This window comes from Oncorhynchus nerka, linkage group LG10 (assembly GCF_034236695.1).
Source record: "Oncorhynchus nerka isolate Pitt River linkage group LG10, Oner_Uvic_2.0, whole genome shotgun sequence".
NCBI lineage: Eukaryota > Metazoa > Chordata > Actinopteri > Salmoniformes > Salmonidae > Oncorhynchus > Oncorhynchus nerka.
Window position 1 is genome coordinate 52,522,380 of NC_088405.1, and position 72,089 is coordinate 52,594,468.

General features: G+C 42.4%; 5 protein-coding genes and 1 pseudogene across 5 annotated transcripts in view; 2 read left to right on the forward strand and 4 right to left on the reverse strand.

The window, feature by feature from the left end:
• Window positions 1-5,953: 5,953 nt before the first annotated feature.
• LOC115136408 (GS homeobox 1-like) lies at window positions 5,954-6,929 on the reverse strand. The gene is made up of 2 exons (XM_029671991.2): window positions 6,419-6,929; window positions 5,954-6,306 (listed from the first exon to the last, which is right to left on the reverse strand). The coding sequence occupies exons 1-2, from the start codon at window positions 6,792-6,794 to the stop codon at window positions 5,954-5,956; spliced, it is 729 nt and encodes a 242-aa protein (XP_029527851.1). The 5' UTR covers window positions 6,795-6,929.
• A 16,507-nt stretch (window positions 6,930-23,436) lies between these two features.
• On the forward strand, window positions 23,437-29,726 carry mtif3 (mitochondrial translational initiation factor 3). Its single transcript, XM_029670313.2, has 4 exons — window positions 23,437-23,631; window positions 23,881-24,341; window positions 24,497-24,648; window positions 29,124-29,726. The coding sequence occupies exons 2-4, from the start codon at window positions 23,882-23,884 to the stop codon at window positions 29,355-29,357; spliced, it is 846 nt and encodes a 281-aa protein (XP_029526173.1). The 5' UTR covers window positions 23,437-23,631; window position 23,881; the 3' UTR covers window positions 29,358-29,726.
• Window positions 29,727-33,261: 3,535 nt separating this feature from the next.
• On the reverse strand, window positions 33,262-35,272 carry LOC115134936 (transcription factor IIIA-like). Its single transcript, XM_029669058.1, has 3 exons — window positions 35,267-35,272; window positions 34,184-34,268; window positions 33,262-33,368 (listed from the first exon to the last, which is right to left on the reverse strand). Exons 1-3 carry the CDS (start codon window positions 35,270-35,272, stop codon window positions 33,262-33,264), a joined length of 198 nt encoding a protein of 65 aa, XP_029524918.1.
• Window positions 35,273-56,274: 21,002 nt separating this feature from the next.
• Window positions 56,275-64,755, reverse strand: wasf3a (WASP family member 3a). Its single transcript, XM_029670314.2, is given in 10 exon segments — window positions 56,275-59,394; window positions 59,497-59,548; window positions 59,551-59,797; window positions 59,936-60,175; window positions 60,296-60,477; window positions 60,637-60,754; window positions 60,837-60,990; window positions 61,179-61,313; window positions 63,244-63,408; window positions 64,664-64,755. Coding segments are annotated over 9 exon segments (1,419 nt in total). The 5' UTR covers window positions 63,377-63,408; window positions 64,664-64,755; the 3' UTR covers window positions 56,275-59,236.
• A 1,837-nt stretch (window positions 64,756-66,592) lies between these two features.
• LOC115135537 (protein shisa-2 homolog) lies at window positions 66,593-69,907 on the reverse strand (annotated as a pseudogene).
• A 126-nt stretch (window positions 69,908-70,033) lies between these two features.
• LOC115135536 (V-type proton ATPase catalytic subunit A-like) overlaps window positions 70,034-72,089 on the forward strand; it is a 7,395-nt gene continuing 5,339 nt past the window's right edge. Inside the window, exons 1-4 of the mRNA XM_029670317.2 lie at window positions 70,034-70,130; window positions 70,704-70,785; window positions 71,723-71,851; window positions 72,019-72,089. The exon at window positions 72,019-72,089 is cut by the window's right edge and continues 144 nt beyond it. Coding sequence (XP_029526177.1) covers window positions 70,704-70,785; window positions 71,723-71,851; window positions 72,019-72,089 — 282 coding nt within the window. The 5' untranslated portion in view covers window positions 70,034-70,130. The remainder of the gene's footprint in view (window positions 70,131-70,703; window positions 70,786-71,722; window positions 71,852-72,018) is intronic.

The following is a 72,089-nucleotide window of genomic DNA, read 5'->3' on the forward strand; positions in this document are numbered from 1 at the left end:
TTTGTCAAACTTTTAAAATTTAAAAAATTATAACAGTTTTACTCCCTGTTTCAGCCTTAACATGTATTGTTTGAAATCAAGTCTACCTCCATATCCCCACAGAAATATTCATCTGTAAACTCCTAACTCATTCGGCCTATCATACGCCTAACATATCTATAATTTGGAATGCTCCCCCTCTTTACATAGGCCGCCTATGTAAGGAAGAGAAGCATTCCAAATAAAGAAGTGTTGAATAATATCGTCACTAGATGACGCTCCTACTCCAGTCTGTGGCCAGCACGATTTGTTTCCTTCCCTGACGATGAGCAGAGACTGACAACATATTTCACGTACAATTTCTGTGTTTTGCCATAAGTATTTGTCCTAGGTAGCTACATCCAATGATGAGTCTAGGCCATTGTGAATGTGGTTATCAAACGTCATATATTGGGATTAAATAAAGGCCTATATTGCTGCCTGTCATAAAATCTCCCCATTTCTCTTCAGTCTCTCTCTCAGATTTGTTTTACGTATTCTGCTAGTTTCAGGAAGGGTATCATACACTGTTAGGTACACCACAAAAGGCTGATAAGTGAGAAAATGCAACAAGATAATCTATTGTGACAGCTGTCATTCCCTGGGCGGTATGTGCGAATTCTCGTTTCCAGATTATTTTCTTGTTATGACATTCCGGTAAAAGACTGCTTAAAGGGGTATATCACCTAAATTCAAAATGATGACTGTAGTAACCCCCCTTCTCCATAGTGAAAACAAATGAGCAACTTCGGCAGTTTGCGTCAAGACTCATGACTAATTCGCATATTTAAATGTGATCGGGCGAAACATGCCCATTTGACATTACATTTACATTTACATTTACATTTAAGTCATTTAGCAGACGCTCTTATCCAGAGCGACTTACAAATTGGTGCATTCACCTTATGACATCCAGTGGAACAGTAGTGCATCTAAATCTTTTAAGGGGGGTGAGAGGGATTACTTTATCCTATCCTAGGTATTCCTTAAAGAGGTGGGGTTTCAGGTGTCTCCGGAAGGTGGTGATTGACTCCGCTGTCCTGGCGTCGTGAGGGAGTTTGTTCCACCATTGGGGGGCCAGAGCAGCGAACAGTTTTGACTGGGCTGAGCGGGAACTGTACTTCCTCAGTGGTAGGGAGGCGAGCAGGCCAGAGGTGGATGAACGCAGTGCCCTTGTTTGGGTGTAGGGCCTGATCAGAGCCTGGAGGTACTGAGGTGCCGTTCCCCTCACAGCTCCGTAGGCAAGCACCATGGTCTTGTAGCGGAGCCAAGCGCGCTTTGTCAGGTTAGAAAGATTTCAATAGCATATGAGGTAGTGAGAATTGTTCAGCTGTGCAAAATTCTACCAAAAGGATACATTTAGAGATTGTAACAGTTCGGTATACACTTGAGGTACATGCGGGCGGAAACGTGAGTGTCACATTATTTTTGCACCCCATGGTATTGTTCTCATGTCTCTATATCGCTTACAAAGGTTAACTGAAAGCTCAGTTCCAATTCAGCGCAGTTCATTATTTTGCGAAGCCTTGACATTGCAGGTGCAGACACCAATAGCTGCAAATTCTAGTTCCCTATATACTGAACAACAGTAGAACTACATGTTGCAGATTTAGAAGGGTTGGCCTCCGTTAACACAACAATAGACTTCATTAACTGATTTCACTATTTAAGGCTAGGCCAACTAGGATATTATATAATAGGAAAAGTGTTGCGTCATTTCTTAAGTGTCGCGCGCACTCTCTCTCTCACACACACACACACACACACACACACACACACACACACACACACACACACACACACACACACACACACACACACACATACATATATACACACACAATGTTCTATGTTTGTGGAATTAGGTTGTCGATCCTAAATTAAAGGCTATTGGGCTTATGGCTATATCTTCAAAGAAAAGTGAAACGACGAGTGACAGGCTGACGGCCAAATGGGATTGGGTTTACCAAGGTCATGATCGATGACTACTGCCCTATCGTGATCGATTACCTGACTGGGTGCGTCGCCACAATCAGAACCATAGCCGTTGACCCTGTCTCCCTGGATGGCCCCAACCAACGGCCCCATATACCCGCGAGCCAGGACCTCTAAAGGCCTCGATCTCCATGCAAGTCTAGACATTTTAAACCAAACTTAGTGAAATGGAAAAAGATCTCATTACACAGTTGCAATCTGGACTCTAACAGACTGGCTCGGAAACCATCATTACAACAGCCCGGAGCAAATCGCTTAAAAACGAACAAAAACAGCCCATATGAAAGCCGTCGTGAAAAACTATTTATCTTCGCTCCCATGAAGTTCACTGGCTGTTTTAGCTAGAGCAGGCTTAAAACATATATATATTAGCCAACACGATGATATCTAAAGGTAGCCTAATTTGTTTTGAATAGCCTGTATAAGGTCAAAGTAAGATGGAAGTAGATCACTTGTATAAATAGCCGATCGCTTTTTGCAGTAGGCTAAGGTTTTTTTCTCACGTGGATGCTTTCCCATATCCAACCGTAACATTGTTCAGATAATGGATCCATTGTTCTGGCAGAGAACAACAAATTATTCACTAACTATGTTGTTGGTACAAGGCAAGAAAACATTTAACTGCCTTTTCAGAAATAAAGTGGTAAAGATGTAGCATCCAGTGATTCATAATCATTCTTGATGTACAAAGCTGAGGATAGAAAAAATACACCGTGTGCTCTATGGTTTTTCTTTACAATTGTATGTAAATAACATGTATTTTTTTTATTAAGAATATATAATCTATTACGATGTGTTAGCAAAATGATGTTGCATAGTATTTGTGTATTTATTTGATTAAATATAGTGTTTAAACTTGATTTGAATGTGTAGTGCCGCAGCGAGCCACGCGAGTCCAAAGGAGCTCTCATTGAGAAGCCACGTGTCCGTTTCCAAAGCCTCTCCAACTTAACCACCTCCATTGTAAGAGTAACCCACATCGGCAGCGTCCCTCCACATAAAGGGATTTGCAATTTCAAGATATTCCAGCTTAAATGTTTTTGACAGTTCCCTCGCTTTTGCTTCGGCTTGGTTATTTTAACTGTGCCAAATGGGTCACCTTGGGTAGCTGTCTGCGCGCAAAGGGCTTTTGCGCGCATTCAGTCTGAATTTTTTCCAACTTTCCTTGACGGGGAAACCAGCTGCTGGTCGTGAAAAGACGGCTTATTAATTGTCCTTTGTCATGCAGAATTTCTTGATTTCTAAAGAAACGTACAAAGGCTCTTTTTTTCAGGATTCAAGTATTTTGTTTCGTGCGCATTTTCAAACCATCGAATCAGCTGCAGCGCCGCACCGTCTACCAGACTCAGGTACTGACGGCCTGCTCCCTTTGTCCACGCATAATGCTCTTGTAAATCGGACAGACTGATTTGTTACAAGCTGCTCTTTTAATCTGATAGATAAGAGACATGTCTAAGAAAAGCCGTAAATGAAAAATTGGTTGGAATAAAGACAAGGGCGAGTCTGCTAGATGGGCGCCTGTTGACTCAAGCGGTCCTCGAGCGTCGGGTAGCCCTCTCAGCAGCCCCGTCAAGGTCACGTCAACAATTCGCTTTTCTTCTCTTAAAAAGACACTGTAGCCTTTTTTGCTTCAATGAATTGATCGGCTCAAAATTAAGAATAAATAAATTGAGCATTTGGAGCACCGGGTTTATAAGCTCCTCCAGGGCGCATACCCCCGGGCTATTGAATGGATAAAGGGCGCTTTGGACGCAAAATTGGGCTCTATGGTGCAATTAACAAAATGGCCTAATCTCCTATCTTAACAAATGCTAATATTGGAGTTTTGTTAAAATGTTTAAGTGAACAATTAAAGGAAAGTTTACAAGTGCAACTTCTCGCCCAAAGGCACAATAACGTGAATAATTGAGTGAATGTGCAGTCCTAGATGAGTCTTTGTTGTCACCGAGGGCTGATGATAAGTTTTCGGAGAAGTAAATAGCATTTAAATCCTATTTCAATAAATGTAATGTAGTTTTGAGAAGCCAGTAATGAACAAGGAAAACATGTGGCGCGAGTATAGCAGGCGTCTTCACAGTCTTTTGGCCCCATTGTCACTCCATGGTCTCCAAAACCACGCGTTTTTTTAAATATATATATATTTTTTTACATCTAGTCACTTGATATGCATTCTCTCTATATTAAGTATTTGTTTCATCATTGCTTTTTGGCAGAACTGTCCCTAAATGTAAGCAGCAACGTGGAGTAGATATATTTGAATGTATTTCAGGAATGACATGGAGCCTAACACATAGGCATAGTTATAGCCTAGTTGTCTTGAGAATTTAGTTACTAGGAATAAAAACAACCTTGGAGATCAACGAGCTTACCAACATAATTACATATCAAAAGGAATTATATGGATAGCATATGAGCCTTTATCTTAGCATATTTATTTACATGTCGCCTACACAGTGATGAATGTATTCACTTGCTCACTTTCATTCACTCGTTAATACACCCCGTAGTGGTTATTAACTCCCTCGCACGAGACGGACCAGGACATTGAGATGAAGCGGATTTCTGATATGACAAGAGTGAGAGCCGATGTGTGGAGATCCAATGGCCCCTGCATGTTAACGCGGGCTTTGAGAGCACTCCCCAGGGAAAGCATGAGAGGACCCACATGAATGTCTTCTTGGGACTTCTTGACGGAGATTATCATAACCATAGCACTTGTTTTGAGAGGGAAACAAGGAAATATTTTGGAACACTTTCACTCCTTGCGCGCAGGCTTCTTCTGCACTGTAGGTGGATTCAAACGGGCATCTTAAATGTAAAGCTGCACCATTTGAATGTAGCAAGGGGGAAGCATACATTACCAAGTGTATTTGTGCGTAATACTCAGCATTGCCTACGAAAATGGCTCTAAAAAGTACATCGACTTTTTCCCTGGACAGAAAAACGTCTTTAGCAGTGAGCTCTTTCTCTTTTATCCAGACTTTAAAGTAAACAGACTGTGCGCGTACATTATGCACGTGTGCTATCTGATATGTACCAACACCTACTTTGGATTCATGAATTAATCTATAGAATAATGTATATACTTGATGTATATGGTATGTGAACATGCAGACACAAATAAATGTGAAATGGATAATGTTGCAACAAACAAAACATGCCTTCTGAGGATGGCACATTTTTTTTTACCCAAATGCCATATCCAACACTCTGTTGGTAACATATTTTGACCAAAACATATCGTCGTTTTTTTGTTTGTACTACTCATTATGTCTAAAGCAAATTTTCTGATAAAGTTTCCCGACCGTGTTGTGGACTAGTTGGTTGATAATACGCATGAACTCAGTGCGCACCCGCTCTGTGTGTGCGCTCCCAGTGGTGCGCCAGTGTAAAACATTTGACACAAAGCCATGAGTATAACACTAAGAAATATTCTTTATTTAAATATTAACATTTTTAAATAAATACATATTTTCAAATACACTGAAGGTATAATAACAATTTGATCTCAGTGATGTGACATTGTGAGGGAAAAAATTTTCCGTCCCGCACACATTACATATCTCCGTCACATTTCCATCCAAATAGTGTTCACTATTATACAAAATACAGCTATTGTTTCCCAAAAATAATACTAACAAATGTTGCTATTTATTTGGGTAGGTCTATATCATGATACAAATATCCAACTGTCTGGTTGTAATAGCATCCATTTGGGTAGGCAACAGCAAATAGACCGTTTTTAGAAAAAAAATACATACCAAACGTACAACATGTATACAATTATACAACATTCCAGGGGAATTCCCTTTTTATATATTTTGTTCTCTTCCTATATACAGGTGACTGAACACGATAAGAACAGTCGACTTTTTGGTTGCATTCAGAATTCCACAGGTGCAATGAGGACCAATTGTCTCTGTTGAGGATCAGAGGAAGTTCAGGGGGAGACCGACAGCTCTCCATCATCCTCTTTCCCCGATGAGGAGGGAGACATAGGCATATCGTCTTCCTCCTCCGAGCACCGTGCAGATGACATGGATGAGCACTTGCAACTGTGGGAGCCGGTTCTGTGCGCGCCGCTCTTCCCCTCCTTCTTGTGTTTGACTCTGCGGTTCTGGAACCAGATCTTGACCTGCTTCTCTGACAGGTTTAGATATGTGGCGATCTCAATGCGCCGAAGTCTGGAGAGGTACATGTTGGAAGTGAACTCTCTCTCCAACTCCAAAAGTTGTGTGCTGGTGAAAGCTGTGCGCATGCGCTTGCTGCTCTGAAGTTGGCTGTTGTTGTTTTCTGTAAAAACACAAAAAAATACAAATTTAGGTAAGTTATCCAAAATGCTAAATAAAACACCAGCTCATTATGTGCAAAGGTATCCGTAGCGCATTCAATCATTTTTACTCACCGATGGAGATGCAGTGGAACTGGCGTGGGTCTGGAACCGAATAGGTTGCTTGATATATCCCCGGACCATGGTTGAGGTTGACTCCAGTGGAGGACGTGTGTTGCCTCGATAGTGCGGAATGGCAGTACTGGGAGCCGAAGGTAGGGAAGGATGCCTTGAGGAGTGGCAAGGTTGGTGGTGACGGGTGTAGCTGGGATACGCATAGCGGACAGAAGCACAGCAAGCCAGCCTTCCGTGAGTGGCAAGAACCCGAGGACAACCCATGGAGTGGGTGGGACGGATGCATAGCGTAGGGAAATAAAGGTGGATTGTTTTCACTCCCTTTATCATTTGCCTCCCTCAAAATCAAGGAATCCACAAGAAAGGACCTCGGCATCTTTGCAAACGTGCTGCTCAGTACTTCTTGGTAAACTTTTTCAGTCAGCGCGGAGTCTCGTTCTGAACTGGTTGCTTGGCGGATGGACAGCGGAGTGGTGCTGAAAGGACACTGTTGCTCTTTAAATAGTTGTAGTCCCGGTATGGGCCATGTGACGGTTACGACGCGAACGTCTAAGAGCTCTCAATAGGGGTTTGTGCCTTTTCTCTTGGCATTCACACTGCACGCTTCCTCATTATTTCACTTGTTAACTAAATGAACGGCATAATGTAATCTATTCTTGTCAGCCCCACCCACGCCGCAAGAGGCGGCAGAACCCCTTCTCCCCTTAGCTTCGCTCTCATGTATTATAGGACGTTTTAATATAGGCCGTTGTAATTTGAGAAATAAACATTTTGGCAATATACTGGGGTAGTCCATTCTATTGTTTTTTTCTGTTTTCCGAAAATCTTCAAATGTTTACCCTTTATTTTAACATGGAGACCAAGGTCTCTTTTTTTTTTTAGAAGAGACCTGTATTTATGGAACGTCAGAACTTATCCTACAATATCCTCGCAATTTAACAGCTAAGAATGTTTGACTCGATCAATCCACGAGTGAAAGTTGGGGAGTGGAGTGGTATTTGCTCTGTAATGTTAACTTTTAATAGGCTATACATGTTGATATTTCTTGGAATACAAGCATATGCATATCCGCATAATTTGGATCGATAAGACTTCAATGTTGAACTTGCAAGTATGTCGTAATGTTTGTCAACATATCATTTATATGGGCCTAAAGGACATATATTTTTTTTTAGGTCAAAGGCATAGTAAACATAGCCTATATATGTATAATGAGTGCTTCTAAAGTCAGGTCTATGCAGTTAGGACTAGCCTATATGCAAGAACACAAAGTGTTTAATTTAAAACGTGTGAATGTTATTGTTCATTTTGAGGCCAATGTATAGCCACAGGCCAAGTCACAACCTGAAGGCAATGCGGTTCAAAAACAGTGATTAATTCCTGTGCGCGGCCCCCGCCGAGTCCGGGAAAGAATATATAAAAATAACCAGGTTTTCACTCGCCGGCTCTTATTGAATGTCATTGTGGAGAGTTTTCAATGCAAGAGAAAGAGACTCGAATTAAAGTGTGTGACAGCGGCGGATAGACTCACACAAAAGCGACTCTGTCACTGAGAGGCCGAATGCGTGGCGCGTGAAAGCCCCCGCCTCGCTCTGATTGAATTAAGCAATAGGAAAACATTTTCTTTCACTTTAGGTCTTCTTAAACAAGACCTTCAAAGGGATGGGAACCAATCATGTTTGAGTAAACAGTGGAATGTGGTTGATATTCCTCCCAACCGTATTGTTTATTTTATTTTTTGTTTTTGAATGGTCCGTAAAAAGCTTCCCTATTTTTTTCTCCACATTAAACTATCTACTTTTTTTCTTTCTCAGAAAACTGAGATGAAAACTGAAAAACTTTTTTTTAAAACGGTGCTTTCTCAGAGGAAGAGAGAGCAAATCAGATGGATAATTGCCCACTGGGCACAGACATACATTCCGTGTTGGTTCAACATAATTTCATTGAAATGACATGGAAACAACATTGATTCAACCAGTGTTTGCCCAGTGGGTGGTTATAATACTTTTACATATATATCAGATAGCCACTTGATAAAATCATAATATGAACTAGTCTAATAAGCTTTTGTCACCCGTTTGGGATACATGACTCTTCCTTTTTCCATATGTTAAATGTTATATTTTACATGCATGCATTTTACACAGGCTGCTGTAGACAGTGTGCTTTCTACATACCGATTTCACAGGCTACTGTAGACCGTGTACTTTCTACATGCGTTTTTCACAGGCTGCTGTAGACAGTCTGCTTGCTGCGCTATACGGAGGGACGTCCAGAACTCTGTAATTCCCATGGCATGGCATTGCTTTCCCACGAATGACAATACCAACTTGTAGGCTAATGGAATATGATGCAATGGGCTGCATATGAAATCGTATTATTAGTCTGTTCATTTTGGAAATGTACAAAAATACATGAACATGACCACATAGGAGACTGGACACTTCTTAGGCCTACTGGCTGCGACGTTGGAGTCACTGGTGGTCCTTGACAAGCGTGACAATTACCTGTCTGCTCCACCGCTCATGCTTTTCAGTCTAGAACCGAGCCTGCCCATATAATGGGCCAAAAACCTATTTGTTTTAACTCCTGTAAAATGACCATGGACTCTGCTCTGTGAAAAATACCACTCGACTCGCATAAAGGGTATAATTTGGTCGCAACTTTGCAGCGACATAATAGCAGGTCTTTAACGCACAAATTAGGAGCAATTAAACCCTTAAACAAGCTGTAGGTACAGAGTCATGCGGACAAGAGCCTGTTATCTGCGACAGAGTGGGATTAGGCCTTTCATTCTCTTGGACTCCGCATGCCAGGCGTCCTCCATTAACTAATGGGCCAATCTTGTTCCAGTTCCCTGACCCGCCACATCCCCTCTCAATTCCATGCTGTAGGCTATTCTAAACCTTAATTACAAAATGGTCTAATAATGTTGTGTTAATGCAACACATAATTCATTGAATGCATTTCCTTCTTTTCACATCAACATTTTGAATAATTAGAGGCTCAGGGTATGTTGGGGTATGATCTCACAAGGCAGTGGCACAATAGGCTACAATTGGTCTGGAATTGGTGCTGTTTCAACATGGAGAGGAGGGTTGAATTTAATTGTTTGGTTAATATTATAACAGTGACATATGCTTGGCTGGTTGGTGTTTAGAGTAGGCTATACTCAATTGCTTCAAGATATTATCAAAGATAATCGTTTGAACAATTACGATCATAGCTGTCACCCCGTGGGTAGGAATATAGGGGCTATTTAGGGAGGCTCATCCTCATTTGTATCCATTGTATCAACTGTAGACCGACAAAAATAGCTTTGACCTCCGAAAACATGTCCCTCTGGAGGCGCAGGCCAGAAGTGCAAGGAATCCCCTTCAACATAAGGACTTCGTCACGGAAACCAATCAAACAGCGTGAACTGCTACAATTAGAACAAGAACCAATACAATCCTCAGTCAAGTCCAACCACAAACACAATAGGATAAACATTTAATCTAACCCACTAATACGTATCCAATAGTGTTATGACACAAACTATACAACTGGGGGAAAAACACAACTGAAATACAGCAAACCATTAATAAAATATTCAAATAAATAATAGTCATGTTTCCAGTCAAATATATTTTATGCATGATAATGATGATGATGATGATATTGGTCAGCACCCGCTGTGCCACCATAAAAGGTTATTTTCATGGGTTTGTGTTTGAGTCTTAAGAGCTCCCATTTGATAAAATAAAGAGGGCACTCTGTTCATGGGGATGTCGTCAATATCTCCTTTTCTTCTAGTATGAATTATTCATCGTTTTGAGACACTCCGCCCCCGTACTTAATATGTACACACATTTTACACCCACACATCTCTAATAGGAGGGATGGTCTTAGCTGACAGTGTAACAGGATTTAGGGTCCCAGTGGGGTTTGGCCGAGCTGGACGGGCGCTGTGACTGTCGATGTGACACAGAGGGCCGCCTGCCCCCTCCTAATCTTCCCCCGAGGCGACTGCACAGACTGCAGGTCCTGCTGCACCACTATGGGTAGGCACACAAAGGCCTGATTATCATTCATATGCTCAACAGAGCCACCAGTCCAACAGATGACACTGCTAACCCAACTACCAGCTGAGTAGTGCAATATGTGCAGCACACTATGGGGACTAATGAATCCTTGTGTGTGTGTGTGTGTGTGTGTGTGTGTGTGTGTGTGTGTGTGTGTGTGTGTGTGTGTGTGTGTGTGTGTGTGTGTGTGTGTGTGTGTATCCCGATTCATTTGGTAGCAATCAAGATGAACTTGAACATCAAGACAAATTTGATTGCATTTAGCGGCCGCTCTCATCCAGAGCGATTTACAAGTTATCTGTCTCTGGGAAGTGTTGAGGGGAGGCAGCTCTACTGTCCTAATGAGTCACCTGAATACTTCTAAAATCCTGTGATATTATTATGACTAATCATTACAACATTATACCAGTTCCTAATGCCCAATGAAGGAATGCATTAACAGAGTAACAGTATTCGATAATAATCAACCATGTTGAATTCAATCGAACCCGCATTTTAGTATCTATGGAGTTGCTGTTTTTCCCATGGTCGAACAGTACCGAATCCCCTCACAAGTAGATGCTTAAGTAATATTTGAGGGCAGTAGTTGAAAGACACTGTGTAAAAATTGCTGCGGCGTGTTCGATTGAACTCAAGTGTTGATTCAGCGTCTCGCCCTTGCTGCCGAAGTCAGACCCTTTTTTTCTACAGTCAGTGAGATTATATGTGCAGTCATGATGCTTTGCTACAACAACTAGACCTACCATCTGTGTAGCCTACACTGAAAACTCATGTTCACCTAAGGCATTTTGACGAAATGTCCATCAAACTATACTGAAGTATAGAGCTAATGGACATTTGATAACGACACTTTGCATACATAATATTATGGGTTGATTTAAAAAAAAAAAATTAAAAAAACTTTTGATGTGAATCCATTTGTTATGGTATAGATATGTTTAAAATGTCCCCTTTGGCTTTCATTCTCATTTGAAAGCCTTGACATGCTGCTCAAAGGGATTTGTTTCTCTATGGAGGTCATTGGTCCATTTTCTATGGCTGACTCAGATTTGTCCAATTCAGTCGACTTTTTGGCTTTAAAAAAATAACAGGTCAAACCAATGAATTTAATGAACTCTCCCAGACACAATGCGAGCGTCTTGTTATTTGAACGGCAATAAAGGGCGATTGGCAGGTCAGTAAGCTTTTTCAAGGGGTTGGCAGGTCAGTAAGCTTTTTCAAGGGGTTTGTACACACATGTGACAGAATGCTTAGAATGTGGCCACTTCAGCATCTCCATTGACAAGTTGTTCAAAGTGTTGAGGTTTCTTCCTTTCTTTCACACCCAATCACTCCCTAACAACAATATGTGAAAGAATGAAAAGCACTTTCTCCACCACTGTCATTCCCGCTCCTTCGAAAAAGTCAGAAGAAACCCACAGAAACTAGTCATGTGCACAGAGTTATGACCCAAACGAGTGCTGCCTGTCTCTCTTCTACTCCTCCCTCCTTTTCACCGTTTTACTTCTCTGTTCCTCCGTCATTCCCTCCCTTTGTTGATCTTATGTCTCTCTATGAACTGGCTACATTGGCTCATGGAGAGAAAGTGCAGATTTTGAAGGACTTTTCTAAAATTACCATGCTATCCTTAAATCAATTTCCAATTATACTAATATATATTTTTATTTTGACCAAATATAGAGTATTGTCCTGTGATTAAAGTTGGAAGTTGAGGAATACGTGTTGAAATTCACTAATATATATATATATATATATATATATATATATAAAAGTGTTCTTAGTGAACAAACTAACTCGTTTCAGATTTACTTGAATGAGTAAACCAAAGGCTATTTGATAGAGTCCCACAGTACTTGTGTATTCAGTTAATTGAATTAATTGGATCCCCCCCCTGGGAATGACAGCTGAGCCATGGGAGGGAGGGGGAGAATAGAGGAGGGGGGCTGCCTACAAACACTTTATGTCAACATTACTATCAACTATTGTGTTTGTAATTACTTGTTTATTTCCATTTCTGACTCCAACTACAGTATTTTAATTACAATAATGGGATGGTATAATTAAGCTCTCAGGATCGGGCTTCAGTAGGCGTGGCTTATATCCTTTTCATTTCCGAACTCCTGTTGTTTTCACTATTTCCTTCCCATCTCTCTCCCATAAGTCTCCTTCTAAGAGTCAGTATAATTTTCTATTTGTTTATTGTGGTGAAGAAAATGTCATATTAATGTAAGCATTGTTTTCTATTCAGTATTTGAAGTATTTTGAAGCAGTGCTTTAGAATAGAAGAGAAGTTATGTTTCGTGAATTCCGGCATTGGTTACTTTGCAGTATAATTGGTAAAACAGTATTATATTAAGGCAGTAGCCTATTTTTTGTAGGCAATTTTATTTCTGAAGTGGTGCTACAGCAGGAAAGACATGGTGTGGAAATGCTGTTGTGAAGGTCGACTCGCTCAATTCAGTGTATAAATTCTGATGGAAATGTAAAACTGTACCCAGTCCTGAAAATGAGTGAGCCGTTGCCAAGGCGAGAGCGACACTTTCAGGGTAATGAATGAGAAATTTGGGGACATTTGCATGAGTAAGAATAGGCCCCTGAATCATTTTCATAACCCAATATCCCCCTTTCTTCCCAAATCTCTATGGCAGGCATTGTGTTTTGGAGTCTGCTTTTGTTCAAGATTTTGTTAGATTTTTTTTCTCTCTCATTCATTCCTGCCTCTGACTTTTACCCCCACTCTAATGACCGGGCGACCACTCCTCTCTCTCCCTCTCTCTGCATTTGACAGTGCAGGGCTCTGTCCCAGCTTTTTGTCTCTGAGTTATGACGTAAGCGCTGAGAAAAAGCCAGTTCTGGGGTATAACATTTGTGGGTTTTTTTTGTGGCTGCTGGGGACGGGTCACTGCCCATTTCAGAGGGTCCCCAGTTTTCTGCAGATGCGCTCTATTGAGGAGGCGACACGCGGCAGGACGCTCCTGGGTGGGGGTTACTACTCCCCATTACCATAGAAACCAATACACTGACTTTCAGCTGGCCCGGGCCAGGGGTCCACTGACACCGGCCCTCGAACTGCTCTGAGTCCTGACAGAACCCAAATGGACCTCCGCAAACTGAATAATACCCATTTGTAGCCAGTTTGTCAAACATAACAAGAGCTGCCAGCATCGCTATGACAGCCTGTCTGCACAGATTACTTTTATAAATGAGACCTACTCTTTGGGCTGCCACTCCCACGATGGACCACAGGCGAATAAGATGAATTGGAAAAGATCCAAACAAAACCACTCCAAGATGACACAGACCAGTACAGACCCAAACCCCACATCATGGAGCAGAACCCTCTGGTGCAGGACTTCTCAGCACTACATTCAGAACTATACATACCCACGAGACAGGTCATTTCTACAGAAAATATCCAAACGTCACAACACAGAACTAAAAGTAATCGACAGTGCTCGAAAACAAACAAAAGCCGAACAAGTCCTAATTCCTAAACACCAAATACAATGCTGAAAGAAATTCCATTTTCAAATATTTCAAATGGGAGTCAATCAATAAGCATGCTGAGCTGTGTGTGAAGTGTGTGTGCTTGTGAATACAAAATATGTTTGAATGATAGGGTCTCAACATGTGTTTGTGTGTGTGTGTGTGTGTGTGTGTGTGTGTGTGTGTGTGTGTGTGTGTGTAACTGTGCATTTGTATATGTACATTAGATGAAAATGGCCGTCAAGTGAGCAGGCCCGGAGGGTACAAGGTCAGAGTTCACACCCGCCGCCCTCACCCATGGCAGGTGCAGCCCCTGGGGGTGTGAGGCGGAGGCCCCTCATCTCTCCCACCTCTTCACGCTGCGCAGACAGAGAAAGAGAGGGGTGTGAAAGGGTGCACTCCAGAAAGCCATCACCTGCTCCCTCCGCCCTCCAATCCCCACTAACCCTCCCACCCCGAACCCTCCTACCACCCCCTGCTCCTCACTGCCTACTTTGACAGACTGGGGTGGGGAGAAAGAGAGAGTGTGTATGAGAGAGAAAGAGACAGAGCGAGAGAGAGAGAGTCCTTCAAAATAATGAAACCAACACAGGAACAGACTGAGTAGCAGAGACAACAAAATGCAAAACCCGGAGAAGACATAAGTGACACTGAAACCAACAACCTAAGGTCTAAACTATCAGCTATCTGTGCAGTAGAGATGTGTGGGATTTTGTTTTTGGTACATTGTGGTGGGTATGAATGCTTTTGGCATCAGAAAAAGGTATAATTGTCATGTCCACAGAGGGCAGTGAATTGGACTGGGAGCCAAATGAAGACTGTGTGGACAGAAAGTCCATGGGAGAGGATGTGTATTGATGGACTCCCCTCCCTGCCTCCCCCTCCATTGTAGCGTTGAGTGAGTGTATCCTCCTGCTCTGAGCGTTGGAATGCGTCTCCTCTCCTCCACACCCGTGATGGATGGGGCCTTGTTCTGCACTCTTTCGCCCCTCCCTCTGAATCCCTTTTTCTCTCTTTTAGGCATTGACTCTTTCATCACATCCTTTTATTCTACCCCAATAAAAGTCACAGATTCTTCATTGGCTGTTGTGTGGATCTGAGAGGCTCTGAGACTTTTAATCTGGAGTGTGTCACACATCATCACACAAAGTAACCCACATGCAAACGAATACACACAACTGCATATAAAACGCAAGGACAAGTAATGTATAGAAGCAACACATTCGCTCAAATAAACAAAGACAAAACACAACAAAAACACACACAAAACACTAAATGTATCGATAGTAGAAGTTCCTGTCTTGCTCTATCCCCACGTTGCACCTCCAGTTTTGCGCCGTTTCCACCTCCATTATGTGGTGTTGTGCTATTTCTGTGGTGAGGGAGTGAGGCACAGGCCTATGAGCTACTAATACTAATGAGATATTATTTAAAGAATTACTCTTTGATACTGTATTTCCCACTGGCTCGATGAAAAGGTAAAACAGGGCTGTTTAAAAACTATTATTAGATAGCATTACACAAGAAGTCACCATCCGGAGTACGGCTTCATCCCCGAGTCACCAATCAGCTCCTGAGTCACCAATCGGCTCCTGAGTCACTGCACCCTTCCTCTATGGACCCTCTCATCTCGCTTCGAAATTATATTACACGCACTCTCAAAGGACTCAGACACACCCACACATACGGACATTTGCAGTGAGACACAGGTAAATACATGTAACCACACACCCACACAGGCACACCTAGATAATAGAAAATGCATCTATCAATCAATGTAAGGAAGCACAAAGTTAAAGCCAAATGAATGACAATATTTAACGATAACTCATTTTGGTATTTCAAATAATGAACTTGATATTAGGGTTTGTCAACAGCAGCAATGGAGGAAAAAGCATCCCAAAGCTCATTGTTCATTGGGAACTTGAAGATGACAGTTAGATACTGTTCATCTCGGTGGAATGAGACCAATCATCAACTCTACAAAGATTCCCTCATTACTTCAAAAAAGACACAAGACAGGGTCAAAAACACAATGTAATACAATGGAAGGTTGGTAACGTTTTAACGCTTAGGTATTAGATATGCTGTACATTATACAGCCAGTGGGGACGAAGGTAGCGTTGTGGTTAGAGCGTTGGACTAGTAACCGAAAGGTTGCAAAATCGAATCCCCGAGTTGACAAGATAAAGATCTGTCGTTCTGCCCCTGAGCAAGGCAGTTAACCCACTGTTCCTAGGACGTCATTGAAAATAAGAATGTGTTCTTAACTGACTTGCCTAGTTAAATTAAAGGTATAAAATACTACCTTAAAGGTAGATTCAGTGATATGATGTTACTATAAGTAGCAGTGTGATTGTGGCAAATTTGGGGGGTAATCTGCCGGGACACAAACCTGCATCTTTATACAACACTGCTGGTGCCTAAGTAGTCCCATTTCATTTCTGACACCAATGTAGGAAATTCAGGAGTTAGCCTGATGTTGACCTGAACTTACGACCCTATACCTGTCAGTCCAGAAGGACACTACACTATATGTTGTGACACAATGAAAATGTGAACATGAAATTGAAAGTAGCTCTATCCATTTCTCTTTTTTAAAATGTCAATGAGTATGCAAACTTAGTCAGAAGGACATTAATGGTATCTTATCTTCCTGGCTTTCCATTCTTCAAGGTTTGTTCCCGCTATGGTGCTTACACAGCTTCATGGTTAAAACTGATGATGGTAGATGGAAAATAAACTGGTCTCTCCCAATAGACAACTTTTAAAGGTCAACTTCCCCTTAGAACCAACTTCTCTGGTTTTAAATGGCCTATGTCGCATCGATATGAGTCAAAAACATTACATCTAGAGTACAAATGGACTACAAAGTGTAAATAGAATACTTTTGGTCATAAAGTCAGTCTAGTCCAAAACGGAAATACAGAAACATCAGCTAGATAGCTGCAGCTGGCTATCCTATCACCATCTTGAGATGGCGTTGTTCTCTCCATAGCAAAGCTAGCTAGCTGACCTAACTGACCTAACTGTACTCACTACTGCCCTTGTTTGTTGTGATTGAATGGCTAAGAAACACCCACATCGTTTTCCTTCAGTCATGGCAGCAAGCATTTCTTGATGAGCCAGAATGAAAAACAAGGACAAATCAGGATGTCCAGTCGTCCTTTAAGGTCTGAAAACATCTAACAAACGTGTAGTTTTGTCATTTAAATCTATAAAGTTTGCATGTAGCCAAGTGTGAGTATTCTGTGTTTACATATATGTGTTTGAGTTCACTGTGCAGAAGTATTTACGTGTTTGTGTATACAAGTCTTCAGTGTGCGTGCGTGTGTGTGTGTGTGCGTGCGTGCGCGCGCGCGCGTGTGTGTGTGTGTGTGTGGTAGGGGTCTGGGTCCGTGTTTTTAGTAAGTCCTTGTGTAACCACTTGAGGCAGAGAAAAATGGGCAGAGGCATTAAAAACATAAAAGGGAAAAGGGTAGTAATGAATTTACAGGAAAATGAACATTAATGGCACTAGCATTACTCATGTTCCATATAACAAATTATTGGAAATTTGACAAGCACACTAAATTATCTCCTCATGTCTGCCGGGAGCGCGATGAAGTCCTCTCTGCCTGCCATGGCAAGACAATTTCAGCTCATTTCACTATTTATAACAATAGAACTACCCATTAAGACAAATTAATGTCATTATCAAGTCTCTATGAAAATGACAACTACCAGCGTTTCGAGCAGCTTTAGAGGCTATTGACGATAATGAAATCCGCTGTACAGGTACTGAAAAGAAACACTCCAAGTAATTATTTTCTAGTAGCTTGTTTGTCTGCCGTCCGTTCGTTTGCTTTCAGCTCAATTATGTGACTCTGTGAGCGTGTGGAGGCGCGTAGTGCTCTGCGGCCCACAGAGCGAGGGGCCTAATTGGGCAATTACCGTCCCGTTTCAGGGCTTTTAGCTCCAGCAGAGTGGAGGGAGACCAGGCCGCTCACAGCCAGGAGCACCCTACACACACAAAACCACACATTTACACTACTGACACAAACACACGCACCATCCACACACACAATACATTGTAGGCTCTACAGTACCCACATGCAAGAACACATGGTATACACACAAAGACACATGGTACACTACGGAAAATAAATACAACTTGTCTACACACAACATTGTATGAGAAGACTATATAATATGATTGTATATTCAGAGGTCATACATACATCCCTCTAGAAATTCTATATACACAATAAAATGTGTGTGCAAATACACACAGACACACACACATATTAGCTAGTACGTAGAAATGTGTGTGTGTGTGTATATGTATGTGTGTGTGTCATTGTGTCATTGTGTGTGTGTGTGTGTGTGTGTGTGTGTGTGTGTGTGTGTGTGTGTGTGCGCGCGCGCGCGCGTGTGTGTGTGTGTGTGTGTGTGTGACATTGATGTGTCAGTCTATGTCAATATATGAGTGTCTGAGATTATAAACGAGTGAAAACACAGGTGGCACCCCCTCCATATCGCTAGCTCCCTTCCTCTCCTCCTCTAATTTCCACATTATCCCTGTAGCGTTCTCCCCCTCACTCTAACATTCAGTCTGTCTCTCTCTGGATCATGTAGCTTGTGTTAATTAAACCCTCTTTCAGATCATTCCCTTGCTCAAGTGGCTTCAGTGCGGCACCCATTAGGCAGAAAGCTCTGTTATCTGCATTTCCAAATGTAGCTCAACATTTATTAAAGTGAAATTCATCCAGTAATTGCCCGCCTCGGCATGCCCTGTTCCTGACTCCCACCTCCCGGGCCACCTGCCCAAAGACACCAACAACTATTTCCCAGCATGCCACAGGGTAATTAGACCTTTCAGACCCCGTCCACTGAGAGCCTGGTAATTGCGTTAACAAAAAAAATTAACAGCGCATCATGAGGATCATTATGTAAAAATACCTGCTAATGAAGCATTAGCCTTGATTTTATCTGGATTAAAAATCGCTAGAAACACAGAGAAGTGAGAGTGCGCAGAGACAATGTCAGGAGAATAAAGTCAAAAAAACAAAAAACAACTAGGGGTTTTAAACAGTCCAGGAGTTTTGCTGAGACAAATGTCCTCTTAAACTAGTGGTACCGATATATACAGCGAGGTCCATAATTATTGGCACCCTTGCTAAAGATGAGCAAACAATACTATAAAATAAATACTACAAATACTAAGCTATAATGCATGCAATAACAACAACAAAAATGTATATATTTTTTAATACAATTGCTTAGAAAAAAATTAGATTTAGTTTCAAAAGTAAAAGAAACGAAGATAGGGGTCTAAATGATTAACACTCCTGTTTTCAATACTCCAGCACCCTCCCCTTGTGAGGATAACGACAATGAGCCTTTTTCTAAAATGTTTTATGAGATTGGAGAAAATGATTGATATCCTGCCGTTGACCTTAACAAGGGCTCCAGGACCAGTGGAAGCAAAATAGCCCCATAACATCAAAGATCCACCACCATATTTTATGAGGTACTTTTCTGCATATGCTTCTGTTTTTCAACACCAAATCCACCACTGGTGTGTGTGGCCAAACAGCTCTATTTTCATGTCCTCTGACTATAGCACCAGTTCCAATCCAAGTGCCAATGCCTTTTTACCAAACTCCAGGCGGTGCTATGGTCAGATTTTTTTGGGCATACAATTTAGTTCAGTATTTGTACTATTTATTTTATACAATCTTTTTTGCTCATCTTTATTAAGATGAGCAGGTGATAAACTGTAAATACAAATTCAGATATCTTGCTATTTTGCCGTCGTGCTATTTTAAAATGACTATTTCAGTCACCTTAAAGGCAAAAACATAATTAATAATTTGATTATAAAAAATGATAGATTCTAAAATTGGTTCATTTTATGGCTTTTAAAATTTCATCTGGAAAATTGTTTTGCCAGTTCTCTACAAAACATTGAGGTGCTCAATTAATTTGTACTATTTCAAGAGAGAGGGGTATTTGATGATTTTAAACATTTTTCATGACAATTTGTCTAAACAAAAATAGTTTCTAGCTTATATATATTTGGTTACGAAGTGACCGTCACTTTAATTTGTAATTGATAGTTCAAGTAAGTTTTTTTCCTACTGTGTTATTGACTTGTTAATTGTTTACTCCATGTGTAACTCTGTGTTGTCTGTTCACACTGCTATGCTTTATCTTGGCCAGGTCGCAGTTGCAAATGAGAACTTGTTCTCAACTAGCCTACCTGGTTAAATGAAGGTGAAATAAATAAAAAAAGGTCACAATACGCAATCATCTGAATATGTTGAGATATGCTGTAAATCATCATACACATTAAATCAAGTGGTACATGAGGACATTTTCTATGACAGTTTGTCAGAGTTGACTGTTTTACATTAATACATAGGACAGGCTAGTGGATTAAAACATTTGTACCAACTGTGAACATGAAAATAATACAAATCATTTCTGAACATAGGATGCATCATAGTTGGAATGTAAGTTTCTTGCGTAACTAAACTACCTGTATAAATACACAGTAGATACAGAATTTGGACAACATTTAGAACACACTTAAAGTGTTACTGTAATTATTATTTTTGAAAGGGAAAGGGAAAGGGGGATACCTAGTCAGTTGTCCAACTGAATGTATTCAACTGTAATGTGTCTTCCGCATTTAACCCAACCAAGTAGCCTACAAGTGCATTGTCTAATGAGGGTTAAGTACAATGGTTGGTTAAGTACAATGTAATGTTGGTTAAGTACAATGTAATGTTGGTTAAGTACAATGTAACTACGCATACAATGACAATAATTGTTACAATGTACTTACAGGAGTAGCCTAATAACAACATTGTAAACTGTAAATGTTATTTGGAGTTTCCTTTCAGTGTGATGTACCTGTAGATACAGCATACCATAGTTTACAGCAGAGCAGCACTGTCGGACAAGAGTGACTATGTAGAATAATATCAAGCATCATTATATTATCATCATTAAATATTTATATTATTAAGAATTATAATTCCACAGTAATAAGAATAGGCTATTATATGTTTTATACTGAAATGTATTCTTAAAAATGTTGTTTAAATCGTTGTTAACATGTTTCATGTGGCTTCAAACTTCTCAACGTCAGATCACCAAACTTACAAAACAATGGAAATGATTGACAGATGCAAGTGAGAATAGTCTAATTCTAAGACTACTAAACGAATCAGTTGAATGGGGGATTAATATGGCGACAGAAAATGAGCAAATTGGCATTTTTTTATTCACGTTTTCAATCAAGAAGGACATAACAATTATTACCATTGGCTCTAAAATATAGGCCTAAAATGGTTTGGCAATGTATTAGTTAATTGAGACATGAATTGCAAGAGAGAGAGAGGGAGGAGGGCGTTAAGCTACGTTTCAGTTAATCATCAGCTCATTCAGGTGTTAGTCAGCGCCACATAACCTGCATATGTGTATTTGCCGAAACATGTTTGTTATCCTTGGGAAAACCAGCCTCACACATAGAAGTCGCACCATTGGGGTGAATACCAAACGACAGATTTAAACTATGTTACAGTTTGAGAGCATACAGGAACGTTTTCGTGTGGTAACACCACATCACTGCAAACAGCCTATGCAATTTGCCTCCTATTATGTTCCTCATCATAAAATGCTTACTAATAAGTTCCACACTGTTACTAGACTTAGGCTGCGATAACACAGGCAGTTGTTGGTCTTTTGACCAATCAGATTAAAGTCAAATTCATTTTATAAACCCATGGTTCTAAAATTAATTTAGCCTTAAAATGCTTTTGGGAAACCGGGCCCTGATATTTTGCCAGCAAATGATCCGAATTGGGATGCCTGTGTAAACGCAGCCTATGAAACCTATAAAAACGAATGGTTTGGTTTGTAGAAACTGAACGGATATAAAACTTCAGATTAATTGAGGCCTCAAATTGTCATTGTAAAACAGATCATTCAAAACGGAGAATCCTCACTATATCCTGTGTTTAAGTTGAGTTTTTTCCACATACAGATACATGCCTTCAAGACTAAAACCCCTAACTATACAAAAAGTGCAATGCAGCTTATTTTCAACACCCCTTGACCTAGCCAGGGGTATTCAACTCTGACCCTACGAGGTCCTGAGCCTGCTGGTTTTCTGTTCTACCTGATAACTAATAGCACCTCATGTCTAAATCAGTACATGATTAGAGGTGAACAATGAAAAAAAGCGTGGAACTGGCTTCGAGGTCCAGAGTTGACACACACACACACACACACACACACACACACACACACACACACACACACACACACACACACACACACACACACACACACACACACACACACACACACACACACACACACACACACACACACACACACACACACACAGGGCACACAAGGAACTTATCTTGCTGTTCATTAAATTAACTGCTGTTCATCTGATTATAAAATCTATATATTTACTGTTTCTATAGACTAAGGCCTGGGCAGGGGATAACCCCACAACGCAGAGCCCAGAGCCCACTGAACATCTCTAAAACTTTATTGACAATTAGGCTATCACTGCAGATTTCTTCAAGTAGCCTATGTGTCAGAAATAACAATCCAGATCATTAGGGCTACCTAGTGGGATTTTAATAATGAAGATAATATAATTGAGCATATAGGCCTACAATGTTTGCAAACATCCAAAGCAACAACAAAAAACATTCCTGCCTACTCCTTTGAAAGAGCTCTCCCCTGAGAGCTATAGAAAAGCACCTTTGTCTATCAATCAGATTTTTTCCCTCACTAAGATCTCTCAAAGTACACTAAACACATAAAGGGACACTAAATAAAGGCCGCACTGCCTTTCAATCAAGAACACATGCAGGATGTGACCTAATATAGATGGAACATAGGGTATTGATAATATGAACAAATACATCGAATTGGCTTAATATATAAGCAAAATGCAGTGCCCAGAGAAGAAGGTGCAAAACAAAGACGAGCAGAGTAGAGTATTGACGAGTCAAACTGTGTCAACCCGAGTTACGCTCAGATGAGCGCTCAGAAGCTGACCCGCGCGCGCAATACGCCTGCACTGGTCTAAGACCCCGTCCCTTATGTCATTATCTCCGATTGTCAGCCAAATTAATTACAATTATTTTAAATGTATGCCATGTCTATGAGATTTGTTTTTTTCGTTTGAAAGACCAATTGCCTCTTGACTATTTTTCGAAATATAACTTAGATATGCAATCACAAGGTTTGCTAAGAACATAGTTTGATAACAATTATTCTAGACCATTATCAGGCTATTATAATCAACAGCAGCCTGTAGCCTAGCTTACTATTAATAGCGTAGGGGCCTACACATGATTAATTATAGCCTAAGTTATATAATAAGAAAGGTACTAGTTCGAACGACATCTAAAACTACAAATTCAGATCATTATTCTGTGACCACGTCATCATGCTGCGCTAAGAACTGTTAAGGAGACAGGACCCCGTTTTCATGTTGTATGGAAACAAACACCTCCCGTTTTAGGGCGATACGTATGCGTTGAAATATTGTACAATATAAAGCTAAGTTTAGAATTCTTCGTGCGTCCTTACTTATTCTTTGTTCCTGTGTTTCGGCCTGCAAGCTGACTGTCGCGTGCCTGATCTGTATGTATTCCTAGCCCTGTACAATACGTTCTGTAGAGGCGGCTACTTCTCCCTGTCAATTATTGTTTTCTTAGCTAACCATGTTCCCATGCTTGTCAACAGTGTGTTTTTGATTGTCTTTCACTTGCATTTTCTGACTTTTAAACGTAATTGCTGGACAAAAGTGACTTACTTTTGGGAATAATAATGCCTAGTTTCACGTTTGTTTACCTCTCTCACTCTCTCCTGCTCTCTCTGTGTTCTGCTCAGAATGTCTAGTGCTTGTCTGAGGTGGGCCCTGAGTCATGCATCTAGAGGTGTCTGTGGTGGAACTCTCAACTCCTGGAGAACAGCCTCTGGGGCTGGGCTCCTATCATACAATGGGAGATGTGTGAGTGCATCGTTGTCTTGGGGATGGTGTCCACTGTCCACCACAGTGGATGAAACTGAAGAGGGGCAGGTGCCTAAGAAGAAGCAGGATCCCCGAGCTCGTGCCACCATTGGCAGTATTGGCCGGAAGATCCACCAGCGCCACCTGCAGGTTATCAATGAGAATGACGAGAACATGGGCACCATGCATCGAGCTGATGTCCTCAGACTGATGGACGAGAATGGGCTTAAACTGGTCCCTCTCAACGAAAACAAAGATCCACCCGTCTACCGTCTAATGACTGGCAAACAGATCCACGAGGAGCAGCTCAAACTGCGTGAGAAACAGAAAGCCAAGACAGGTGTGTAATATTTAGCACATACACAACTACTGCCTTTACATCACACACATGCACATCTCTGCATTGCATACAGTGGTTATATCAGAATTCTCTAAAAGGAATCCCCTCCTGTCTGATCTCTGAAAGCCAAAACCATACCTTCGGTCTCTCCACAGGCCCTGTGCAGGTAAAGGAGCTTACCGTTTCCTCTGACATTGGTAACCATGATCTTCTAACCAAGCTGAGGCAGGTCCAGAGCTGGCTGGACAAGAAGCACCATGTCAGAATCACTCTGAGAACAGGGCGTGTGGAACATACACAGCCACTGGTGAGAAATATCTCTCTCTATTTTTTTATTTTGACCTGTCTGATGCACATCACCTAAAACCACATCCCTTATACAGGTTCTATTCACCCTTCTGTAGTTTCTAAGATGCTTTAGAGATTATTTTTTTGGGTATGTATAATGACTACTACCATATTCATGTATTTTATCTCCCTAACAAGCTCATGGAACTAGACAGAACAGATACTGTACAGTTGAAGTCGGAAGTTTACATACACTTAGGTTGGAGTCATTAAAACTCGTTTTTCAACCCCTCCACAAATTTCTTGTTAACAAACTATAGTTTTGGCAAGTCGTTTAGGACATCTACTGTTTGCATCACACAAATAATTTTTCAAACAATTGTTTACAGACATATTATTTCACTTATAATTCACTGTATCACAATTCCAGTAAGGTCAGAAGTTTACATACACTAAGTTGACTGTGCCTTTAAACAGCTTGGAAAATTCCAGAAAATGATGTCATGGCTTTAGAAACTTCTGATAGGCTAATTGACATAATTTGAGTCAATTGGGGGTGTACCTGTGGATGTATTTCAAGGCCTACCTTCAAACTCAATGCCTCTTTGCTTGACATCATGGGAAAATCAAAAGAAATCAGTCAAGACCTCAGAAAACAATTGTAGACCTCCACAAGTCTGGTTCATCCTTGGGAGCAATTTCCAAATGCCTGAAGGTACCACGTTCATCTGTACAAACAATAGTACGCAAATATAAAATACCTCCTAGGAAGGAGACACGTCTCCTAGAGATGAACGTACTTTGGTGCAAATCAATCCCAGAACAACAGCAAAGGACCTTGTGAAGATGCTGGAGGAAACAGGTACAAAAGTATCTATATCCACAGGAAATCAAGTCCTATATCGATATAACCTGAAAGGTCGCTCGGCAAAGAAGAAGCCACTGCTCCAAAACTGCCATAAAAATGCCAGACTACGGTTTCCAACTGCAGATGGGGACAAAGATGTCCTCTGGTCTGATGAAACAAAAATAGAACTGGTCATAATGACCATCGTTATGTTTGGAGGAAAAAGGGGGAGGCTTGCAAGCCGAAGAACACCATCTCAACCGTGAAGCACAGGGGTGCTTTGCTGCAGGAGGGACTGGTGTACTTCACAAATTAGATGGCATCATGAGGCAGGACAATTGTGGATATATTGAAGCAACATCTCAAGACATCAGTCAGGAAGTTAAAGCTTGGTCGCAAATAGGTCTTCCAAATGGACAATGACCCCAAGCATACTTCCAAAGTTGTGGCAAAATGGCTTTAGAACAACAAAGTCAAGGTATTGGAGTGGCCATCACAAAGCCCTGACCTCAATCCTATAGAAAATGTGTGGGCAGAACTGAAAAAGCACATGCAAGCAAGGAGACCTACAAACCTGACTCAGTTACACCAGCGCTGTCAGGAGGAATGGGTCAAAATGCACCCAACTTATTGTGGGAAGCTTGTGGAAGGCTACTCTAAATGTTTGGCACAAGTTAAACAATTTAAAGGCAATTGAAATAAATGTTTACTAGGATTAAATGTCAGGAATTGTGAAAACCTGATTTTAAATGTATTTGGCTAAGGTGTATGTAAACTTCCGACTTCAACTGTATATCCATTAGTATTGCAACCAGTAAACCTATATTAAACCTAAATGTGTCAGCCTGAACACACCAGATACCTCTTCACTATTCTGTAGTTGAAACCAGGAAAATAGTAGACAGTTGTTTTTTTTAATTAAGAACTCTATTTTTTTATGCAAAAATATACACTCAATTCTGTATATGTACACAAAAACCTTCCTTTGGCAGAGCAGAGATTCATTAGCAACAAATATAAACCAGGCTCAGACATGGTGAATTATACAGTGCCCTCCATAATTATTGGGATAGTGACATATTTTTTGTTGTTTTGGCTCTGTACTCCAGCACTTTGGATTTGAAATGATACAATGACTATGAGGTTAAGTAGTAGACTGTCAGCTTAAATTTGAGGGTATTTTAATCCGAATCGGAAATTGCAGTACTTTTGTTTTTTTACATAGTCCCCTAAAATATTCGGACAAATTCACTTATTTGTGTATTAAAGTATGCAAACGTTCAGTATTTGGTCCCATATTCCTAGCACGCAATGACTACATCAAGCTTGTGACTCTACAAATGTGTTGGATGCGTTACAGCTAGTCCTGAATGAAAGGTGAATAATGATGAGTGAGAAAGTTACAGACGCACGAGTACTATACCCCCAAGACAAGCTAACCTCTCACCATTAGAAGAACAGGGGAGGTTAGAGTTTTTGAGAGGGAATGATATTTGGAGGCCTGTAACTTTCTCACTCATAATTATTCACAATTAATTCAGGACTATCCATAATCATGGGAGTATCCACATTCATGTAGAAGTGTTTAAAACATTATATTCTGACTCCAAAATGCTAAAGTACATTATTTACCATTCATTTATATTGGGCACAAAATAATCTGAATTGCAACCGAAACAAACCGCAAATGCATCCAACAAGTTTGTAGAATCACAAGGTTGATGTAATCATTGCGTGTTAGGAATATGGGACCAAATACAACATTTTTGTTTACTTTAATACACATCTACAGTACCAGTCAAACGTTTTGACACACCTAGTCATTCAAGGGTTTTCTTTATTTTTACTATTTTCTACATTGTAGAATAATAGTGAAGACATCAAAACTACGAAGTAACACATATGGAATCATGTAGTAACCCAAAAAGTGTTCAAAATCAAAATAGATTTTATAGTTGAGATTCTTCAAATAGCCACTATTTGCCTTGATGACAGCTTTGCACACTCTTGGCATTCTCTCAACCAGCTTCACCTGGAATGCTTTCCCAACAGTCTTGAAGGAGTTCCCACATATGCTGAGCACTTGTTGGCTGCTTTTCCTTCACGCTGTGGTCCAACTCATCCCAAACCATCTCAATTGGGTTGAGGACGGGTGATTGTGGAGGCCAGGTCATCTGATACAGCACTCCATCACTCTTCGTCTTGGTCAAATAAACAGCCTGGAGGTGTGTTGGGTCATTGTCCTGTTGAAAAACAAATGATAGTCCCATTAAGCGCAAACCAGATGGGATGGTGTATCGCTGCAGAATGCTGTGGTAGCCATGCTGGTGAAGTGTGCTTTGAATTCTAAATATATCACAGATAGTGTTACCAGCAAATCATCACACCTCCTCCTCCATGCTTCACGGTGGGAACCACACATGCAGAGATCACCCGTTCACCTACTCTGCGTCTCACAAAGACACTGTGGTTGGAACCAAACATTTCAAATTTGGACTCATCAGACCAAAGGACAGATTTCCACTGGTCTAATGTCCATTGCTTGTGTTTCTTGGCCCTAGCAAGTCTCTTATTATTATTGGTGTCCTTCAGGAGTGGTTTCTTTGCAGCAATTCGATTCGACCATGAAGGCCTGTCTCCTCTGAACGGTTGATGTTGAGATGTGCCTGTTACTTGAACTCTGTGAAGCATTTATTTGGGGTGCATCTGAGGTGCAGTTAACTCTAATGAACTTATTCTCTGCAGCAGTGGTAACTCTGGGTCTTCCTTTCCTGTGGTGGTCCTCATGAGAGCCAGATTCATCATAGCGCTTGATGGTTTTTGCGACTGCATTTGAGGAAACTTTCAAAGTTCTTGAAATGTTCCGGATTGACTGACTTTCATGTCTTAAAGTAATGATGGACTGTCATTTCTCTTTGCTTATTTGAGCTGTTCTTGCCATAATATGGACTTGGTCTTTTACCAAATAGGACTATCTTCTGTATACCACCCCTACCTTGTCACAACACAACTGATTGGCTCAAACACATTAAGAAGGAAATAAATTCCACAAATTCCCTTTTAACAAGGCACACCTGTTAATTGAAATGCATTCCAGGTGACTACCTCATGAAGCTGGTTGAGAGAATGCCAAGTGTGTGCAAAGCTGTCAAAGGCAAATGATGGCTACTTTGAAGATTTAAAATATATTTAGATTTTTTTAACACTGTTTTGGTTACTACATGATTCCATATGTGTTATTTCATAGTTTTGATATCTTCACTATTATTCTACAATGTAGAAAATAGTAACAATAAAGAAAAACCCTTGACTGGGTAGGTGTGTCCAAACTTTTGACTAGTACTGTAAGTGAACTTGTCCCAATACTTTTGGTCCCCTGAAATGGGGGGACCATGTACAAAAAGTGCTGTAATTTATAAACGGTTCACCCGATATAAAGTGCTGGAGTACAGAGCCAAAACCATTTTAAAAAATGTGTCACTGTCCCAATAATTATGGAGGACACTGTATATTTTTCTATTCTTATTGCGGATGGGAAAAGGAGTGTGCCTTTTTGTCTGTACAAGAACTCCATGTTAACTTTCCTGAGATGTGAAAGTATGGGCAGCTCAAATGTTAATGTTGTGCTGTTATGGTTTTGACGACAGGACACAACTCTGGAGCAGATGGTGCAACAGATAGAGGGGCTGGTAGGATTTGTTTCCAAACCCAAAGTAATCCGAGACGGTAGAGCTGCCATGTGCATCCTGCGTCCACCCTCAGTGAAGGAACTCAGAGAAATGAACAAAGGTGCAGCAGCGCCGGCCACTGATACCAGCTCCGAGCCCACCACATCACCTGCTGTTCCCCATACAGACCTCACACCAGACTCACAGCACTAAACTTAAATACAATCTAACTTAACAGTTGTGTGTGTGGAAACTTATGAGCTCAAAAACGAATGGAAAACTTAACTAGTGAAGGCAATGTCATATCCAGTTTTTTTTTATGAGGAGGGCGGTTGTACACATAAACATCAATATATGCAATAAACATAGGATGGGATGAGGAACAGCACGACATGTAAGGTTTATGTACTGGCTACTCGAAGTTTATGTTCAAATAAATGAACATATTCTAGCATACATGGAATGCCTATGTCTATTCTTACCTGTTTTTTCCATTCTGGATGGTGGGCAACACTGTGGCATTGTAAGCCTTGCTGTGAACTACAACGTTTTCTATTAAAGGGAACACGTATATCCATGTTATCACTACTGTAATTAAAATGTGTGGACCACTCTCTCATTCAAATGCACCTCCAGAGATACAGGAGCTGATTTTGACTAAATAGAGAGGGAAATCTGGTAGCAACCCAACAGGACTATGGTCAGGTATTCATACCTTGATGGCAAATGTCTTTCCACAGCCTTCATGGGGGCAGGTGTAAGGGTGCTGCTCTTCATGGAAAGAGCTGATGTTGCCCTGCAGGTTGAAAGGCGCACCCCTCCCTGGGACAGATAAACACCGGGCGCTCCTCTGCGTGGACACACTAGTGCTGCTTCAGGAACCAGGTGGGAAACACCTTGCTGCACTCATTACACTGCAAAAGGGCTGGAGACAATCACTTTAAAGCAACCTTCACTGAGGAACTTTGTTGTAATTGTGCAGGTAAACAAACAAATCAAAATGTATTTGTCACATGCGCCGAATACAACCAGTGTAGACAATACCGTGAAATGCTTACTTACAAGCCCTTAACCAATAATGCAGTTCAAGAAATAGAGTGAATAAAATAATTACTAAATAAAGCTTCAAATAAAAAGTAATACAATAAAATAACAATGACAAGGCTATATACAGGAGGTACCGGTACCGAGTCAATGTGCAGGGGTACATGTAGTCAAGGTAATTTGTACATGTAGGAAGGAGTAAAGTGACTATGCATAGATAATAAACAGCGAGTAGCAGCAGTGTAAAAACAAAGGGGTGGTGTCAATGTAAATTGTCAATTTTGATTCATTGTTCAGCAGAGAGAACAGTCTATGACTTGGGTGACAGGAGTCTTTGACATTATTTTGGGCATTCCTCTGACACCGCCTAGTATATAGGTCCTGGATAGCATGAAGCTTGGCCCCAATGATGTATTGGGCTGTATTCACTACCCTCGGCAGCGCCTTACGGTCGGGTGCAGAGTAGTCGCCATACCAGGCAGTGACGCAACCGGTCAGAATGCTCTCGATGGTGCAGTTGTAGAACCTTTTGAGGATCTGGGGACCCATGCCAAATATTTTCAGTCTCCTGAGGGCAAAAAGGTGTTGTCGTGTCCTCTTCACAACTTTCTTGGTGTGTTTGGACCATGATCGTATGTTGGTGATGTGGACTCCAAGGAACTTAACTCTCAACCCGCTCCACTACAGCCCCGTTGATGTGAATGGGGGCCTGTTCAGCCCTCCTTTTCCTGTAGTCCACGATCATCTCCTTTGTCTTGCTCACGTTGAGTGTTTAGTCCCAGAGTCCTTAGCTTAGTGATGAACTTTGTGGGCATTATGGTGTTGAACGCTGAGCTGTAGTCAATGAACAGCATTCTCACATAGGTGTTCCTTTTGTCCAGGTGGGAAAGGGCAGTGTGGAGTGCGATTGAGATTGTGTCATCTGTGGATCTGTTGGGGTGGTATGCGAATTGGAGTGGGTCTAGGGTTTCCGGGATGATGGTGTTGATGTGAGCCATGACCAGTCTTTTTACATTTTTTATTATTATTGAATTTATTTATTTTTTACCCCCTTTTCTCCCCAATTCCGTGGTATCCATTTGTTAGTAATTACTATCTTGTCTCATCGCTACAACTCCCGTACGGGCTCGGGAGAGACGAAGGACGAAAGCCATGCGTCCTCCGAAACACAACCCAACCAAGCCGCACTGCTTCTTAACACAGCGCGCATCCAACCTGGAAGCCAGCCGCACCAATGTGTCGGAGGAAACACCATGCACCTGCCATGACCAGTCTTTTAAAGCACTTTATGGCTACCGATGTGAGTGCTTCGGGGCGGTAGTCATTTAAGCAGGTCACCTTCGCTTTCTTGGGCACAGGGACTATGGTGGTATGTTTGAAACATGCAGGTATTACAGACTGGGTCAGGCAGAGGTTGAAAATGGTAATCCGTCTGGCCCCGTGGCCTTGTGAATGTTGACCTGTTTTAAGGTCTTGCTCACATCAGCTTTCCGCAGAACAACTGGTGCTCTCATGCATGCTTCAGTGTTGCTTTCCTTGAAGCAAGCATAAAAGGTATTTAGCCCGTCTGGTAGGCTTGCGTCACTTGGCAGCTCGCGGCTGGGTTTCCCTTTGTAATCCGTAATAGTTTGCAAGCCCTGCCACATCCGACGAGCGTCAGAGAGGTGTAGTAGGATTCAATCTTAGTTCTGTATTAACACTTTGCCTGTTTGATGGTTTGTCTAAGGGCATAGCGGGATTTCTTTTAAGAATCCAGATTATTGTCCCGCTCCTTGAAAGCGGCAGCTCTAGCCTTTAGCTCGGTGCGGATGTTGCCTGTAATCCATGGCTTCTGTTTGGGATATGTACATATAGTCACTGTGGAGACGACTTCGTCAATACACTTATTGAGGAAGCTGGTGACTGAGGTGGTGTTCTCCTCAATGCCATTGGATGAATCCCGGGAACATATTCCAGTCTGTGCTAGCAAAACAGTCCTGTAGCGTAGCATCTGTGTCATCTGACCACTTCTGTATTGAGCGAGTCACTGGTACTTCCTGCTTTAGTTTTTGCTTGTAAGCAGGAATCAGGAGGATAGAATTAAGGTCAGATTTGCCAAATGGAGTTCGAGGGAGAGCTTTGTATGCTTCTCTGTGTGTGGCGTAAGGGTGGTCTAGAGTTTTTTTCCCTCTGGTTGCACATGTGACATGCTTGTAGAAATGAAGTAAAACGGATTTAAGTTTGCCTGCATTAAAGTCCCCGGACACTAGGAGCGCCGCTTCTTGTTTGCTTATGGCCTTATATAGTTCGTTGAGTGCGGTCTTAGTGCCAGCATCGGTTTGTGGTGAAAAATCGAAGGCTACGATAAATATAGATGAGAACTCTCTTGGTAGATAGTGTAGTGTACACCTTATCATGAAGTACTCTACCTCAGGCGAGCAATACCTCAAGACTTTCTTAATATTGGATATTGCGCACCAGCTGTTATTGACAAATTGACACACACCACCACGCCTCGTCTTACCGGACGTGGCAGTTATGTCCTGCCGATGCACAGAAAATCCAGCCAACTGTATATTATCCGTGTCGTCGTTCAGCCACAACTCTGTGAAACATAAGATATTACTGTTTTTAATGTCCCTTTGGTAGGATAGTCTCGAACAGAGCTCATCCAGTTTATTCTCCAGTGATTGCACGTTGGCCAATATAACGGATGGTGGAGGCGGGTTATCCACTCGCCAACAAATTCTCACAAGGCTCCCCGATCTCCGCCCCCTGTACCTCTGTATTTTCTTCACGCGAATGACAGGGATTTGGGCCTGGTCTCTGAGACACAGTATAACCTTCGCATCGAACTCATTAAAGAATTAAACTTCATCCAGTTTTAGGTGAGTAATCACTGTTCTCATATTCAAAACCTCTTTTCTGTCATAAGAGATGGTAGCAGCAACATTATGTACAAATAAGTTACCAATGTGAAAAACACAAAATAGCACAGTTGGTTAGAAGCCCGTAAAAAGGCAGCCATCCCCTCCGGCGCCATTATGGTTATCCATATACTTATACACATACTATTCTAAAAGCAATCTGCCAATCATAAGGCATGAGACGGCATACATCTCTGTAGTTCTCTCCTATGTTTAATATACTCCGTCCAGGTCTTTCCAATGAAAGAACAGCCATCTTCTTCACAGGGGTAGCCTGTGTGAGATAAAATAACATTTTAGCAGTTTGTCTCCTGCAGGGCTCAGTGTCACTCCCAGACAAGCCAGCTGCAGGATCAGGAGATACATCTTACCTCTGCACTTTCTCATGAAGCCAGAGTTTATTGGGGAAGTGAATTGTTTCTCGCAGCCTTCAAAGGTACATTTATAAAGCCAATGAGTAAGAAAGACGAAAAGGCAGATATTAGTATAACAATCTGAAAATGTTCTTCTCTAGACCACAAAGCTAGGAGTACCCGGCATGTTCTGTACTGGGTTAAAATATGCATCGATATTCAGTTCACAGGGCTCAAATCTGTCATATTTCAAATGAATATTTATTCACTCCAGGACATCCCGGTTTAACCAACAACATGGGATAATACAATTAGTTTACCAATCTCCTTCATTTACTCACTGAAAAGGAAGGTCGTTTGGTGTGTTGCTGGCACTCGTGACATGAGCTGAACGTTTTTCCTGAATGCTTTTCCACATGCCTCAAAGCAAATGACACACCCGCAACCAAAGTACTGCATTTCATAATACCTGTGCTGTGTTCAACCAGAAAACTGACAAAGACCTAATGAAAATGTAGTGCGCAACATTCATGCGGTTTTTCGTCATGGTTGTGTTTACGATTAAGATGTTTCTTCAAATTGTAATTTGTGGTGAAGGCCTCTGTGCATCCATATACTGTACATATGTCAACAAACAGAACCACACAATTGTAGCCAGAACTCCTCGTACTCAATATGTCTCAAATGTCTGCACTCGGGGGCTAAAAAACACAAATACTCAGCTGAAGAGTCTCACCACTGTGGCTCCGCTGGTGCCAAGCTAGGTGGTACTTGGTGCAGAATGACTTGTCACAGCTGTCATGTTCATACACAAATGGTTTCTGCAAACTTAAAGCACATTGGTATAGGAAAGAATTGTTGGTATGGTGGCATTAAATGCACAATGTCAATGTGTGATATTTCCTCCATTCAATAGTCATTACAATTAATACCAATTTCATTGATTCTTGAAATACAATAACATAGCTAGCTAGCCATTACTTTTTTAGCCTACAACACTCTTAGTGTTCATGTTCTGTGTATACACAAAAATGGTGATCTCATGTAGTGTCAGTCCTTGCATCCACTATGAATTTGAAACTGCTTTCATTCCCCCAGCCTCCGCCTGGATGACACAACTCACAGTGCAGGGAGAGCTGTGACGCACTGGTCTGGACAGGAGGCTGTTGTAAATGCAGTATTCACTCAGACATTGAGCCGACGCATTGATTGGTTCTGTGTGGGTGTTTGAGCGAGAAAGACACGGAGAAGAACCAACTACAACATAAAACAGCCTTTCCATATTGTGAAGTCAGTTTAAAAAAAAAAGTATTATTCTGACTGCAGAGAGAGGGGCTCCGGAGTTGGAGACTTGAGGCAACAATTGCAGAAGTGGAGTTTGAGTCTGAAGCGAGAAGAGCTTTGAGTAAAGTTGGGGATGATGAATAGAACACAGTAGTGTCAAAGAATGGAACAAAAAGGAAATTGTCTAAAATTGAAGTGGATGACAAGTGTATGTCGGGAAAGGATTTGTTTGTTATTGGGATGCGATATTTGGATAAGAATGTTTATCTGGGAGATCTGTTTGAGGTATCGAGGAAGGTGAAGCAGGTGCTGGGAAAAGTAGAGTCAGAGTGATCAGGAGTGGGCTTGTTCTGATTAATTGTGTTTCTGAAGAACAGAAGAAGAGTGCATTGAGTATCACAAAAATCTCAGGTAATGTGCTTTGAATTTCGGAGTAGGGCGCCTGTTAAAGGAGTAATCTCTGGGTTGTCGTAGAAGTTAAGGCTGAATACATCAAGAATCATGTCCCAGATGTGGTTGGTGCCTGTCACTTTACCCGCATGGTGAATGGAGAAAGGGAGGAAAGTTTGTCAGGTCTGTTTTTAGATTAAGAGAACCTCCCTACGTGTGTAAAGCCAGGCTATGTAAGGCATTATGTAAGAGAATTGGTCCCCAAACTACTACAATGTAAACTATAAATGATTTGGCCATGTTTCAAATGTTTGCAGACGGATGGAGTATGATGAAGATCGGAGTGAAGAAGGTCAGTGTTGTAATTGTGATGGGGATGGGGATCATGACCCAGAGTCCCTGGTGTATCCTGTAAGGGCCCTGCTGAAAAAAACAGCATACATTGACTGTATAAAACATTTAGGACACCCCCCCCCATGTGGACTCTGCAAGGTGTTGAAAGTGTTCCACAGCAATGTTGGCCCATGTTGACTCGAATGCTTCCCACAGTTGTGTCAAGTTGGCTGGATGTCCTTTGGGTGGTGGACCATTTTTGATACACACGGAAACTGTTGAGCATGAAAAACCCAGCAGCATTGCAGTTCTTGACACAAATAGGTGCGCCTGGAATTTACTACTGTTGTGGAAATTCTTACACAGGGACAGTGAAAGTCGATCTTAAATGAATAATTATTTTATCAGCACACTGGAGAGGTTCCGACAAACTTGATGCACCATAGTGAACGTCTCCCAGGAGCTCTAACGGGGCAGTCCCGTTAGTTCCCTTATATACGGACAAGTTATATTTGCATGATTTAGCTTTTTCATCATTCATAATTAATGTTTGCTTCATTCATGTGATGACAAAATTTTGGTCATCCATGTGACAGACTAATACCTCAAAATGCTTTTCTCTCTAAGCGGAGACCTTGACACTGAGATATCCCTTTCTCTAAACAAAGTTCTGGGTGTACTGCCAAATTGCAGATATTGTAAGGTAGTTGTAAGGTTCTGTGTTTATTTTCTTAGTCAACCTTGCATTCTGTTTCTTTGTGTTCTGGAACGTAGTCCTGTCTTTCATTTTTGTTCAATGATTTCACCTGTGTTAGTTACTCACCTGGTCTCATCAGCTCCTTATTTAGTTCAGTTCATTCTGTTTGTGCCTTTGTGAGGTATTGTTAGTTTTGACCATTGCCTGCCTGTGACCACGATTCCTACCTTCTGCTAAGGTGAAATAAATACCTGCCGCGCCCTGTGCATGAATCTACACCTTTTTCTCCCATTACAGAATACCTCTCCTCAAAAACAGAATGGAGTCAGCAGAGCTACAGTGGCGCCTAACCCAGCAAGAGGAGCGTATGGCGGAAATCTGCAGTCTTCTCCGCCAGCCTATCCGTACTCCTCTGATGCCAGGTATCGTAACCCATAGCCCTTCTTCATTCATATCCATGCCTGCAAAATATGATGCAATCTAGCAAATACATTGAGCACAACCCCACTAACTTCGCCACCGACAAGAACAGGGTGGATTTTGTTGTGTCTCTACTCACAGGCAAAGCCCTCGATTGGGCCACTGCCATATGGATTGCCAACAGCACAGAACTCGGACCTGAGACCCATTTCCACACCCTCTTCAAAGAGGTATTCGATCACTCTCCTTCCGATCGTCCTATAGGAGACCTCCTCTTGGAACTTCAACAAGGACGCAATTCAGCTGTCGAGTATGCCCTCGAGTTCCGCACCAGGGGGCTGCTTTACTTACTGTCTACTGAAGAGGGCTCAACAGGGAACTTCAGGCGGAGCTGGCCTGTAGAGGTGACCTTCAGTATTTAAATCAATACATTCATATGTCCATCTCCATCGACCGCCTCATAGCCGACCGCTGAAGAACTCTGCCACCCAGGATCCCGAAACCCTCATTCCATGATTCCGTCATCTCATCCAAGTCTTACAGAGCCCATGCAGTTGGGCCGTGCTCCTCTCCCGTGTATTGAATGTCAAAGGCAGATCCAAGAAGGGATCTGCCTATATTGTGGAGAGAAAGATCATCTACTCAGCCACTGCCCTGTTCGCCCCCCCACGGAGAGATGAGAAGGGTCCCTCCGCTGCCATGCAGGTAGGCATTTCCTTATTTCTAAATATCTCCCAGAAGCAATTCTCCTTCCCATTATTGATAACCGTGAAGGGGGTTACTAAGTATGTAGAGGGTTTGATAGATTCGGGAGCAGCAGGTAATTTTATCGATCACCAGCTAGTACAAGAGCTTGACATTGATCTAAAACCTGTCACCCCTCCTTTTAAGGATTAACACCATGGATGGGCAGCCTTTGGACATTGGCTTCATTACGCACCTGACACAGAGCGTCACCCTCCAGATTGGAGTCTTCCACACTGAAACCATTCAACTCATGGAACTCTCATCCTCGGACACCCCTGGCTTTGTCGTCACGACCATGCCATCTCGTGGCGACAAGGTGAACTACTGTCCTGGTCTTCTACCTGCTTCACCAGTTGTCTCAGCCTACCCTGCAGAGCTAGCACCATTGAGGACTCTGCCTCCGCAGTGCCACCCACCATACCATCGGAATACGCCCAGTACAGCAATGTCTTCAGCAAAATCAAGGCCTCCACTCACCCAGGGGACTGTGCTAATGACTTACTTCCTGGAGTGTCCCCACCGAAGGGCCGTGTTTAGCCCCTATCTATCCCGGAACATGAGGCAATGGAGAACTACATTGATGAAACACTCAAACGGTTTCATTTGTCCTTCTTCTTCCCCGGATGCGTCCCGCTTCTTCTTCGTTGGAAAAAAGGACGGTGGTCTCCGTCCAGGTATTGATTACCATTCCCTGAATGACGTCACGGTCAAGAACTGTTTTCCTCTGATCCCAGCGACCCTTGAACAAGTGGGCCACGGCAAAGTCTATACGAAACTCGACCTGTGAAGTGAATATAACCTTGTCCGTATACGTGAAGGTGACGAATGGAAGACAGCCTTTATCACCGCATGAGGGCACTACAAATACCTGGTCCTGCCCTACGGCTTTACGAACGCCCCCGCCGTCTTCCAATCCTTTATGAACGAGGTTTTCCAGGATATGATCAACCGCTTTCTCATCATCTACATTGATGACATCCTGATTTACTCCCACTTTCCTGAAGGAACACATACAGCATGTGCAAAAGGTTATTCAACGCCTCCTTAACCATAACCATGTGTCATTAGGTTCCTCTTCTTCATTTACCTACAGTTGAAGTCGGGAGTTTACATATACCTTAGCCAAATACATTTAAACTCAGTTTTTCACAATTCCTGACATTTAATCCTAGTAAAAATTCCCTGTCTTAGGTCAGTTAGGATCACCACTATATTTTAAGAATGTGAAATGTCAGAATAATAGTAGAAATAATAATTTATTTCAGCTTTTTATTTCTTTCATCACATTCAAAGTGGGTCAGAAGTTTACATACACTCAATTAGATTTTGGTAGCATTGCCTTTAAATTGTTTAACTTGGGTGAAACGTTTCGGGTAGCCTTCCACAAGCTTCCCACAATAAAGTTGGGTGAATTTTGGCCCATTCCCCCTGACAGAGCTGGTGTAACTGAGTCAGGTTTGTAGGCCTCCTTGCTCGCACACACTTTTTCAGTTCTGCCCACAAATTCTCTATAGGATTGAGGTCGGGGCTTTGTGATGGCCACTCCAATACCTTGACTTTGTCCTAAAGTCATTTTGCTACAACTTTGAAAGTATGCTTGGGGTCATTGTCCATTTGGAAGACCCATTTGTGACCAAGCTTTAACTTCCTGACTGATGTCTTGAGATGTTGCTTCAATATATCCACAATTGTCCTTCCTCTTGATGCCATCTATTTTGTGAAGTGCACCAGTCCCTCCTGCAGCAAAGCACCCCCACAACATGGTGCTTCACGGTTGGGATGGGATTTAGTAGGACATCGTCTCTGACCGGGGGCCCCAGTTTGTCTACCGGGTGTGGCGAGCCTTCTGTGACCGACTGGGGGATCCAAGAAATAGGGAAGTACAATGTTCTGCCTCTCCACACGACTGGAGTCAGTATATGGCCTGGGCCGAATACGCTCAGAACTCACTCATGCATTTATCCCTCTGCCTTACTCCGTTTCAGTGTATATTTGGTTACCAACCCCCCATATTTCCCTGAGAGGCGGAGCCTGGTACTGTCCCAGCCGTCGATGATTGGTTTCGACGTAGTGAGCGGGTATGTGAGACCGCTCACCGGCATCTGCAGGAAGCCTCTAATATATAGAAATGCTTTGCTGACAGACGCCCCTGACCTACGCCACTGTTTCACCCCGGACAGCGTGTGTGGCTCTCTACCAGAGACATCCGCCTTCCCTGCAAAAAGTTCTGTCCTCGCTTCATTGGTCCCTTTAAAACAGCAAAGAAGTTGAGCCTCGCACTTCAATGCTCTTAGTTGTTGTGGAAATTGACTCTGCGTCTTGGTCATATTGCGGTCTACTTTTAAATTACGCAACTTTCCCCAGGCCTTTATAGCCTATCGTCTAGTTAGGCTATAAGACGGAAAATAATGTTTTGTGATAACTGCACTGTGATTTTAATTTTGTGAGGGAATTTTGTGGGGGGTTTTCTTAACAATTAGGGATCCCAATTTCGTTGAAACATTTTAACGTTTAAACGTTCACACCTCTAGTCTAAAATATGTTGTATTTGTGCCAACCATTAGTGGAAGTGTTGTACTAGTTTAGGTGTTTTAATTTGTTATGATGATGAAGGTTTAATTTGTACACTCCCAGTTCTACAATCTTGGTAAGAGCTTGTGACAATCAATAGTGGCACTGTTGTCACGCCCTGGCCATAGAGAGGCTTTTTATTCTCTATTTTGGTTAGGCCAGGGTGTGACTAGGGTGGGCGTTCTATGTTCTTTTTTCTATGTTTTTGTATTTCTTTGTTTTTGGCCGGGTATGGTTCTCAATCAGGGACAGCTGTCTGTTGTTGTCTCTGATTGAGCACCATACTTAGGTAGCTCTTGCCCACATGGGTTTTGTGGGTAGTTATTTTCTGTTTAGTGTGTTTTGCACCTGACGGAGCTGTTTCGGTTGTTTCTTTTGTTCCTTGTTGTATTTAGTGTTCAGTTTATTAAAATAATGAACACCTACCACGCTGCATCTTGGTCCTCACCTTCTTCCACCAACGGCCGTTACAACTGTTAAGAGGTTACTGTGCACTTTCAAGTAACTTATCGGCAGTTGGTCACCGGACTGTCAGCCTGCTGCAAGCAGATATTGTAAAATTCACAGTATGGTACTGTGGCTGATCTCTGTCACGCTCACTAACCAGATGGTGTTGTCAGTTTGTTGCCAACCAGAATGTTGAAGCCAGGGGCTTCATTTATAAAAATTGCGTACGGACAAAATATGCCCCAAAACTTGCATGCACCAGTTTAAGCAAAAGTTGCCATTTATAAAAACGGAACTTGATGTGAGAATGTGCTTATCCTCTGGCAAACTTTAGTCCATGGGTACGCACAGTTTCTAGTGGTTGAGGTATAGAATTGCAAGAAGGCAAATGTAGCCTAGTTGTAGCCTTGTGCAAATGGGTAATATATGATGACACTATTATTCATAACAAGAAGACAGGTAGCAAAATATAATAAGATGCAATCATTTGCCATTAGTGAGATGACCAAAAATCGATTTAATCTTTGCATTCTAAAATAATTAGAAATAGGTGTATATATATTTTTTAAAATTTAATTTCCTTTTCTGACTGATGGTTTCATAGGCTACACTCGAAATAGCCTATAGACCTACGACAAGTTAGGATAGGCTACCATTCGTCACATCTCATTTAATAAGACCCACTTCACAGTAGGAAATAGATGCTATTTCAAGTATTTTGCTCTCTGCGATCCGATCTGAAGAACATGTTAAACAATAGAATAGGCAGATCACCTTTTCCATTAATATTTGTAGGCTACGTCTGAATACTGTAATGTCAAATTTCTTTAGTAGATTATATTTAATTTAAAAATGTAATACATACCAGTGCCTTAACAGTGTACTGTATTCACACCCCTTGAACTTTTCCACTCTTTGTTGTGTTACAAAGTGGGATTCAAATGGATTTAATTGTATTTTTTTGTCCATGTTCTACACAAAATACTCTAAAGTGGAAGACAAATTCTAATATTTGTAAATCAATAAATAGAAAATAAAACACTAATATATCTTTATTAGATAAGTATTCAACCCCCTGAGTCAATACATATTATAATCACCTTTGTCAGCGATTACAGCTATTAGACTTTCTGGGTAAGTCTCTAAGAGCTTTCCAAACCTGGATTGTGCAACATTTGTCCATTACTCTTTTCAAAATTCTTCAAGCTCTGTTAAATTGATGGTTGATCATTGCTAGACAACCATTTCCTGGTCTTGCCATATATTTTCAAGCAGATTTGAGTCAAAACTGTAACTCTGCCACTCAGGAACATTCCCTGTCTTCTTGGTAAGCAACTCCAGTGTAGATTTGGCCTTATGTTTTAGGTTATTGTCTTTCTGAAAGGTGAATTCATCTCCCAGTGTCTGGTGGAAAGCAGACTGAACCAGGTTTTCCTCTAGTATTTTGCATGTGCTTAGCTCCATTCCGTTTCTTTTTTATCCTGAAAAACTCCCCAGTCCTTAACAATTACAAGCATACCCATAACATGATGCAGTCACCAGTGGTACTTAGTAATGTGTTGTAGTGGATTTGCCCCAAACGTAACACTTTCTATTCAAGACAAAATGTGAATTGCTTTGCCAAATGTTTTGCAGTATTACTTTAGTGCCGTGTTGCAAACAGGATGCATGTTTTGGAATATTTTTATTCTGTACAGGCTTCCTTTTTTTCACTCTGTCAATTAGGTTAGCATTGTGGAGTATCTACAATGTTGTCGATCCATCCTCAGTTTTATCCTATCTCAGCCTTTCAACTCTGTAACTGTTTTAAAGTCACCATTGGCCTCATGGTGAAATCCCTGAGCTGTTTCCTTCCTCTCCGGCAACTGAGTTAGGAAGGATGTCTGTATCTTTGTAGTGACTGGGTGTATTGCTACACTATCCAAAGTGTAATTAATAACTTCACCATGCTCAAAGGGATATTAAATGTATGTTTTTTTTATACCCATCTACCAATAGGTGCCCTTCTTTGTGAGGCAGTGGAAAACCTCCCTGGTATTTGTGGTTCAATCTCTGTTTAGAATTCACTGCTCGACTGAGGGACCATACAGATGTGTGGGATACAGAGATGAGGTAGTCATTCAACAGTAATGTTAAACACTTATTGCACACAGAGTGAGTCCATGCAACTTATTATGTGACTTGTTAAGCAAGAACATATTTAGGCTTGCCATAACAATGGGTTGAATACTTATTGACTCAAGACATCTGTTCATCTGTTCAAGATTTCAAAAGCATAATTCCACTTTAACATGATGGGGCATTGTGTGTAGGCCAGTGACAAAAACATCTAAATTGAATCCATTTTAAATTCAGGCTGTAACACAACAAAATGTGGGAAAAGTCAAGAGTTGTGAATACATTCTGAAGGCACTGTATATCATAACCATTGCAAAATAAATTCCTTACCTTTTCTGACCATGTTAAGTTCATATTCTCGAAGTAGCCAATAGCCATACAGCAAATTACCATGCACACCTCTTATTTAATTTGGCCTATTAGATAAGCTATTATGATTTCAAGTTTCTGCTCTATTCATCTGACAGGGATCATGGTTTATAACATACAGTAGAATTTAACAGGTGAACAGTGTGTAGGCTACCACTGTAAGAGTAAGTAGGCCTGCTGTAGCTTTCATTTTCTTCCGAGTAGACAATGTTTCAGAATTCGCAGGCAGTGCAGCATAGCCTATTAAGATTCAGGAAAAGTGAATGCCAAACATATTGCATTTCAAACGATCTGTTTACAGGTCTTAAACAATTTGCAATTGTGTTTGTCTTTCAGAAGCGGTCAGATACAGCAAATGTCACTGCAAAAGAAAACATTCTGCCAACAACTCCATAGACATTTGATCAAATTCGCCATTGCCTTTTCCTTTTGATAATGTCTTGGCTTAATTCCAATAATTCCAAAGTATAGCGCAAATAAGGGCGTAATTGTCACCATAAAAGGTGAATGATGGGAGTTTTTCAGACAAGAGTTATAATGCTCGTTCTCGCCCGCAGTTTTACATTCACGTCTGATTTATAACGGTATGTATGGCATTATAAATCTCAATCATTTTGTGCGTGCGTAGCCTTTTCAGAAAGGGCGCACACAGATATTTTGTGTTAAATTGACGCAACAATTATAAGTGAGGCCTCAGGTGATGCTGGGCCCCAAGTGTGCTCACCACAAAGAATGCTTAATAGTGGTCACCTAATGTTAAAAGCTTTCTTGTAATCAGACAAGTTCAGTGAAGGTACAGTGAGCTACTGGCAGCTAGTTGCAAGTACGTTACTGTGCATTTTACAATTGCTTCCTGACATCTGGTTGCCAGTTAGGTTGCCAGTTAGTTACTGGCTATTAAGTTACTGTGAATATTAAAATGACTTACTGATAGCTGGTTGCTAATTAGGTAAAGCAAAATTCACAGCAAAATCCAGGCAACTAAGTGTCATTAAGTTACTGCGAAATACACAGTAATCTCTTAACAGTGCAGCTCTTTAATGTCAAATGCTGTTACAAAGATTGCAGAACTGGAACACCTATTTTAACAGTCATAACCAGATATCACTTAAACTGGTACAACACTTCCACTGACGGTTGGCACAAATACACATATATTACATCACTCCCAAAATTCCTAATGAGCCCCACTGGTACATTGCCCCCCTCTATATTTCAAAGTGCAGTGATGATTGTACCTTATATTTAAAATATTGGGTAGAAAAATTTAGCATTATACTAGATTATCCGCACATGTACCCTTTCAGGAACTGGCCAGTACCATGTGAGTTGCTATGTTTATCTCTGGTGAGAGCAAAATTGCAAGATTATGTTATAATAATTTTATTGCATCAAATGGTTGTTTTATGCAACAGAATAAGGGGTTGTTAGAAGGTTCATCTGTGGGTGTTCTACTGAGGATGGGCCTCCGGAAGATGTACAATGTCTTTGGGGATACTGCATTCCAGAGCATGAGTGAATGTTTCTGTTCTATATGGTACCAGGGAGAGATGACCCCAGGGCTAGACCTTGGTCTCTACACAAAGAAAACTGTTTTTACAGCAGATACTGTCTGCTGTGAATTATAAGTATCTTTCATACAAATCTTAACCTGGTGACCCATTCCATACATCTGTTGTTCATCATGTAGACTGACCCGGGGTGTATCTTGGCTATAGAAGACCCTTGTACTCTCGGGGCTCTCAACGAAACATCTGAGGGTGATTTGTCGACCAGCCATTGTTATCGTAGAGCACTCAAACGATTCACTTTATATGTGTGTGTTGTATTGACCTGCTCCCTTATTAATGAGTGAATAAAGATTTAGTTTAAATATAACTCTGACTTGTGTGATAAGTGTGTCTCTCCTCATTGGATAGAAAATAAATTAACCACCACACTCTGAAGGTACCTTGTGTACATTTTATATTTTTTACCCCAGGGAACAGCACTGTACCCTAACCATATATCCACATTTTGAGAGTGTGAGTAATGGCCTAAAATTGGGATGTGACAAATGGACAGTATTTGTTAACGTTTAAACGTCCATTTTTTAAAATCGGTTTCCTGTTAAAACTGTATGAAAAATGTATACATTTCCAAGTGAATTCAGTTTTTGCTGGTGACTAAAGCCTTTGCTGTATGTTACAAGCTATTCATTTGCATTAACAATACAGGTGTTGAGTAAATGAGGGATACAAAGTGTATTGAAAGCAGATGCTTCCACACGTGTGGTTCCTGAGTTATTTAAGCAATTAACATCCCATCTTTCTTACTGTCATGTATAAAAATGGCCAGTTGCCCATTATTTTGGCTACCAAGGCTAGAAGAGGAGGTCTCGGTGACTTTGAAAGAGGGATGTCAAAGCAGCAGAGTGGGTTTAAAGGGTGTGTGTGTGTGTATCTCAGTCACCAGATCTCAACCCAATTGAACACTTATGGGAGATTGGTAATAACGATGTACCAGGTGGCACTGCTGAAACATGAATGCACTTTGGGAAAAAATTCTAATTCAAGACCATGATTGTAATTGTCAAATTTCCACCCTAATAAGTGTTCAAGATGTCCAGTATTTCTGTGTTCATATTTCAGAAGAACATATGGATTCTTTAGACCAGGGGTTTGTAAACATTTTCAGTCTGGGAGCCCCCCCTTTTGGGGGTCCTAAGTGAGATTTGGTTGGGGGGCCCCCAACCATTTTACCATGCCTTATACAATGTTAATATGATATCTGAGTTAGAGTGACTAACAAAATCAATATGGGACCCCTGGAGGTCACAGCCCCTGTGCATGCTTACCCAGTCGGTTCGGTGTTCGTCCATGATAACTACAAGCTTAGATAGCTGGCAAGACCAATTTACCAATCTAAAAATTGTTAGCTGACATGGTTAATTGAGTAGCTGTCAGTGACTGACATAAGAACTACTACTGCTGCACAAGCACAACCATATTCTACCTACTGTTCTACGTGAAATGTGTGGTCCTTTGTAGCTCAGTTGGTAGAGCATGGTGCTTGTAGTATCATGTTAATGGGTTTGATTCCCGGGACCACCCATATGTAAAATGTATGTACACATGACTGTAAGTTGCTTTGGATAAATGGTATATATTCTAACTCTCAACAGTCATTTGAGACCCCAACTGTTAGTTTTTTTTAAATGTCTGCGACCTGCGACCCATACTTTAAGAAAGGCTGCGTTAGACATTCCAGAATGGTGATAAAATGCTTGCTGAGGGCTATTATTAGAGAGCCACTCTACAACTGATCACTTAACCCAAACAGATCTATAATAGATAAAAAGACTAAATATGTTACAACTTTCCCCGGTCTCCACTTACTAATAGTGAGCGCTCAACTTTCAAGCAATTTCCCCCACTCCTAGGAAGTTCTGACAAGGGCGACAAAGTTTGAGGATATTTGAAACCTAAAGTAAAGGACATTAATGTTATGAGTAAAGTAGGAAGCCCAGGTTTCGATAGGCGATGACTTATTAATGTGTCGTGAAAGGAGTGTGGATATTTGTCCTAGCAAGGCAGTTTTATGCACTGACTGAATGGGAGCTGATAATGAGGTTATTACTCCGCTGGTCTCGGGAAGAAATTCCTCCTCATCCGAGCCCGAGTCATGACCAAGTAAAAATGTATCCGACACCGAGACACTCAATATGTGGTCTCGAGACCGGACTCGAGACTGAGAATACTCTGCTACAACGAAGGCTGGTCAACAGCAAAAACACAACGAAGGCTTGGTCACCAGCGCATGCTGTTTTTTTTTCTCCAACATGGAGCGAAGGAGATTGAAGTGGCAAAAGTCTGGGCAGTCCATTGGATCTCCTTTGCAGAGGCAATCAAGAGGATTTAGAAAGAAAACGATGCTAGTGTTGAAGATATGGTCATGGATGCACCACAGCCAATAGTGAATGTTTGTCAATCAAAAGAACCGGACACTGTGTGTGAAAAATAAGAAAACCAAATACCCTTCCATTCACCAATCCCGTCTGTATAATGTATGTTTTTGTTAAGAAATTGTAATACTATGTCGAAATTGACACGTTGTTTCTGTGTTTTATTGACACATGGGTAATTTTTTCTATTGATCCATCAGAAACGTAGCCTGTGCAGCCCACGCCAGTGCGCTCGTTCAGCCAGACGGAGTGCCCTGTTTTTGACCCCGGCATTCTCGACGCATGTGGCTACATGGAGTGACTTACTCAGTATTTATTTTAACCCAACTAAAAAAGCAGAATGCATCGTTGAGACAAACATGTTGTTGCTCAAAAAAGTCACATTGTTGCTGATCATTCATAATGCAGTCTAGACAAATGATGTAAACACGTTATGATTTTTGTGTAAATTATTTATTAGTAGACTAGTGACAGCCTACTCATACAGACATCTACTTCAGCACTCGAAAACCTTTCTTCTCCGTATAGGTAGGGTTTTCAGTGGTTACATTCGCCAACGCTTGGTTCCCTGTGAACTACAATTCCGAAGCTGTGTTTTAAAGTTTAAAAACTTCAATAATTCCCGCTCTTGAAACATATGCTGATATGCCCCTTATCTTTCATGTCAGCAAGAAATAATCTTTCAAATAAAATAGATACACTAGTGTAGCAGTTTTGCACAGATCCATACAAACTGTGTGTGCCTCCAGTTGACGAACTGCACTTCCTCCCCAGTTACCCTTACACACAGGTGTTCGGAGCACGCTAAATAGCTATACTGAACAAAAATATAAACGCAACATGTAAAGTCATGTACATCAAATATGAATAGGTTAATAGTTTTGCCACACAAAACACACAAATCAGGTAGATTATGTGACGCTGCCTGCTGATATAAGGCTATGGAATCAGGCCTACTCAACACTGCCATCAAGTGGCTAAATTGGGCAAGGTCATATTCTTGAGGCAAAACCAGAACTGCAGGCCTTATGTATTTTTCGATCTCTATCACACTTGTTCATTCTATTGAAAGTGTGTGAGTATATCAGATTGATGATCTCCATATTATAACTCTATAGTGTAATGGCTCCCGAGTGGCACAGCAGTCTAAGGCACTGCAGCTCAGTGCTTGAGGTGTGACTACACACACCCTGGTTCAAATCCAGGCTGTATCACAACCGGCTGTGATTGGTAGTCCCATATGGCAGTGCACAATTGGCCCAGACTCGTTTGGCTGGCGTAGGCAATCATTGTAAATAAGGATTTGTTCTTAACCGACTTGCCTAGTTAAATAAAAACTGTATCACACCATTATGTTAATATAAAAAAATACAGAATGATTGAGTTGTTTTGCATAGCAACCACTAGTCAGTCTCCCATATGCAAATGTGTATTACTGTAATTTTGCTTTGCCAAATTCCATGGCTACGAAAGCTAATTTTCCTCTTTGAAATGAGTAACAGAACACTTTGAGTAATATTTGTTTCATTATGTCTGGATCCCATTATATACAGTGTACACCAATATAGTGTACACTGAGTGTTCAAACCATTATGAACACCTGCTCTTTCCATGACATAGACTGACCAGGTAAATCCAGGTAAAAGCTATGATCCCTTATTGATGTCACTTTGTTAAAAATCGCGCAAAATTTCAACGTCCTGCTACTCATGCCAGGAATATAGTACATGAATATGATTAGTATGTGTGGATAGAAAACACTCTGAAGTTTCTAAAACTGGTTAAATCATGTCTGTAACAGAACTATAACAGAACATGTGTAGGAGGCAAAATCCCAAGGAAAACTGTTCACAAAAAAAATATCCCTCCGCCAGTCTCTGTATTGTCTATGGCAAGGGAAAATAGATAGCGTCCAGTTTACAGTTTCTACAGCTTCCACACGATGTCGCCAGTCTTGGCACTTCCTGCCATCGAGTACACCGGAGGAAGTTATGAAAGGGAGAATATGGACCATGATTTCAAGACTTGCTGCTATTGAATACAGATCACCCCGTGATCAATTTGATCGATTATTTATGTTTACTAATACCTAAAAGTGGATTACAAAAGTAGTTTGAAGTGTTTTGTTAAAGTTTATAGGCAACTTTTTTAATTAAAAAAAATGACGTTGCGTTTTGGAAAGCAGTTTTTTCCTGGATCAGACGGGCTTCATAAATGGACATTTTGGGTATACATGGACGGATTTAATCGAAAAAAAGTCCCAATTGTGATGTTTATGGGACATATAGGAGTGCCAACAAAGAAGCTCGTCAAAGGTAATGAATGTTTTATATTTTATTTCTGCGTTTTGTGTAGCGCCGGCTACGCTAATTATTTTGTTTACGTCCCCTTTGGGTATTTCGGGGGTTGCATGCTATCAGATAATAGCTTCTCATGCTTTCGCGGAAAAGCATTTTAAAAATCTGACATGTTGGCTAGATTCACAACGAGTGTAGTTTTAATTGAGTACCCTGCATATGTGTTTTAATGAAAGTTTGAGTTGTATCGAGTACTATTAGTTGTCACTCTGAAATTTCCGCTGATGTTGATCCCTGTACAGGGACAGCAGCCATAAAAGGTAGATAAAGGGGAGGAGACGGGTTAAATAATTATTTTTTGAAGCCTTGAGACAATTGAGACATGGATTGTGTATTTGTGCCATTCAGTGGGTGAATGGGCAAGACGAAAGATTTAAGTGCCTTCGAACGGGGTATGGTAGTAGGTGCCAGGCGCACCGTTTTGTGTCAAGAACTGCAACGATGCTGGGTCTTTCAAGCTCAATAGTTTTCAGTGTGTATCAAGAATGGTCCACCACCCAAAGGACATTCAGCCAACTTGACACAACTGACACAAACTCCCTCACGACTCCAGGACAGCGGAGTCAATCACCACCTTCCGGAGACACCTGAAACCCCACCTCTTTAAGGAATACCTAGGATAGGATAAAGTAATCCTTCTCCCCCCCCCCCCCCCTTAAAAGACCTAGATGCACTATTGTAAAGTGGCTGTTCCACTGGATGTCATAAGGTGAAAGCACCAATTTGTAAGTCGCTCTGGATAAGAGCGTCTGCTAAATGACTTAAATGTAATGTAAATGTGGGAAGCATTGGAATAAACGTGGGCCAGCAACCAAAGTGGAATGCTTTCGACACCTTGTAGAGTCCATGCCCCGACGAATTGCTGCTTTTCTGGAGCAAAAATTTGTGTGTGGGGGGCAACACAGTATTAGGAAGGTGTCCTTAATGTTTTGTACACTCGGTGTATACTGTGTTAATATAGCTATTTGTCTTCTCCAACCCCCACACTTATGCACACGATGAGATTCCCCGAAGCACACGGTCACAGGCTTTTAGACACTCATTAGCCCATATTAATACAATAAGTGTCAGCTCTAATTACACAGTGTTGTGTCGGATTTTGGGATTGGGACACCCCCTAACTCTATACATAGGGTGCTACACTCTTCCCACACAGCACTGCTTCTCACACAGACACAATATATGGATTGTTTTCTCTCACTGTTGCCTTTGTCTCACACTGACGTACGCACACTGACATTTACACTCACATACATACACTCTCTCTCTCTCTCTCTCTCTGTCTGTTTTGCTCTCTCTCTCCCTCAACTCCACAAGCAAGAATCACAGACTGCATACATTCACAGACTGCAATTTGAACATAACCCCCCAAAGTTCCATCATGACATGGACATGCAGAGACATACAGAGGACCAACAGCGGTTGGTTCGGGACAGGCAGCTGTTTAAGGAACGTCCCTACTCCACTCTGTCTCCGTTGGGTTGTCTCGTATATAGACAGCACATGCTGAGTTGTTTCAAAATCTTAATTAAGACTCTTAATCCTCCGTGCCGTCGCCTGGCCAATGTTGTGCACTCACGTGAAATACTGCAAAACCCAGCATGAGGGAGTGGGTGTCAAACATGGCTGTCCTCTTCTGCATTGGCATTCAGTTGGGTAGGTGGGTGGGGGGTGTCTTTTGTCCAGACTAGTCTTGAAAAACACAAATAAAATTCAACAGGCTAGGTCCAGTAGAAATGTGTTACTGTTACAGCATTGCCACGTTCTAGATCAGTCCAAAACCTTTACTGTTGGTTTAGTTTCGTGCCAGAACAACATTTTATAATGCAGGGATGAAAATGTGGACAGAGGTTCTGCAACACTCAGAACCTGTGCCACATTCTGTAAAATATCTGACAGTACACCCGTGAATATCTCCTTACTTGTGTCAGGCTTCTTGACAGCTTGCCACACACATATGTTTGTATGCTGTAGGCGAAACAAGGGTCTTGACTGAAAATGCCCACCCAGAGACATCCTTAGTCAATTGCTCAACTTTTTTTAGTTATCAAAGTTAGTCACTGTCCATGGAGCATTATTTTTGTCTGGTACAGACAAGCATACACCTTTGGTATGAAATGCATTCATATAGAGATAGGTTGTGATATACTTTTGTAGGACTGCATAAGTAGACTTTACAAATTGGGCAGACATCTTAGAGATATCAGCAAACATTTGATTTCAAGTGTGATATGGGTTTAGGGGACGACCTTGTGGTACTCCACAATCAACTGCTACTGCTATGGGTTCTGAGTATTGACCACTGACACAACAGACTTCTGTCCACCAGTGAGGTAACTTTCAAACCAGGATATGTGTAACACTCTGATCTGTTTCACCTGTCCTCGCTATTGTCTCCACCCCCTCCAGATGTCGCTTGTTTTCCCCAGTGTATTTATCCCTGTGTTTCCTGTCTCTCTGTGCCAGTTCGTCTTGTATGTTCCAAGTCAACCAGTGGTTTTTCCCGTACTCCTGCCTTTGCTATTCTCTTTTTTTCCTAGTCCTCCCAGTTTTGAACCTTGCCTATTCTGGACTCTGTACCTGCCTGCCTTGACCACGAGCCTGTCTGCCACTCTGTACCTCCTTGACTCCGATCTGGTTTTGACCTTTTACCTGTCCACGACCATTCTCTTGCCTACTCCTTTTGGATTATTAAACATTAAGACTACAACCATCTGCCTCCTGTGTCTGCATCTGGGTCTCGCCTTGTCATGATAGTACGAACTGGCCATGACTGACCCAGCAGACTAGGATCAGCTCCTCCACGTTGTCTCCCTGCAGGGAGCCACCATTGGAAGACATGAGGAGTTGTTGCAGGGCCTTTTGGAAGGGCTCAGTTCCTTAACGGAACGCCACAACCATGGGTTGAAGGCTATTCTGGAGCAAATCAGGGAGTTAGCTCAGAGACTGTCTGCCACCTCTGGAAAAAAAACAATCACCCATGAATTTTCCCCCCCTATCTGTGGTGCGTTTGTACAGCCTATCTCGGCTCCCCAACAACCCCGCTTACCACCACCGGAGCCATATTCAGGGAATCCTGGTGCCTGCCGGGGTTTTCTTTCTTAGTGCTTACTTATTTGTGAGCTACAGCCATCTTCATTTCCTTCAGACCGATGATCGAAGATGGCATATCATTACTCTAATGTCGGGAAGGGTGTACTCCTGGGCTACGGCAGTTTGGGAACAACAATCTGCAATTTGGAGGAATTTATGGCAGAGGTGAGAAAGTTATTTGAGTCTCCGGTATCCTGGAGAAAGGCGGCAGGTCAACTCCTGTAGTGTGGCAGACTATGCGGTTGCTGTTCGCACGTTGGCTGCCAAGAGTGCCTGGAATCCGGAGTGTCTTTTCGATACTTTTCTGTACGGATTATCTGAGGATGTGAAGGATGAGCTAGCTGCTCGGGAATTACCGGTGGACCTCGACTCCATAACGATCATAATCAATGGCCGCTTAAGGGAACGTAGGCGTGAGGAGGTCTGGTCTTGGGCACACTCGTGGACCTGCTATGGCTCGTTCACCTTCGAGGGAATCCAGAAGTTTTCGAAGGCAGCTTTTCAGAGGATTATTCCCAGAGCTTGGTATTCCCACTCAGCCTCTCTGTGCCCATGGATGCTAGGGCACTGGACGGCCGCTCTATAGGGTAAGTCACCCATAGTACTGTGCCCGTTCAATTATGTGTTTCTGGTAACCACAGTGAGACCATACAGTTTCTCCTCATTGCATCTCCCCATGTTCCAGTCGTTTTGGGATTTTCCTGGCTACAAACATAATCCTGTGATTGACTGGACCACAAGCTCCATCCTGGGTTGGAGCCCATTTTTGCCATTCCCACTGCCTTCAAGCTGCACAGCTTTCCCCAAGTAGTCTTCCTCAGGATGTTAGCAATACTGTGGATGTCTCTGCCATTCCCACGTAGTACCATGACCCCCTGGAGGTCTTCAGTAAGGCATGTACTACTTCCCTTCCCCCGCACCGTCCTTATGACTGTGCCACTGATCTTCTCCCAGGCACTACACCACCTCGGGGTCGGTTGTATTCTCTGTCCGGACCTGACACCAAAGCTATGGAGGAGTCTCTAGCCACTGGGGCCGTCCATCGGTTTGCATCTCCTGCTGATGCAAGTTTTTTTTTGTGGAGACTGACAAGACCCTGTGTCCGTGCATTTACTAGAGGGGACATAACAACCTTCCTGTCAAGAATCGTTACCCCCTACCTCTCCTCAGCGTTTGAACCTCTTCAGGGGGGCTCCATATTTTGAAGTTGGACCTTCGAAATGCCTACCACCTGGCTCGGATACGTGAGGGGATGAGTGGAAGACAGCCTTCAACACAGCCAGTGGACATTATGAGTACCAGGTCATGCCATTTGGACTCTCCAATGCCCCCTCTTTTTTTCCAGGTTTTGGTCAATGATGCGCTTCGGGACATGCTAAACCGATTTTGTGTTCGTGTACCTTGACGACATCCTGTTGTTTTTTTCCCCCGACCTGCCCAAGAACATGTGTTTCGTGCCAGACAGGTCTTTCAGCGCCTCCTGGAGAACCAATTGTTTGAAAGCTGAGAAGTGAGTTCCACCGCTCTACTATCGCCTTTCTGGGATATGCCATTGCTGAGGGCGATGTTCAGATGGATCCTGGACAGGTGAACGCAGTGGTGGATTGGCCTCAACAAACGTCCAGGGTGTGGTTGCAACGGTTTCTTGGTTTTGTTAACTTCTACCGCTGTTTCATTTGGGACTACAGCACCCTCTCAGCACTCACCTCTTCCAAGGTACTGTTCAAATGGTCTCAAGCTGCCAACAAAGCCTTTGACCTGCAGCATCGGTTCACAACCGCACCCATCCTCATCCATCCGGAACTCTCGCGTCAATTTGTGATGGAAGTTGATGCTTCGGCTGTTGGAGTGGGGGCCATCCTGTCCCAGCGATCTGCCCAGGACCAGAAGCTTCATCCCTGTGCCTTCCTGTCCCATTGTCTCAATCCTGCAGAGAGGAACTATGATGTAGGCAACTGAGAACTCCTGGCAGTTAAGATGGCGTTGGAAGTGTGGAGGCACTAGCTGGAAAGAGCAGAACAGCCATTCTTGGTCTGGACCGACCATAACTTGGAATATCTCCATACAGCCAAGCGCCTCAACTCCAGGCAGGCCCGGTGGGCCCTCCTGTTTACCAGATTAAACTTCACAATTTCCTAGCACCCAGGGTAAAAAAAAAGAAGAGTTAAGCTTGACGCTCTCTTCCGCCTCTACAGTTCCTCTGCCACACCCTCGACCTCCAAAACCATTCTCTCTACCACATGCCTGGCTGCCACTGGGGATTGGGGTATTGAGAACCTGGTTCACAACACTCCCAGCCTGGACCTGAAGGTGGCCCGGCTAACCGGCTGTTTGTCCCTAACCCAGTCCGGTCCCGGGTCCTGGAATGGGCTCTGTCATCCAGGGTCTCGTTGTACACTAGCCTTCCTCCGACGTTTCTGGTGGCCCACCATGGTTCCTGACGTCTCTGCCTTCGTCGCTGTGTGCTCAGAACAAGAATCCACGGCAAGCTCCTTCAGCCTCTACAGGTCCCTGGTCTCATAGATCTCTGGACTTTGTCACTGGGCTCCCTCCGTCTGATGGCAACACTGTCATTCTGACAGTTGTCGATCGGTTCTCCAAGGGCGTCCGTTTCATCCCTCTCCCCAAACTACCTTCTGCCAAGGAGACGGACCAGCTTATGATGCAGCATGTCTTCCGGATCCATGGACTCCCAGTAGACATGGTCTCCGATCGGGGTTCTCGTCTCAGTTCTGGAAAGCATTCTGCACCCTTATTGGGTCGTCAATCCCCAAACTAACGATTAGTTGGAGCGAGCCAACCAAGACTTGGAAACCACCCTGAGATGCCTGGTCTCAACCAATCCCACTACCTGGAGCCGACAACTGGTTTGGGTGGCGTATGCCCCGAACACCCTTCCCAGTTCTGCCACTGGACTCTCTCCATTAGAGTGCTCCATGGGGTATCAGCCTCCACTCTTCCCAGCACAAGAACAGGAGGTCATCGTACCCTCGGCCCAGTTTGTCCGCCGCTGTCGACGTACCTGGAGAAGAGCCAGGGTGGCTGTTCTCAAGACCAACTCCAGGTATCGTCGACAAGCGGACAGTCGCTGTATCTCAGCTTCCCGCTACTGCATTGGGCAGAGGGTATGGCTGTCCACACAGGACCTGCCCTTTCGGGTAGAGTCCCGCAAACTGTCCCCTCATTTCATTGGTCCTTTTCCCATCTCCAAAGTCCTGAGTTCCACTGCTGTCTGTCTTGTGTTACCCCTTACTCTCCGTATTTACCCTACTTTCCATGCGTCTCGGATTTAAGCCAGTGTCTCACTGTTTGTCTTCTGCCCCTCCCCATGTCACTGATGGCCATCCGGCCTACACAGTGAACCGTCTCCTGGGTGTTAGACCACGTGACAGGGGTTTCCAGTACCTGGTTGATTGGGAGAGTTAAGGACCGGATGAGAGGTGCTGGGTTCCTGCTAGAGACATCCTGGATCCAGCCCTCATCACCAACACCACCGCCAACACCCCGGTCAACCAGGTATGAGCCAAGGTAGGACGCCAGGTAGCGTCCCGGGGGGGTGGGGTGGTACTACTGTCGCACCCTGATCAGTTTCACCTGTCCTCGTTATTGTCTCCACCCCCTCCAGATGTTGCTTGTTTTCCCCAGTATATTTATCCCTGTTTTTCTGTCTCTGTGCCAGTTCGTCTTGTATGTTCCAGATGTATTTTTTCCCCCCGTACTCCTGCCTTTGCTATTCCCTTTTCTAGTCCTCCCGGTTTTGACCCCTGCCTGTTCTGGACTCTGTACCCTCCTGCCTTGACCATGAGCCTTTCTGCCACTCTGTACCTCCTGGACTATGCTCTGGTTTTGACATTTTTGCCTGTCCACGACATTCTCTTGCCTACTCCTTTTGGATGAATAAACATTAAGAATCCAACCATCTGCCTCCTGTGTCTGGGTCTCGCCTTGTGTCATGATAATATGGGGCAAATACTGAAACAATAGCTTTCAACACAAGGCTATTTTCTTTAAAACAGAAAGGTGTTTGACGCTTTGAGTAATTACTTTTGTCCTTTGGAAGGCGTTTTATTCATCAGATAAGCTTTTTATTCAGTGGGGTGGTAAAGGCCATGTGGTTTGGGAGACCTAGTTCCCCACCGATCATTAAGGAACAGATGCCATGATGGAAAACTTGTGACAGACAAGTCAAACATGAGCGTGACATGTGTTAAACAGGCGCATCCACATAACGCTGAGGTCTGACAAGATGATGGGCAGACTCAATCATTATTACTTTCCCTTAATTAAGCCTGTGATGAATATTCAGTACTGCTCTTTTTAAAAGACATGTCAGGATGCAAATGGTTTGAACAGATTTTCAGTGGTCAACACATCCAATGGTATGATAATCTGCATGCCATTGTCAAGTATTTATAAGCTTTTACTGAGATTTGATAATCGGCTTGATAGATATGAGAGGAAAGATCACGTAGACTAAGCATGGACCAAATGCATGCTAATTTTTAAATGAGGACTCAGTTCCCACAATGTGTTATCACAAGCTCTGAGCTGGGTAAGGATTACATGATACATCTAAATGTGGACCTGTATCACATTAAATGGATACTAAAATTAATTGAATCATTCATGAATTCTACACACTTTCAGAAAGTTCTCTTTCAGTCACTGGTACTTCTCACTTTCATAAACCCCAGCCCATCCCATCTTACAAAGGTGCCGAAGAGAGCGAGTAAGGCCTGGGGAGGGACATGCCAGGGAGGTGCCCCCCTCCCCCTTAATTACCCTCCAGAACCGTGCGGACCACAGGGGCTGGGTTAATCACTTTAGAGGCCCGGGGGAGAGATGGGAAGTAGACAGTAGCGTGACAGCCGGGGGAGCACTGGCACGACTAATCCCGTTAGACCAGGGAAAAAGGGGGACGCCATCGCTCCTACTAGGCTGAGAATGTTTTTTTTCCCAGGAATGAGTTCACCTGTATGGTAACACAGAAAAGTTGGCCTTTTGATGTCTATTAGAATTAGACAATTACACTTGGCACATAAATGTATTTTTTTAAAATCCTGGGCATCACTTATTGATGCTTGAAAAGAAATCGGCGACAGTGGCATTGCATGAGATCCTCTTTCATGCCATAGTAAAGCAGCCCTTTTAAACCCAGCCTCTCTAACAGTGAGAAGATGGGAAGGGCTGCTGTTAGAAGGATAGAGCTTACTTCATCTGCTATTGTAAGCGCACCCGAGTTCAACCTTAATGTAAACCTTTGCAGGCGGGATAAGAATGGGATGCTCTCTATAAAAATATAACCTGCTGGGTAATCTGGCAGATGGCCACAACAGTGGACACTAATAGAGGGGCTGGCCACTGCAGAGGTAACAGGGAACGTCCGATCACCAGCCACTCTCCGACCTGGGAGATTTGAAATCAAGATTCCTCACTCCCCTTAGCAACACTGGGAAACTGAGCAGTCAATCTGCATCCATCAAATTTCTACTTAATCTCACACTCCACTTCTCTCCATTTTGTATCTTTCTCTTTGTTGTGGGGATTAAGCTGAGTGGTAAAACAGTGATTTGATGATCTTTCCAAGGTTGTGTGCACCCCTTAAACCACAAACAAGCTGAGGCATTCTGGGAGTCACCCTCTCTGAAGACAGCGCTCGGGGAACTGTGTGAGACTTTTGATACAGATGAAGCTCTGGGGAATTTTATTCCATCTAGGGTCTGGTTTGCTCTGAACTGGTCTGGGAAAATATAAACTTGGTAAATAATGAATTATGCACCAGGTTTATAAGGCTCTTACTTTTTTGTGTAAAAGTACAGAGAGCTAACGTTGAATTACAGGTATGAATGTTTTTGTATAATAAACATTGGTTACCCAATGGTTGTCTTTTTCCATCATAATTTTTACCAAATTCAGTTATTCAATATCAGAATTGACTAAATATTAAATTCTTTGATGTTCTTACTGAATTTGAATCCATTCAGAGTTATCGGTTTTGTGGGTTGCAATAGCACAGAAATTGGGCTATTATGCAAACATATCAAATATCTACATTTGCCCTTGTCAACTATTGTTTTTCACTGCAAACAAACATTTATTCCCACTATTCCATTTGTACGAAAGATGGAATGGAATTCATGCACAGGTGTCACAGCAGTACATCTAGTCAAATGGGAGCCTGTCCATACAGTATATTAGAGACCTCATGCAGCATGAAGTCCTTGACTTGTTTGAAGTCTATTTAAGGTAATCTACTCACATTGTCACCCTGTCACTCTTCATTCAACATTTCAGCATGATGCAAACGTTTGCAGTTTGTTGATAGCTAGAAATCTAGAATTCATTTTTTATTATCAAATCTCAAAAATGAATCATTCAAATAGTGAGCATTAAACGAGAGCACAGTGCCACTCAGTGGTCAGCTTGCTGATCTGCATATCATATCAAATGTATTTCTGGAATACATGTGAAGAGACATGTTAATATTGACAAGCAATTCATAATTATTGTCACTGGTTGCATTTTAAACACAGTCGGGCTGGAACGTACCCGCTATGTCTGTTCAGAGCCAGTCTATGCTACAGAGAGATCCTCAAGCCTTTCTAATGGTTTCTAAATCCAGATCAAATCATAAATGAGGTTAGTGACATTGAGAATACAGTGTTGGTGATCTATGTCAGATGAAATGGTAACGTTGGTGTCTGATAAAGAGAGCTTAGACAGCTCTGTAGGGAAAAGGGAAATTCACTACTTGGTTATTTGGTCCGTGCACCTTTGAGTGATTTCAGCTGAATCTCAGTTCATCAGGACACTAATTTGCCTTCATTTCAAGTCCTGTCCACTCACCTACAGGACTTAGACTAAAATGCAAGTGGATTCTCAGCCTATACCCACTTAATGCATACTGAAAATATGACTCCCATAATTCATCTGTACTGCATCATCACCATTGTGGGATAGCTGGGCTGGAGGAGCGATGTGTCCATGGTGTGAGGTCACTGTAAAGGATTAGGGTCAGGGTCAGTCGGACCAGTCGTTCTCTTCCAGTTCGGAGTCGTCCTCCGAGTCGCTGTACTCCACTGCGATGCGACGGGACAGGATGGTGGCCACGTCGTTCCCCACAGGCTCCCGCTTAGCCTGCTGCTCCTGCTGCTCCTGCACCTTTTTCAACTGGATGCCTGAGGAACACAAACACACACAGTCTAAACTCATTTGCACTGTATAAAACAACTCTGCCATCTCCAGAAGAAGAGTAAACGTCTGAGTACAGCAAAACTCACCCATGCGAATAGCTGACAGAAGGTCACTTCGAGGCTGGGTGTCCTGTCTCTTCCGTCACCAAGTCCTGCCAGTTGGGGTGGGGCAGGGGGTACTGGTGGTGGAGGGGGACCTGGGGGAGGTGGAATCATACGAGGCCCTGGAGGAGGTAGGGGTGGGAGACCATAGCCTGTGGCCCCTGTCCTAGGTCCAGTAAGGGGGGTGGGGGATACCATGGGAGAGCCAAAGGCTGTCTGTGCGGATGGGATAAGAGGGGCTGGGGGAGGAGGTGGTGGTCCGGAACTGGCATAGTACTCCATTATACTGAGAGAGAGAAAGTCAGAGAAGGTTTTCAGTTTCTGAACACAGAATTTGAGCTAACAACATTGGTATTTACAAATCAGAGAGTTACTAATCTGCATTCCAGATTTCTTGTACTGAGAGTTGTTACAATAACAGTACCTGTAGTCCGCAGGTGGAAGCGTCATAGTGCCATTTATTCTCTCAGTGGAGCGATGCAGAGGTGGGGAGTGGTGTGTGCGGTTGAGAGTCCCTTCTCTGTAACTGACTCCGATGCTGTGGTACTCATGCTCTACAGACTCGTGAATGTCTGCAGGCGGGTAGGGGTGAGCCAGAGCATGGTTGGATGCAGAATGTGGAAGGCCTGGAGCAGTTGGGTAGTCTGGCAGGTCATGACCATATCTAAACAACAAAAAAGTCATTGTGATGAACTCTTTACACTAACACGAAAAGTTAATATGCCATCTGCAAAACAAATGGGGAAGGAAGCTGATTCAGACGACAATTGTCCTAATCACTGACCTGCTCTCTGGGGAGAGGGAGCCCTCAGACGACGCCCCCCGGTGGAGAGAGTGAGGGTGGCGGTGGTCTGGGCGGAGCTCTTTGTCGAACGCCATCATGTTCCACTCCTGACGGCGGTTTCTGGCTTTACGAACCTTCTTCACCTCGCGCTGAAGTGTGCCGTCAACACATCGCTTCTGCTCCTGAGAGAGGAAGAGAGAGAGAGAGGTCATTTTGCTGATACTGTAGGTGTGGAGTTATACAGGATATTGTATACACAAGTTCCTCAAAAGAAATTAGTCGTTATTAAGAAAGAAAAAAACATGAGGCTTTCTGAAAGGGTGACATTAAAAGGCTCTCACGCGTTGTCTTCTTCTCTCCTTCCTCTTGTCCTCCGTGTCCTGCAGCATCTTCTCCTTCCACAGGTCAAAGAAGTAGGATGGGTCAGTGTAGAACTTCATCCCATCGGTGTGGTCATCTCTGTGTCAAAAGAGAGACTAGTTAGCTATTGGTCACAACTGGAGGTTAATGCTCGTCTGGTGGTTGTATCTGTACAGTGTACCTGTAAGCAGAGAGAATGCTGAGAGAAGGAGGCTTGTCGCTGGTGTTGTACATGTCCTCCACAGGGTTGGACGTGCTGCTCTTGGACACCACCTGCTGGTCCTGGACTGTAGAGCTTTTAAATGCCTTGCGCATGTTGATGTCCTGCAGAGAGACTGGAAAGCATTAGAGTGAATGTGAGATTGATAGGAAGATGAGCAGGAATAAGAAGATGCTGAGATAGAAAATAATAAGTAGATTATGGGCCATGCAGAACCAAAGACAAGCAGGAGAACTAATGACTTAGTTGTCTTTCAACATTAGAGAGATTTTTTTTCTTCTTATTCCCTGACCCCAAACTGACCCTCCTCCACAGTGGAATCCAGCTGGATGACCTTGACAGCCAAGCGGTCGATGCGGTCTTGGAGACCGTTGGCACGCACATAAAATGTGTTCGCCTCACTAAAAAGCTCTCCAAAGACGTCCTCCGCATGTTTACCTGAGTTATGAAGAAAGAGAGGAGCCAAGGACAAATTCACTTTTTTTAACCAAATCTCTATTTTTGATGTAAGTGAAGTGTCCAGACACTATTTTTTTTACAATTTCACTTGGTTTTGAGAAACTTGCCCCACCACCAGTAGACTTCCTCATTGCCATTTCTGCAGTTTGGGGGCTACGGATAAACACTAACACAGGCTCCAAAAACACCCAAATTACATCCTTTTACAAATTGAAAAGCTCTCAGTATAGTCTTTAGATGTTGTACACATGAAAATGTGTAATTTGGAACTTCGTCCGCAACATTGTATTCCATTTTGTTGGACTCGAGCGATACTTTTCCATGTGCAACAGTGTGTAGTGCAGTTTCGCGGGGCCCGACAGGTCTATATATATTTTTTGTAGGATTATTTATTAACATTTGGTCATGTGGCAGAGAGCACAAATTGCTGTTTTATAGCTAATCTCATGCTATTTTACGCAGTTTGCCATCAAAATAGTGCAGTTTTAAAGCTAATTTCCTGTAGTAGTAATAATCATTCAAAAAAAGGAATGTCTCATGACATGTTCATATGCTATCTGGGGGGCCTAACCTCTGGGTTTTTAGGTTGGGCAGTGGTGTAAGTACTACTTAAGTCGTTTTTTGGGGTATCTGTACTTTAGTATTTATATTTTTGACAACTTTTACTTTACTACATTCCTATAGAAATAATGTACTTTTTACTCCATACGTTTTCCCTGACACCCAAAAGTACTCGTTACATTTTGAATGCCCCTTGGCCATCCCCCCCTACTGCTTCAGATCTGGAGGACTCACTAAACACAAATGTTTCATTTGTAAATGAGGTCTGAGTGTTGGAGTGTACCCATGGCCCTCCACAAATTTAAAAAAAAAAAACTTGTGCAGTCTGATTTGCTAAATTTGAAATTATTTACACTTTTACTTTTGATACTGCAGTATATTTAAAACCAAGTACTTTTAGTATGTTACTGGGTGACTTAACATTTTCTGTTAAAGGTATCTTTACTTTTACTGAAGTATGACAATTGGGTACTTTTTCCACCACTAAGGGTGGTTTCTCAAAACCAAGTGAAATCGCAAAAAAAAAGTGTCTGGACACTTTAATAAGATGCAATTTACATCTAAAAAAATATTGAGATTTGGTAAAAACATTTGAACATGTCCTTTAATACAGACATTCACCTGTATCCAAATGCTCAGACAAAGTCATTGGAGAGGTACATGTCGTAGTAAACAGAAAAGAGCAAAGAGATTTGTTGAGGTCAAGTTGAACAGACAGGAGTAACGTAGTGACGGAGATTTGCACATGTCTGATGGGCCGGGAAACCAACCAAATGATTGAGATTTGCACATTTCAAACACTTAGTGAAGAGCATGTGATTGTGAAATCTGTCTCCATACTCTTTCTCTACCTCCGTCCCTCCCTCACTTACTCTCTCCTTTATCTGTTTCTGTGACACTAAGCTCTACATTAAGCTCTAATCTCCAGTGACTTCATAAAACCCTACCCCACACAAACAAACACACACAAACAGCATGCAGACACACACACTGTAATGTGGGTATATATATATAGGACAGATGTCTGGTAAATTCTCCTACTCTAATTCTCTCTCTTACTCCCTCCCCACACTCAAACACACACGCATGCACACACAGACTTACACACACACACACACATCTGTCAATATCAAATGTATTTTACCAAATAGAATTGAATCAATAAAAACACTTAAATGTACTGACTTACTGCATCTGCCTAAACTGATCAGTTTTCCAGTGTAACACCGATGGATGAGGCAGTATAGGTCACTATTCTAGAGTATTCTGGCGTAAAGCTGGTTAAGTGATAGGTGACTGCTTAATGCATATGATGAGGGGTTGTGACTGTGTGGAAGGTATGTCTTACTTAGACTGCTGAGCTGGCGTATGATGGCAGAGAGGGTGTTGTTGGTGACACACTCCAGCTCACTGCCAATCCCCTCGGGCAGCCCCCCTCGACAGAGGTGCCGGGGCTCTATGTTCCTCTTGACCAGGGGCATGACCTCCCCTCACACCGCGCCACACACACCACCTGCTGGGACACACAGCCGCTGACAATGACAGCCACGTTCCGCACAGACAGACACAAACAATCAATTCAGACCAGATTAAATCATGAGGCAGAGACAATCGACCCAAACCTCTCCGGATTACATTACTAACCAAATCCCACTCGTCTTACGTAATGCCATCAGGACACGTACAGGTTTCATCAGGCCACAAACTACTCTTTACTTCACCCCACTGGCCTTTCATTTCATTAATGGAAAATTCGTTAGAGGCAATTCATTGTATTACTCAACACCCCTTCAATCAAGACTTGTTTCCAGACCTATAACTGCATGAAAAGAGTTGCAGATAGCATTCCATCACAAGAGAGTCCCACTGAGTGACTATAGGCTCAAACTATGCTTATTGTAAACAACCAGGAATCAAAACACATTTCTGGGCATTTCAAGATTGTGTTGTTCAACTGAGCTAAAGCCCACTATACCTCTGGGAGACGCAGGTTTTAGCATTCAGTCAAGCATACTCAAATCAAATGTATTTATATAGCCCTTCTTACATCAGCTGATATCTCAAAGTGCTGTACAGAACCCCAGCCTAAAACCCCAAAACAGCAAGCAATACTCAGGCAACTGTTTAATAATTATGCTATTATAAAATGATGATTTGGCTTATCTAAGGGAAGATATATGTGTTAGGTCTTATTTGACACAAGGACTATGCTAAATTTGAAAGTTCGGTGCCTTTCTGCAAATATTATGAATGGTGGCACATGCCATACAAGACTGGGATGAAGTTTAGCCATGTTAAAATCCCTAAACAATAGAACAAACAGAATGACATCGATTATCATGGCAAGCTTGAGCACACATATATTAACAAACCTTAAAGGGCAAAGCATCTAACAGCCTTGAGCAATAGATTCCGCACGCAATTGCAAGCAAGCATAGCAAGGTTGTCCCAACCAAAAGCTCTGTGGTGATTAGGAGAGACAATAAGTCTCAACTGTGCGAACAGTGAGGGCATTATTGATAGGCCTACTATGTTTCAAACCACTTTAGAGCGATGCCAGATCTTGATACATAGTAATAATGAAGTGCCTGCAACTCCATGTGGACCGGTTTATTATCAAAGAGCGGTGGTCTGTGACCCGTGACTGAGTGTTTTTAAATAGCATCATCCTAATTGTAGTATATATATACAATAGACGTAAACAGACATAACAAGGGAGGGAATACATAGGGATATGATGAACAACATGATAAAGACGGACCGCTCACCAAAAATGTCCTTTTAGGAGTATTCAGCTGCGGTCCACCGATCGAGTTGCCATCCTGTCCCCTCATCTCACCAGAGCCGGATTCTTTCTGTGAGGAGCAATCTCCTGCACAAATCAGCATCCAGGCTCGGAGATTTAATTAGTAGATTTATTTGTGTCGTCCAATCAGGTTCGCCAAAAACATCCATCAGGACAACCATTGGCAGTTTGACAGCACGACGAGTGAGTTATCGGGATAATGACGAAAACACAAGCCTACATTATTTCATAAATTGCATTATTAGGCGTATGAGTCTTTGGTTTAGCCCAGTTATTCTTAAATGTATAATAAACGCTGAAGAATGTGTCTGAATATATTACCACTTTCGGGCCGTCAATTAAGTTTCAGAAGAGAATGGATGCAGCCAAGGGGTGACAGCTCATGACCCCCAAGCCAACTGCGGGCATCGCAACCCCACGACGGTCACACCCCATTGTCAGACGACCTTTTTTCTCACTTGTAGGCCTATGAATTCGTTTTTTGGTACATTCAAGCGTTTTTTGTCTGGCAGCTCTCCAAATAGTTCATCTCAAATGGTCACGATTAGTGAGCTTTGTGATTTAGATGTAATAATTGATTATGAAATTTTACAGTTGAATGACAAATTGTTATAAGATTGATTGTTCAATGTTACAGACCGCATGATCGGCGTTGTAGTTATGGAAACTCCTCCTAAACTCTTATTCTTCTACCAAATTGATATAACCAGTGCAATTCCATATTGCACACAGATGAGTAATTACCTACGGATGCCTTTCTCCATTTGTTTTCTCTCCTTCTCTTCAGTCCAGCTGGATACTGCCTCTCAGGAGAACCACAGGAGTGGGTTCCAGCCAGGTACCACCTTGTGGTTTGTTTGGGCATAAGCACCACCCTTTCAGATGAGCCCATCCTGACAGATGGCACATGAACCATGGGAGTGGGATGGAGTTCTGGGGGCTTAAAGGCACAGTGATTCTGGCTGCTGTGGCTTTAATGGAGGTCTGTAGATCACAGTACGAAAGACATCATCGGTGCGCTAATGCATGTTCTGATGGCAGGGAGGGGCCTCAATATGAACTCAATGACATAATGGGTTCGCTTTTTGAAGGAAGAGTAACATATTGGGGCTTCTGTGATTCAAACAGAGCCCTAATCTTTGGCCAGCTCAACCTTATTAACCCTAATACAGTATTTACCCTCAATGACAATGTCACTGTTGACCTCAATGTTTTCACACATCACTATCACTGCACCCATTTACACCCCCAGCCACTAATACCTCTATTATCCATGACACTGAGCCCCCAGACACTATCACATTTATCCCTTTGTTTTTCCCCTGGGATGATTATAGCTAGGTCTGCTATACCATGCCATTACCCCACAATTATCCCAGGGTTCCCTGATTCATTACTAACTCCATGTAGTTTGGGGCTACTAGTTGTGTGTGACTTGTAGCTTGTTTCCAACTGCGTTTTGTGTATGTTATTTGTGAGCTGTGCAAAGATTTTCCTCTTGTAGGACAAACATGATTCTGATTGATTAGGTCTATAACGGTCTCCCTAATAAGATAGCCTAATGCTGAAGATGCATGCTTCAGATGGACACATGGAAGTATGGAATTAAGTCTAAAAATGGGAGGTAAAAACACAATGTAACTTCAATTGTAAAAGCCGCAGTTGGTAAAAGACATCTAGCTAGACGCGCAAACATTCAGCACCGTGGACATTCAACCCCCAGAGTGAATTCTATTCATGTATAGAGATCACAGTGAAGAATGTGTCAGATAAAGAGTGGTAAATGAGGGAGTCATGATATCATGTGATGGGGTTATGTACAGAGTTTGACAGCTGCATCAGAAATACTTAACAGTAATATAACTCTATTATGGACAAAACATCCGAAATAGGTCAGCAATTTGTGATGTTTTTTTAAAGTAGCACATATACAGCATGTTTACAAATAAATACCATACAGTTTAAGTCAAAATAAAACGTGAAAGCTTGAATTATTGGTCATTGACCAATTGCAATTATTCTCCTCAATATTTGTATTCATTTGGCTGACTCAGATTTACTTTCCATTTTCTAGGCTTATTAATATTTGAATACCCAAATACTCCCCACTGGAGTCTGTAAAAGTCAAAGCCACAAATTATATGATCACTTCAGTGTGTCTGGGTTTTAGTACTGGTATAGCCAGATGGGGGGCAGGGAGATGATAGAAGACGGCTTTCCTCTTGTGAGGTATACAGAGTAGGCATTTGAGCCATATAAGGATGCATTATGGAATGGTGAAGCATGGAGGGGTGAACCAGGGTGGAAAACACCATGGAGGGGTGCATGGTAGAAGGTTGAGCCATGGAGGGTTGTAGGCTGGTGGGAGTTTCCTGCCTCTGTAAGGTTTGGTGGACACATGAGGATCCAGTTGGACAGGCTTGGCTGGCATTGGGAGGGTAGAGAGATGAGGTGGAACCACAGGACGTCCCTGTCATGGGTACAGCCTCCTGCTGCTGCTCTCCACTCCCACCCTGGGGACCAGCAGCACCTTCTGGGCTTTGGGAGATCTCCTGTTTACGACTCAGACAGACACCCATGGCCACCATGGAGCCCAGAAAGATAAAGGCCAGAAACAAAGAGCCCACAATCACAAAGGGAACATAGACAGGTACTACAGAGTGAAATTAAAACACAAATGAAGAGGGCAGGGGGCAGGAGAGAAGTGGAAGGGAAGATAGAGTGAAAAGGAAAGACATTTTAAGGATTACCTTCCTGTGTACATATTTTGTAGTTGTATAGACTATGCACATTCATGTGACTCCCCTGCTCTTCAGTTCTCGCAAGGCCAGGGATGTGCCCATATTCCAATTTGCTCAAGAGTAGAACATTCTAATAGGGTAAGTCAGTAAACTGTGCAAAACATGCAACACTAAAAACAAACAGTTCATTGAAAAGCTCCTTGGCAGCAGATCAAGTCTTAACATGATTCTCGGGATGTGCAGGAGTAGGCTAACTGCACATTGAAGAGTTTAATAAATGCTTGGACATGAGGCCACACTTCAAGGCAATTTGGTGGGTTGGATGGATTCAAGCACACTGCATTAGGCTTTCTCATTCACCAATACATTTTAGGCTACAAGGAATCTCACGGTGTGTGTTATCAAGGAATAACCACTGGGCACAGACATTGAAATGACGTGGACACAACGTTGATTCAACACGTGTGTGACCAGCGAGAACATGCCGAAAAAGCCTAAGCCTTATATAGCCAGCATAATAATAACCATGCAAGGATCAACATCGAAGTATATGGTCCCATTTCAGTAGCCTAGGCTACAACTTACCTGCGCTCTTGGCAACTTTCTTGTCATCAGAAGTGCCAGGCTGTTGAACTTGCTCGTGGTTGTTGCAGTTTCCCTGATCCAGTCTTGCTCTCATGAGTGCGCAACAGTAGCGCAGCCCACAAGCTCCGCAGCAGATCACCGCTTCTCTTTGATCATTGCGCTCGGGACAGTGGAAACCCTCTCGCCAGGTAGATTGCGCGTCCTTCCAACCATGGCAATATTCACCATTCGTCCTCTGGTGCGTCATACCCACTTGGAGAATCAGACTGATGAAAGTCCCAACAGCAAAAAGCACGGTCCTCATTCCAACTGGAGATAGGAATCCCGTGTCCGTATGTTGTGATTACAAAATACATTCTGAAAGAAAATAAAGTAGACATATCCAGAATAGGCTAATAAAAATAATCATACAAGTAAGGTATGTAAAATGAACTCATAGGCTTACCTTTGGATTCACGCCGTGTGCTGCATCATAACATGAGTGCGTTCTGCTCTGTGGATCTGTTCTCTCCATAATTTGTATCATGGGACACAGTAATTTAGATGCTAGCGTACTACACGAGCACACACACACACGACTATAGATATGCATTTTGCTGATCAAATAGCCTGTCATAGCTAGGCCAATTTTACCATTTTTGCTGGGCACTTTATTAGACTAATAGGTCTCCGAAGTGTATTTTTCCAATGTAGGCCTATCACAGTAAAAATAGGCTTAGTGATTGTATATCAATAAGGCTATGCCAGCAGCATACCCCCCAGGGTTGGTCCTGGTCGGTCCCTGGACTGGAAACCAGGTGCGGCTGGAAGTGGTGTTCGAGGGCCAGTAGGAGGTACCCTTTCCTCTGGTCTAAAATATATATATATATATATATATATATATATATATATATAATAATAAATATATATATATCCCTGGGCCAGTGTTGCCAATTTAGCAACTTTGTCGCTATATTTAGTGAGTATTCAGACCCCTCTAAGCACACCTTTTTTTTTAAAAAGCGACAAATCTAGCGCCTTTTCCTAGTGTTATTGGAGACGTAAAAGCACATATCGTTCTTACTCTTCTCAACGAGCAGCGTTTTGCTGCGGTGGGCCCCACGCCGTCCCATAGTACTCACAGGCGGCCCATGTTGTGCGCAGCAGTCCCTCCCACCTGCAGTCAGAGCAGGAGATGTTCGCCCCTCCTTGTCCAGACTGCAAATTAATCGTACATGCTGAATGCCACCGCTGGCTGATCCCGCCCTGGCTTACATTCAGGGCGGGATGTAAATGTAAAAAACTAAACTAAAAAAACAAACAAAACAAAAACGAAGTAACTCCGCCAGAGTGTCTCTTTTGGGTCACTTTTGCCACTCCCAAAAGGAGGAGGTTTGGAATTGTGGCATAAAAAAAACAAGAATCGACAGAAGAAGGTTCATTTGTAGTTCTAAACATATTTAGGGTGTTTTGTTACTCACTTTCTGTTTCTCCCACGATGTTATTCCTCTGTCCTACAGCGTCCATCACAATTATGGACATGCACATGGCCAATTATGCAAATTAGGCGATATCGTCATTAAGCGACTTTTAGGACAGCCAATAGCTACTTTCTTTACTGAGGAGTTGGCAACACTGCCCAGGGCAGTGATTATGAGCATTTATCGTAACAGTAGGGGTGTTTACCCTTGTGTCCTGGCCTTCATAACATCATGGCTACATAATAATTTACAATTGGCTCATTTATCCCCCAGGTTGTTGGTGTAAATGAGAATGTGTTCTCAGTCAATTTACCGGGTAAAAATAGAGTATATAATTTGACTAAGCTGCTATGCAAAGAAATAGTTTGACTCTGACTGTATCCTTGTAAACCATGTCATTGAGGAAATAATCTCAAGGATATTAGAACGCAGCCACAGCCGCGTTCGAGCGAAAGGGTTGAAACTGTGGCGCTGTTACGCCATTTTGACTCCCATAGCCCGTCTTTCCTAATGTAAAACAGGGCTTTGAGCCAAAATGGTAATTGTTTCCCAAGATAGTCTTGCGTTGGTCAGCTGATCACGGCTCATCCCCTTCGGAAATACATTTTCTTAAGGGCCCTGTAACATTGCACAGTAAGAAAAGGTAATCAAACCGAATCGTATTATTTGAATTTAGTTTGCTAACATGAATGTCAATTCATTGCAACTGGCTAGTAAATGATGATAGACCACGCAGATTAGCTAACCGTAGCTAGCTAACGTTAGCTGTTACCTTTCTGGTCTGTCAGTGTCACCTGACTGACTACGACTAGTTTAGCTAGCTAGTAACTAACGTTTATATGGTTTGCTTGTTTGTGATAAACAACAAACTGCGTTTCATACTTTTTTTGTTGCTTTGTAATATGGTATGTAGAGGCTAGTTAATTAACTAGCTTCCTGAATCCTAGCTGGTTTGTTTCCTGCTTTTGCGAAGCAGATGGTAGAAAAGCTCTCGGGTCAGGTATTAGGATGAGCAAGCTAGTTTACCTAGCTACATACATGTCTCTACCAATGAATGAAATGTGTTTTGATTCTGTGTGTTCATGGTGAATTATTTAAAATCCATTAAGTAATTTGATTTATTGAAAAAGTTAAGTAACTATATCCAAGTCACGCACCATGATTATAGTGAAGTGTCACATGATTGATCTCTGATTTTCCTCTGTACACTTTGCAGATGGACACTTCCAAGCTTCCTAAAATCCGTGATGAGGAGAGGGAAAGCGAGTTTGGATATGTACATGGAGTTTCTGGGCCAGGTTTGTCTAAACATTAGACTTTTACTATGGTTACTCCATGGATATCAGTCTGAAATAAGTGTCCGTAAAAAATACGTGATAGTCTCTACAAGCCAGAATGTTGAATACAATGACATGTAAACTTTAACGGTTGTCCATGCTTTTGGTCCTTTTGGAAGTAGGAAGTGGAGATGGGTAAACAACACTTTCCCGTGGTTACCCTGACATTTTGCGGCGCCGGAATGTTCTGTTGCTTGTATTTTCCATCTCCTGACGCATTTCACGCGGTGCACAATATGTAAACATTAACGGAATGTAACTGCCCGTTTTCTACCGAACAGCGTTCCCTCGTAATCAGCTGGAAGTGCTTGTGAAATTTGCCAGCTGATTGCATGGGACAACGTTTGGTCTGTGCTTCGGCTAAACTCAGCCATTGTTTACATATTGTACAAGTCGCATGTGAATTGCGTCGGCATTGAAAATACAAACTGAAATACACACCAGTGTACTTAAAGCTGGGTTAATAACACTATTCTGGATATTTTGTATCAGATTACCTCCTTACATAAGGACAAAGTCTGCTGACAACAGGTAAAGTACATACAAATTACATTTATTCAACAGTCTGACTTGTGATGGGACTGTTCACAAAAAGTGAGCCCACATGTTAGAGATGAGAGAGGAGTCTTCCACTCTCGGGTGAGTAGAGGCTAGGTCCAGGTCAGTGTCTAAATTTCCAATCAAGGATCCCAGGCCAATGCCTAACCTAAGAGTTAGTTCAGTGGGTTAACAAAGTTTTCAGCACATGATTATTCCTCTTGGTCAATTAGGCCTGCTCTGTTCCAATATGGCAAAAATATGATCTATTTACACTTGATCATGTATCCAAACTCAGTGCTACTTGCAAATAACATGTTTTCTGTCCTCTGTTCTTTGTCTAACATGTTTTAACCAACAGTGGTGACAGCTACCGCCATGGCAGGAGCGGCCATGTACGAGCTTGTGCGTGTGGGCCACAGTGAGCTGGTGGGAGAGATCATCAGGCTGGAGGGAGACATGGCAACCATTCAGGTCTACGAAGAGACCTGTATCCTTTTCGGTCATACCTGCTCACTGCTAAACAGAGTTACACCCACCTTCACTTAATGTTGATGGTTCACTTACTCTTGTGTACTTCTATTCCGATGTGTTCTAGCCTTTCCTCTTATCGGGAATATAGGCTATGTGGTTAGGTTTCCTGAATGTACGCCGCAGCTGGTGTGTCTGTCGGAGACCCTGTCCTTCGGACAGGAAAGCCCCTGTCTGTAGAGTTGGGGCCGGGAATC

Coding starts and splice junctions, on each gene's coding strand:
- LOC115136408 (XM_029671991.2), bottom strand. CDS start 6,794: ATGCCGAGGTCCTTTCTTGTGGATTCCTTGATTTTGAGGGAGGCAAAT. Junction 6,307..6,418: donor GTTCCACTGCATCTCCATCG/GTGAGTAAAAAT, acceptor GTGTTTTTACAG/AAAACAACAACAGCCAACTT.
- mtif3 (XM_029670313.2), top strand. CDS start 23,882: ATGTCTAGTGCTTGTCTGAGGTGGGCCCTGAGTCATGCATCTAGAGGT. Junction 24,342..24,496: donor GAAACAGAAAGCCAAGACAG/GTGTGTAATATT, acceptor GTCTCTCCACAG/GCCCTGTGCAGGTAAAGGAG. Junction 24,649..29,123: donor TGGAACATACACAGCCACTG/GTGAGAAATATC, acceptor TTTTGACGACAG/GACACAACTCTGGAGCAGAT.
- LOC115134936 (XM_029669058.1), bottom strand. Junction 33,369..34,183: donor GCACCAGCGGAGCCACAGTG/GTGAGACTCTTC, acceptor TATCTCACACAG/GCTACCCCTGTGAAGAAGAT.